General features: G+C 40.1%; 2 protein-coding genes across 2 annotated transcripts in view; both read left to right on the top strand.

The window, feature by feature from the left end:
• Positions 1 to 25,885: 25,885 nt before the first annotated feature.
• LOC139738984 (ras-related and estrogen-regulated growth inhibitor-like) lies at positions 25,886 to 51,664 on the top strand. Its single transcript, XM_071649600.1, has 4 exons — positions 25,886 to 26,987; positions 46,477 to 46,533; positions 47,374 to 47,447; positions 50,049 to 51,664. Exons 1-4 carry the CDS (start codon positions 26,909 to 26,911, stop codon positions 50,466 to 50,468), a joined length of 630 nt encoding a protein of 209 aa, XP_071505701.1. The 5' UTR covers positions 25,886 to 26,908; the 3' UTR covers positions 50,469 to 51,664.
• A 9,342-nt stretch (positions 51,665 to 61,006) lies between these two features.
• LOC139738983 (uridine 5'-monophosphate synthase-like) overlaps positions 61,007 to 72,089 on the top strand; it is a 20,115-nt gene continuing 9,032 nt past the window's right edge. Inside the window, exons 1-5 of the mRNA XM_071649599.1 lie at positions 61,007 to 61,195; positions 64,229 to 64,327; positions 64,833 to 64,994; positions 69,190 to 69,293; positions 70,482 to 70,626. Coding sequence (XP_071505700.1) covers positions 61,061 to 61,195; positions 64,229 to 64,327; positions 64,833 to 64,994; positions 69,190 to 69,293; positions 70,482 to 70,626 — 645 coding nt within the window. The 5' untranslated portion in view covers positions 61,007 to 61,060. The remainder of the gene's footprint in view (positions 61,196 to 64,228; positions 64,328 to 64,832; positions 64,995 to 69,189; positions 69,294 to 70,481; positions 70,627 to 72,089) is intronic.

Here is a 72,089-nt window from a genome sequence, read left to right as displayed (position 1 = left end):
TAAATGGAAAAGATGCTTCCATGGTATAACAAAAATATGATTTGATCTAAAGCTTTTGTTACTTTCTTTGCTACACGTTTACAGTCATTTTTGTTTTTCTTTTCACGAATTTTCCACTGCAGTTATCTGTCAGCTGAAGGATGATAAATCATGGCAAGTAATCAAACTTGCTGTCAAAATTGTCTGCGAAAATCCAAAATATCTCAGTTTGCGCGCAGAGAGAAAATATTTATACACTGTATTTGTTTGCCGTTCCCCTACCGGAGCATGTGATTCGAATGAATGGACATAATATATCCTCGCCTCGTGCTCCTAAAAAGAAATTAATGGTGCCCGTGTTGTCCCCACGGGTCGTTTGAATGAGCGGATTATGAGTTCACAACAGAGTCGTATTTGCAACGTCGGAGTAGCAACACAACTGTTTCTATGGCAAGCCGAAGGGTACATCTGTTTCCGCACTTTTTTTACTCTCCAGAATACAATTATCTAGAAAAAAATAATAATAAGCGTGCAGGAGTCTAGGGGATTCTACTGTTATTCCTGCGACCTAGTCGGGGGATTCTACTTCTTGTATGGCAGATGTACAGGTACCTTGAAATACTGGTTACAGTATTTGTTACATGCACAAGTAGTCTCACACTCAAAACGTTGCTAAGGGGATTTTTACTCAAAAAGAGATAAAAGGCCTAACTAACGTCACTTTGGCAAATTAAACAAAAGCAATTTCTTTTGTGAGGTGTAACCATGGACCTAATATACAAGGACATTCATCGTATCGTTGATTAATTCATGCACCTGTACATATCAAAAGCGCCACAAAGACATTTTCAACATGATTCGCTGCTTTGATCCCATCATCGTCACCGCCAACAAGCCGGGAGAAGAACAAGACGGAGATTCGAGAAATCTAAAACTACATGCGCAGAAGAAAATAACTCACAAAAATCAAGTAAAGTGAATGTGCAGTTGTGGTGTATATTAGGAAATCATGCCTCAAACAATTTCGCTTGGGAGAAGCAGGCAGTTTTTAAAAGAAAGCTAACATTTTGGCAGAATGATTGTCATTTGTGATCTCAATATTTCACCTTCCGCAGTGTATTCCAGAGCAAAAAGGGATGGTAATGGTAGAGAAGAGGTATATCTTGCCATTTAATAGACAAGGTCTTATGCTTATGCGAAAATGTGCGAATCAGCAATTACCCATCTTTTGACACAAAATTTATCATGTTTTCAGGTTTTGCTGCTCCTCATCATCTGTATTTTTTTTTATATGCAAAGACATTTCCGTCTGAAAAAGGCACATCAGCGAAACAAGACTGAAATGAGGGACACGATTCTTTTGTTACTAATGTTAGTGACGATACATGATTACTGACGTAATCGTTTTTGTCCAGACACCTGAATGTACTCATTAAGATGTACATAATCAGATAGCGGTGGTGATGATGGGATCAAAGAAAGACCTCCGTTCATCGTCCATGTGTAGTAGGTCCATGGTGTGACCCATTGAAATAGAACCTCATCTATATGGGGCTTAATTATTTCATGCCTCGTTTCCGGTCCCTCATATTCAATGCCTTTTTTTACCAATTAAAGAAAGCGGCTTCAGTCTAATCAAGTAATTACAGCTCTTGAATTTCTCATGACGCTGATTGCAATATCATTGTTTGATATTTTTCACTCCACACTGCTTCAACAAACATCAACAGTGAAAGGTGCATTTTTTTAATTTGTGTATAATTTTTCGAGTCTGCGTTCGTAGACTAGTAAGTGTGAAGTCCTAAGCCCTACAGCCCGAAATCACCGCACTTTATGTGCGATTTGCGAGCGCGTTGCCAGCATAAAAGGCAGCCAACTGGCCAGCGCGGCGTAGCACATCATTCGTTCTGCGACGTTTGTGCCATACAGACGCGCACGCTACTCCTTCCTTTAAAAAGCGTGTTTGTGTCCACTAATACTCTAAATTGCGGTTCAGCAAATCAGCGCTAATACTTCAGACGAACTTGGTGCTGCCTAGGGCTTCTTGCTGCTTGTCAGCATACATCATCATCTTCTTCGTGAGGTGGAAAATGGAGTTTGAGTTCCTTCTTTTCATTGTGGAATAGCTTGAGAGAGTAGTACTTTACTTCATGATCATTAGGCGTGAGCCCATTTGTTTTTCAGTCAAAGTCCAGGAGAAGTGCAACAACAGAAACGGAGGAGGAAAAGGAAATTCCGTAACGCTTGTTTTAGGTCCCCAGTTTTGTGCCTGCGGTGGAGGAATTTACCGCTCTGTGGTGAGCTCTCTGGCACGCGACCCCGTCGGGGCGGATCGCTCGCCGATTGTCCGCTGAGATAAATCACCAACCCACAGCGGCGGTCGGTCGTCTGCTCAGCTGATTCGGACGTGACGAGATAGAATGGATCGATTCGGTTGACCATAATCTTGACATAGTGCTCTAAATCATCGGGACGGACATCTTCGCACGTTCGGAAAGGAGGTAAGAGATTTGTGGCCGGTCGTTAGCAGTAGAGCCTCTTATTTGCGCAGATAGGCGCTGACGAGATCGGTAGATTTATACATGTCACGTATCAATTTGTATGCGAGAACAGCTGAGCGCAGTTCGGACTTTTTGGGGGTTAGTCGTGCACTGAGAATATGTTCAAATTTCTGTGTAGAGGAATTTTCTGAATGTGTGGCTATTTTAATAGTTTTAGTATAGGGTCGAGCTCCACACTAGAGGAAATCTTTGACGTTTCATATTCTTTCACACATTTTGATCCACAATGAGAACAAAATTAGGATCATAGCTTAAAATAGCATCGGTTTTGTGCCATGTTGCGGGGCCTTCTGCCTCCTCATTCATACTGGTATTACTGGTAAAAGTCCGTAGTTTGTTGTATTAATACGAACAGATAGGCATAGGTATATAATAATATTGTGCACCTGCACCTGTGTTGTTAGCTGTGAGACAAAGGGCAAAGTGATAATTATAATCAACACGGGGACACCTTGCAAACAACGCGATTAGATATTACATGGTTGCAGTATAAACCTCAACCGCTATTCAAACAAAGTAGTTACACAGCGTACAGAGTAGAGAGCCACGTTACAAGCCACGTTAATACTTTTAATACAGTGCAGCAGTAGCAATGAGAGTATGACGGTGATTAGCTGTATTGCGATAGTGATGAACCATTTCACATCATGAATTCACGTGACATATTTGGGGAAACTGCCCCTTCAAAGGGTAGACTATCAAGTAGACTATCAAGTTAGCCAAATTTCAAGCGCACCACCCTCATAAAGAAGCATCCCTGTTAACCCTTCCCATAGTGAATTCTGAAATGTCCATAGACTTAACACAGGCCACCAGGTTCCCGTTCGGAACGGGCTAAATATATTTCTCAAATCCCATCTTCCCAAATTACGTGCCGAAGTAAAAACAGGGCGTTCACCTCGTATGGTCATAAAAGGTGAATGTTCGGGTTTAATAACGAATCACATTTCAATTTCCGATTAACGAACCTTCGGAATTTAATGCGAACATCACATAGTATACTATAAACGTCACCCGTAGCTTTTGTATGAAAAAAAAAAAACGACCAGTAGCTACAGAAAACGATGGAGGAAAAGAAGGGGTTATATCCGAGGTAGAGGGAGAGAGAGATAGAAAGATAGATGATGGACAGGGGGATGAAAAGGAGAGGGAGAGATAAAAAGGAAGATTAGATAGCGAGATTTGTAGAGAGATTAAGCCAATAAAATCGACGGATAATGATTTGTATGCAAAATATAGGGCCTACAGTGTATGTTTACTATGTTCTTGGGTGTATACATCAAGGCGGGGGAGGGGGTTCACTGTCCCTGTTTCTCCGACCTTTGCACTTCCCACATACTTCCTGGGTATATGGATGTTTTCTTTGCTGTCCAGTGTTATGTTCTGGGTAGTTTCACCATGGAGGTGTTAGTAGCTCCATGGTTTCACCAAGGAGGTGCTAGGCCGTGTGAGGAGTTGAGTGGCATACCGTTCCCACCTCCCTGGGCAATACACAGGAGAGCACGCTATCTGTTCTAATGGGTAAGGCCAGGGAGGTGCACCTTCCTGGTAAGGCTGTACAGTGGTTCTTAAACGTAATTAGGTCCTCGCTTCGAATCCTATGTCTCGACGCATGCGTCCCGTCCTCGGGCAAGCGTTACTAATACTTTCCAGTACCTTCTACCAAACCGTCTCTACCGAGATGTCACCAAGGAGATACTTTACCTCCTTAGTGTGACCAGATGCTTCATTCATTCAAGCGTATGGCACAGTGTGCCTGGTTGATACCATTTGCTGAATATTGCTCGTCACCTGGGGCAAACCATGAGGGGTCGGCATCATTCGCTCGTTTCCTTGTGTGGGTGGGTAGGGGGACCAATTCACCGGGTTGCTCATGAGGGTAAAAGGAGCAAAGTTGTCACTCGGATGAGGATATTCTTGATAAATGGTACTATCATTTCGATAATCGTTACTGTTTTAGAAACATTTACCTTTTATCTTGCTCTAAACTTTAAATGTCTTGAACATGTACTCTCTCGCTCGACCAGCTGACAACCACTGATATTGGGTTGACTTCCACTGGCCTTCTGGCCAGTCCTCGCTGACTGCAAGCAGGGAGGTGTCTCACCTCCCTGCTGCAAGCCAGTGATATACGGTCTGCCTTTTGACAGCAGTCATCCGGCTGAAGTAAGCCTGGCCAGACCCAAGAGACCATTCGACTTTCCCCACATGGACTAACCCGTGCAGGCTGCTCAGGAGAGGAAATTATGATCCCCTTTTATGGCGCAATATCGTGCGCACAACCGTTCCGTGCCCCGTCACGTGCTTTCCCCCTGATTCGACAGCCGGCACGTTGTTGCGTGTCGAGTTTTTATGCGTCGTTGCGCCCCATAAATTCCCGTCGAAATATGTGATATGGCCGTCTGCGAGCTATCAGGTTCATGGGACGGTAGCAAATTAATACGTGTCCTTGGACACGGGCAAATTTATTTTCTCGAATGCTCGCATTTTATTAGCCTGGGTTGGGCCTGAGCACTTACGCATTTTTTTTTCTGGCTTATAAGTTGCTGAAGTGCTCTGTAACGACGCCAGACAGGCCCCTGCCCCACCCCGCCCGGACAAGGATGTTCCCGTAGATTTCTCTCTGGAGGAATTATTGTTGGGATCTTCAGATACAGCTTGAAAGAAGCCATTCGACTTGACATTTGACTGTGATCATCGTTGGGTGACCGTGCATTGGCCGTTAACGCAATACAAATTGTATTGCATTAACGGCCAATGCACAGGCACCCGACGTCATGTTCGTAATTAAGGAAGACGACTTGATCTTGAAAGGAAAAGCGTTCTTGAACAATGGAAACATAGAACGACGTAATCTTGAGTAGTTCTGACAGGGTTTGTGTACGAATAAATCGTCATCATTGTCCGAATGGTGACTGGCTGATTCATTGACTGAATCAGGGAGAAATATATAATGCGACAACACAGAGACAAGTATAGAACACGTCCTCAGCGAAAATAACATTAGACATTTAACATGAAAAATGACTTGACCGTGGAGCTACAACAGAAGTTGCTCCTTGATATGACTAAGTTTCTCAAAAAGACAACCCTCTGTGAAGGTCCAGATATACAAACAAACAAGCAAACAAACAACCCATGAATTAATTGGCAAAACAATACTTCTATTGCCCTTCATCGATGTAGATATTGTAACGCCCATAAATCACTTAATCAATCGGTGTTTACGTCGATGAAAAACAATAATTATTCAAATCAATTAGGCTAATTCTTGCGTCGAGTTGTTTTTATTTTAAATGATTGACACATTTCCCTACATTGACGCCAATAAGCACCGATTGATCAGTTTGTTATTGTTGTTTTTTATTGTGCCCATGACTTAAAAAAAGAAACAAACCATGGGCATACGGTACATACTCGGGTTGGACTCGAACCTCGCATGCATACTCAGACTTACTCAGGTTGGACTCGAACCAATGATCTCCTGAATACCGCACAGGCATCATGTCGACTAAAGTACAGAGCTTCCGCCCGATAGCCAGTGATGGCTCTTATCCTTCATAGCAGAGGTTACTGAATACTTTTTTTTTTCAAATTTATTATCATTATTATTGCTATTTTATTTTATTTTTATTTTTTTGCAATTGATTGTCAAAACAGCTATAATTCTTCATCGACGTAAACAATGTAATGCCCACGATTTTCTGTCATGGCTTACTTCTAAAATACTGAGTAATCAGTGTTTATTTACGTGGATGAAGGCCAATTGTTTCGTCACTCACTTGCACAACACGAAAGACAAGCACACATACAGCAACATAAAACATCTCATGCACCTGCTGCTGCTGCAGTTGAGTCTTTAATCTGTATCCAGTAACGGATAGGGTGGAGGACGCCCTCTGCGTTCAACGAACTTTTAAATCGAGTCAGGTGTGACGAAGTCGTTTCCACAAGATGGCTAAAAGTACCCGTTACTGTTAGACAGGATGTCACGCCGCGTGTTAGTATGAAATCATGTGCTATTATTTTATGTAGTATATTTTGTAGGCCTATCTTGTTGGTTTTTTTTTTTCTCGAGAGATAAAAGCCTGAAAATTATTGTTACGGATATGACGTCAGAAAAGAACATGAACCAACATCGCTTACCGTCAGTCTTTGACCCTTTCTATACCAATGAGTCAAAATTAATGTGCACAAATTTCACACATAATTATGCCTACCTACGGACAGATGATTAACGTGTTGCGACGTCGCAAAGAATGATTATCAAGATCAATAGAGAAGTCTGGGGCCTGTCTTATAAGGACTTGTGATAGAAATCAATCACAAGTTTTTTGAGAGCTTCAAAATGCAAGTTGCGATTGATTTGGGGACTTGTGATTGATTTGAAGGCTTTATAAGACGGGGCCCTGGGAATCGAGACTAGAGTAACGTTGCTATTGTGGGCAGAAGTTGCGGATGAATGTGATGTCATATGGGTGTGTCGACTAGTTGTGACGGTTGTTTCTGTCTTTGCTGTCTGAGCACTATTACTTATAATGGTCAGTCACCTGTTGTTGGTGTTTTGTTTTGTCGTATTTGCGAGTCTGTTTGTTTGTATTGTTTGTTTTGTTCTGTTTGTTATTTCGATGCATGATGTTGTATCATTCCTTCGAGAGGTCACAGAGAGTTCTTGACTCACTGACCTCGCTACATTTTCACTACTTATCATGACTTACTGGATATGTTTGTCTCGCTTCCTCCCCGCCATTTCCGCCACGCTATATCTGAGGATCCATTTCAAAGCTCCTATTTCTAGTGCTATCTTCGTCACATGTACGGGGGATTGTTTCCCGAGGTTAATGTTATCCATTATCATTTTTTTTAATGAACAGCTGTCGTGAAAGCCTACCCAATGTTTTAAAGGGATGGGAGAGTATTGGCTGAGGTGAGGATTCAACTTTTAGCGTTTTGTGATTGGCATAGGCTCTATTTTTTAAAGAAACCACTCTATCAATATAAAAGAGCATACAATTCTTATGGGAATTGAAAGTTTATTGATGAAAATAGGTTTTGAAATGACAGAGATATCCAAAAACAATGTGAAACCGGAGATCCTTATAAAGGTAGTGGCCTGTCACATTTTATTAGGATCGCTTTTTTTAAGGATATCTCAGCTATTTCAAGACCAACATTCTTGAAATAAACTTTGAATTCGTCTTTTTATGCTCTTTCATATTTCATAAAAGATGTACCTTTGTCTTTTAAAAAAATCCTTAAAAAATGTTGGAAACCTGAAGTCCGATCCCAACCGAAAATGTACCATCCCAAATTCTATCACCCATTCCCTTCCACTCCTCATGCTCCCCCAAAACACGCATACACACCAAACATTTTCTCCCCCCCCCCTTTTCTTTTGTGCATGTGTGTTCTAAATCTGGGCTGTTCTCTTTCAATCCTTTGTTTCTGAGAATCGACTCTCGGAAACAGATGATTTTCGAATCCACTGAGATATGCTTTGCAGACACATGCACTTTTATACAGTATAATGTCACAACTTCTAATAGTCCATGGGCCAAGCCAGATATTGGTACCATCTGAGGTGGCAAAACCTCTTTGGTGTCATTTTGTTTGTCGGGCATAGATATGCTTATCAAGCTATGATAGCATTTCCAAATGAGTAGCTTAGTCATAGTAAATGAATTTTTAACCAATTTGGTCTCGTTGTTATATCCCTATACTTCTGAATCGAAACTAACCGCCATACAAAGAAGAGCACTGTCTTCTGTATGTTCCATAGAGAGCACTGTAAAATGCAGCTCTATGGTATGTTCACAGGTGTTCTGTTGTAAACGCGGTGCGCTTAGTCTTTATTCAAGGCAGCGAAAGGAATATCCAAAGGTTATGATGTCCACAGAGCTTAGTCTTTATTCTAGACTGCGAAGGGAATATCCAAAGCGTATGATACAGTGTATATCCTTTTATCTAAAAACAACAACAACAACAAAAGCAATTCCTCGTGAATTTTACCGTATCTTTCAATTATTTATCATTTTCCGGCGAAAACGCTGCGGTGAAAACGCTGATACCACGCCAATGTCGCTTTCTTTCCCTCCAACAATATAAGATAATGCAAAAACAATGTACCGGTACACTACGATACATTATAATGAATGATATTGTAAATGAACAGAGTGATTTTGTTTAAAACTGTTGATAGGGTAGTATAAAAACAGTATAGATAATCCCTTTTAAGAGGAACTTTAGATATGATAACGGTACATTGGTCTAGATAAAGACTAAGCGCACCGCGTGACAGCTGTGGACATCATAATCCTTTGGATATTCCCTTCGCTGCCTTGAATAAAGACTAAGCGCACCGCGTTTACAACAGAACACCTGTGGACATACAGAAGGCCGTGCTCTTCTTTGTACAGCGGTTTAGTTTCGATTCAGAAGTAAAGGGATATAAAAACGAGACCAAATTGGTTAAAAATTCATTTATTATGACTAAGCTACTCATTTGGAAATGCTATCATAGCTTGATAAGCATATCTATGCCCGACAAACAAACTGACACCAAAAAGGTTGTGCCACCTCAGATGGTACCAACAACCCATTTTTCGGGTCTTGGCCCATGGACTATAAGCCCTTGGCAAGAAACATACGCCGCAGGCAATGGTTCCTATCATCTTGTTACGTAATAGTTTCCGCATGTTGAAGGCCGATATCATGTTTCGAGAAACCACAACGCCTTAGTCTTGCTTCCTAACATTAAGTTGGATACCGTACCGATCCATTTTAGTTCAAGTTTACGTCTTGTGATTTGAATACAATAAAATTAGTGACCGTGCATGATTTAAAGAAGAAATCCACCCAAAAAGCAATTATGCGTCAAAAGAAAGAGAAAGAAAAAATCCCTACAGAATGATATTAAAAATGACAAAATCGGATAAGGAAGATAATGACATTTTGAAATTTCACATTTTTTCAGAAAACATTTCTTGACTTATAGTCCTTATGAATATTCAAATCTGCAAACTGGCGATGACATGCTCTCACAGTTTTCATGTATAATCAATGTTGAGTATTTTTAAGTATACAACATGTGAACAGTAATCATAATAAAGATGTTTCCAGACTAAACCCGTCTACAGTTATGGTTTAATGAGAAAAATAGTCATATCTCCTTATATCTTAGGCTTCATTGCTGAAGGTTTATATGGTAGAAGGTTTTGTGATACAACTGACCTACACATTATGCATGACTGTCAAAAGTGATAACTTGAACATTTTTTAAATCACTGCTTCCGGAGGCAAACAGGACCTGCTGTTGTTAAGACAAGTTTTAAAACTATACAGCTGAATAATGATATATATATATATATATATATATATATATATATATATATATATATATATATTCATTTCTGTACATGTGACTAATAAGAAATTGTGAGAGCATTACATTGTCAATTTGCTGATTTCAATATTCATAAGGACTGGTCTATTAGACATGTTTTCCGAAAGAATGTGAAATTTCAAAATGTCTTATCTTCTTCATTTCTCATCTGCTTTTTGTCATTTGTGTATCATTCTCTAAGAAATTCTTTCCTCATTCTTTTGAAGTTTATGTGCTTTTTGTGGATTTTCTCTTCAAGCGATGAAAATACTGTACATGGCAGGAGAGCGAGAAAGGGGGTCGGAGGGAGATTGATCTTGAATATCGGTCTTATATTGATGCTGTTGCAATGTGGATTTGGGCGTCAAATCGAAATATGTCTAGTGCGGCGAGTGTTATAGGATTACTTTTATTTAATTTTGACCTAGTGAATTCATTTCGGATAAATATTTACGACGGTGTAGGTTATTTTAGGGGATGGCTCAGACTGAATGATTATACTTAGCGAGGTCAAATCGGGCCTATCGTTGCGTGATAGGAACGAACGCTTTTTTGATGAGAGTCATAACACCTTTAGAAAACCTCGGTGATGGATTGACTAAAGGCAGGTTACATCTTTGTTTGTAGTTTGAATGAATAAAATGAATGGATAAGGGACGAGAATTGGTACAATTAGCATGGAGGGGCACTAAGGAGTTGTATCAGTTTGAGTTTTATCAAGGGCAAGCGCTAAAATCCTTCAAATTGTATAGATTGTAAGAAACGAAAAGTAAAGGGTGTGATTACGATTGTCTCTTCGTTTTGTTCATTTGTTTGTTTGTTCAGTCAATTCGGGTCTTTAATACCACAGCCATTAAAGAGATGGGCAGGCTCTACAATGTATGCCGATGGTGAGGCGCCTGAAATATATGAAGGGGCAATACGTGATTGACAGGCACTGGAAAAACTGCCCTGGTATTTTTTTATGGTCGTTTTATTTTGCTCGATCCGTCGCTTTGCTCATACCTTCATCCTCATAACGTGTGTCGGTAGCTAACATGCTAAATAAAGTCCCTCGTAAAGTCACTACATTATGTAATCCCTACACATCGACCCAGCATATTTCCTCCTATCGATCAAACTACAGTTTGTAGGTATATATAACGTTGTTCTTTCGATGAAATCATCATTTTAATCTTCTTCTTTAGTTGGATCCAAAACATCCTTCTTCTCTATTCGTTCATATTTATATAATTCTCTTACCTGTACCCAATCACATGGAAAACATCAGAAATCTTCGCAAGAAGTTAATGAATGTTTTTTGGTTTGTTTTTTTTGAACCAGAATTTATTATAATACACACAAGCACACACAAACACACAAACATGCTTCGAAATGAAACTGCAAGTGGAATGGGGTGGGTAGGGGGATGGGGTTTGCATTTAACAATGTAGGCCCTAGGAGATAATAGCTTCGAAGTAGTATGCGAGGCATTCACCCCTACGGCTGATCTCCAGTTACATGCATGGGTACCCGTAGCTTCTTCTCAATGTTCGACATGCGTGTACCATGACGAAATCTGTCGTGCTGCGCGCCGTGAAATTGAAGAGTTTCATTGCAAAACGGACTAGGGCCAATGAACTCCATCATCATAATAGAGCAAAATAAAACCTCTCCAGTGATAATATATAATCCTGTCGCAATCAGTGATAAGCCATTCATCACAAGATGTCAAATTTTCAGTGTTTAGCAGTTATACTATAATGGTGCAGAGACGGTCAAAATGTCGATGGGCAAGTACATTGTTGGATTTATTGCCCCGTTTAGTGCGCATGCCCAGAACAACTTGAAAAGACGTCACTTCGATTCTTCCCAATTACAACCGGTTTGGGAGATAAAGAGAAGAGAAATGGCGGTCCTCATCAAACGCTTCCACATGTGCCATACTATCCGCAACACCCTTTCCGTTTCCCTGTGCAATATTTTTAGGGGACTATAATGACACCATAATAAATCAGACCGTGCAACATCATAATGATATTGCACGGGCAAATCATGTGGATATCCCATTTCTGCTCTCCTGAGATGCAGTGAGTGTGTCGTGAGGTCAATAGCACGAAGTAGACGGCTGGAGATGTTGGCACGCGAAGGGGGAGATTAGCCGAAAAGCGGAAGGCGGCGATGGGTGCAGAATAAAATGCATTACACCGTACCAATGTCCGGTCCGGCTTGGCAGTGTGGTAATCTATTGACCCCGCCCTAGAGATGTGGCGAGTGCAGGGATTATGACATCATGGGGTAACCATGGCGACGGAAATTCAAAGAGGTCACTTTAAGGGAGGGTGACAGAGAGAGATTGCAGTCTGGAGACAAATGGATTCTCCCGAATCTGTGGCTTTGGTTTTACTCGGACTTTTGTTGTCTTGACGTCATGTGGTCACCATTAACGCATCAGACAATAAAAGACATGACACTGATACCAATAACAATAGAGAGAGGGCGGACAATGATGATGATGATTACACCCGCCCCTCCCCCTCCCTCAAAGAAAAAAAAAGAGAAAAATATGACGATAATGACGACAGCACTACTAATGTCACTTCAACACATGCTGCTGCCAGGAAGGTGAAACTCACCTCGCTGCTACTGCTGCTACTACCACTCTTACTTCTTATACTTTTCTTCATCTTTTCGTTGTAATAATACAGTCAACCTCACCTAAGTCGAATTCACACAAGACAAAAATAATAATAATAAGTAGAAGACATATCTTACCCCGCGGTGTGGAAATAAGCATGTATTGATATCTATTACTTAAGTCGAAATTCACGTATGTTGAAGGATAATATTATTCTCCTGCCCCATTCGAATTAGGTGAGATTAACTGCAAAATGAGAATGTGCGATGTGTAATGTGCATGTCTGCGGCGGTCCAGGGCAGCGGGGCCTTACATTGCTCGCACTACAGATGGCGTTCCTTCGTTTCAGACCTTGGCGTCGCGATCTGTGTTACATACGTAGCCTACGCGATATCGAATGATTATCACGCCTGCAGCTGATTCGCGTCGAGTCTAGTCCGTGGCCATCAATCTTCATAAAATGCAGATGTTTACTTTAAGATGGGCTAATTTATCCAGGAAGTTCAATGTTAGAATGAGAATTTACGGCAATCAACTAGGATGTTTCTACGTCGTCTATACAGAAAAAGAAAAGCCTTAAAACGCACTCACAGCGCGGGTAGTGTGAATAACATGTATCTGCCGCAAGATCCATACAGTGTTTTGATTATCCATTTCACTGCTTTATGTTTATTTGTTTGCTTGTTAATTTATCTCGGTGTCTTGTGTTCAAGACGTACTATGTAGAATATTTTAGTCAAGTCTTCAGAATATGAATGTCGTCCCTCAGTTCTTGCAACCATGACAACCGATTGATGGGAAGGAGTATTGTGGCGTTACAAACAAAACCCATTCACTAACCCTCTCTGTGCCATTGTCTTTGGACAATGTGCAGGCCTATATAAATACAACGTTACAGGATTTTCTGTGCCAGAGGACAAGTTAGTGGCAGGATACTAGTATACTGGATGATTTGCAGCATTAGATTACATGGTTAACTGTGAGAGAGGTATTACACAAACCATGGACCTATTGTACATGCACAAACGTGACGTTTCCCTTCAAATTGTGTTAATCGCATCGCCGCCAAGACGGTTGAGCCCCCCGACGGCTGCAGCCGCGAAAGCTCTGTGGTAACACCGGATGCCACGGATGCGGGGATTAGGGGGAGGGCGTGCTTATACGTCCCTAGCAGACGACGTGCGTAGGCCTTTGGATACATACTTCCGATGGGACGGATTAGTCTTTAGTACGCAGACACAAAAACTAATAATATACGATTTGTATTTTTTTTTCAGTACGTGTATCACTTTTGTATTATTTTGAATTTGTTTTTATGTTATACAAATGCTGATATAATTACAGTGTGTTGCAACTGTTGTTGATACGAAACCTATTTGCCCTCCGTTGATTTGTAAGTCATTATCATGGGTGATAAAGTTGCAGTTAAAATAAATCACGACGTGTTCACTGATAGAGCAGTTGAGATAAGTCAAACCTGTGATTTATTTTTAACTGCTTTGTCACCCAATGTGACTTTCAAATCAACGGAGAACAGCTATGTTCCGTATCACCAGCAGACAATTCATTTCCCGTTGCTGTTTTCGTTATACTATTACTTATAGGCTGCGTTGTTTGCATTCTAATTGGTATATCAACATGATTATCACACTAATATTATGACGTCACTATCAATGTCAGCACTGTCAATGCGTATTCAAATTTACAATCATTCACTGTGTCATTCCCGTCATTGGCCATCTCAGTGAACTTTACTTGCTGAGGTCAACAACTCCGCACAGCAGTATCAATCACCATTGCTCTACACCATCAGGCCACACTGCTCATCACGCCTGCCTTAATCGTTGTTGGAGTGTATTGCTCGTGACATGGGCTCGTATATCATCATTATTCTCCACATCATTATGATGTCAGTCTGTTTCGGTGGGTCAGTCGTTGCCCGTGATAGGGGCTCACAGCCGGACCGCTGAAAACCCATTTAAGGAGGATCTCACTTAAAGGGATGATATAGTTTTGGTTGAGATGAGGTTTCCGATTTCCAGATACTGACAAACCTTTATGAAACCGTTTACGAAATGAAAAAGAGCATACAGTTCTAAGAAGTATTCAGTTTATGAGATGAAAATCGGTTTTGAAATGGCAGAGATATCCAACAAACAAGGAGACCGTAATAAAGGTGGGACCCACCTTTCTTTTAAGAGCCTCTTTATTTAACTTTGATTTGGGATATCTCAGCCATTTCAAAACCAAGTTTCATCAAATGAACTTGAAACTTCTCTAGAAAAAATATGCTCTGTCATATTTCAAAATAAGTAGTTTCTAATCATCTCGTAAAAAGTTACAATCTGAATTTCCATCTCAACCAAAACTATATCACCCTTTAGCTGTGAGACGGTGACTGGAGATCAAAGTAAGACGGAGAAAGATGGGCATACAGAATATTAGATTTACCCATTGGTCTGAGATACCCATGAAGTGTGTTGCGAACGCGTGGGAGAATATTGCATGCCCAAGATTGCTGTCAGCCTCTATTACGTTGTGTTATTCCTCAGAAGGCCGTGTCAGAAAGCTATGTCTTTAGTCCCATCCCCAGTCATCAGTGTCAAGAGATAACATGTGCGAAATGTTCGTCGGATGTTTGTTATGATTCAGCTGATACACTATAGTCTTGTGGGAGTAGAAATGACTTATCCCGCTGTGGCTTAGTGGATAAGACTCCGACTCCCAGTCTGAAGACCAGAGTTCGGTTCCCGTCCAGTGCACTGTTTAAGTCCTAGGACAAGATGTTTTTAGTTTACCCACCACGTACCTCTCGACCCGGGTGTATGATATACCTGACAATGCTAGGGTAATGATAATGACAGGGCCCTCTGGTAGAGCAGTTACAACACTGAAGAGGTCATAGGCGCCGGAAGTGGGGGGCAGGGGGGGCGGCCGCCCCCCCAATCCAAAAAGTGGGGGGGCAAAACGCATTTTTGCCCCCCCCAAAAAAAGCCCCCCCCCCAAAAAAAAAAAAATAATAATAATAATAAAAATAAATGAATAAACAAAGAAAATAAAATGAATATGTATATATATATGAATAAAAGGGGAAAAATATGGCTACAAACGGCAGCTTTCGGACTGTAAAATGTCAAAATTTTCAAGCTCGCTCGCTTCGCTCGCTCGCATCCAGCAGTTGAGCCCGGTGCGCCTCCCCCTTAATTTCTAAAGCGAAAAACATAGCTACGACGGCAGTTGTTGGACTCTAGAATGTCAAAATTTTCAAGCTCGCTCGCTTCGCTCGCTCGCATTGAATCTTTATGCCATTCTCCTAATGTTGCTGACAGTAATTGCCAGTAGTTCCGCCCGATGCCCCCACCCCTTAATTTCCAAAGCGAAAGATAAATATAGCTACAAACGGGAGTTTGGGGACTGTAAAATGTCAAAATTTTCAAGCTCGCTCGCTTCGCTCGCTCGCATTGAATCGTTATGCCACTCTCCTAATGTTGCTGCCAGTAATTGCCAGCAGTTGCGCCCGATGTCCCCCCCCCCCTAATTTCCAAAGCGAAAGGTATAGTTACAAACGGGAGTTTTTGGACTGTAACATATCAAAATTGTCAAGCTCGCTCGCATTGAATCGTTATGCCACTCTCCTAACGTTGCTGCCAGTAATTGCCAGCAGTTGCGCCCGATGCACCCCTTAATTTCCAAAGCGAAAGATATAGCTACAAACGGGAGTTTTTGAACTATAAAATGTCAAAATTCTCAAGCTCGCTCGCATTGAATCGTTATGCCACTCTCCTAATGTTGCTGCCAGTAATTGGCAGCAGTTGCGCCCGATGCGCCGCCCCATTAATTTCCAAAGTGAAAGATATAGCTACAAATCCCAGTTTGGGGACTGTAGAATGTCAAAATTTTCAAGCTTGCTCGCTTCGCTCGCTCGCATTGAATCGTTATGCCATTCTCCTAATGTTGCTGCCAATAATTGCCAGCAGTTGCGCCCGATGCGCCCCCACTTATTTCCAAAGCGAAATATATAGCTACAATTAAAACTCCAGTTTTGGAACTGTAGAATATAAAAATTTTCAAGCTCGCTCGCTTCGCTCGCTCGCATTTTATCGTTATGCCATTCACCTTCTCTTGCTGACAGTATATAATTTGTCGATCGTTTCACACCGTCATTCCATAATCCATGTAAGGAAAACTTACAATGTTCCTCAATGACTGCGTTGTTGAATGTATCACATTCCGTAATGTATTGTAGTCCCATTATTGCTCACGCACACACGCACAATTATACAGACCGTCTAAAATATGGTTCCCCCCATGTTTCGACCCACCGTACGCCACTTTACATATATATATATATATATATATATATATATATATATATATATAAAATCATATATATGATAATAGATGTGTGTGCGTGTGTGTGTGTGTGTGTGTATGTGTATATTGTGTGACATATGCATGGTCTAATCTTGAGCCCCCTCCAATGTTTGCCCCCCAATCCAAAACTGCTTCCGGCGCGCCTGGAAGAGGTATCCCTGGGCAAATAGGAATTTGAATTTGATTTGCGCTGAGGTTTAGTGTCGTTTAAATTGTGGATTGAAAGGCGTTTTCTTTTTATTAATTTAGCGCAGAGGAAACCACAATATAAATCCCAGAAGCCCATAATTAGTAGAAACTACTCAAACATTATTCAATCCCATGCCTTCTTTGTTTAATTTTATGTTCTTTTTTGCTTAATCTCATTATGAGCAAATTAGTTCTTTCCTGTGAAAATTCACCTTGCTTTCGTCACACCTGTCTGTTTGTCATGCCGTGACGTCTTTGAAACGCCCTCTAGCGTCCGTAGCTTGACCAATGTCCTCGCCCGGAAGCGCGTGTAAATAGAAGAAGGGTGTGATATGGCCCAGGGAGGTGAGAGGAAAGTTTTTGTCTCACCTCCCTGCATGGCCCAAGGCACGAATAACACTGTGTATCTGGTCACTCCTTCTTTTGGAGCCAATTAATTTACACTGCAGTGGCAATTTATCGTCGTGCTGACAGAGGTCAGACTTTGATTGGATTTTGCGTTGTGTTTCGGTCGTCTGCTGGTGCAAAATGGTCGACATCGGCAGCGGACATATTTTTGACAGGTGCGCGGAAAAAAAAAATCAGCGGATACGTGTATTATGATTGGCTTTTTATTTTCGCGTGATGATAAAACGATTTCCGATGGAATTACCCTTTTCCCTTTGTTCTGGCAAATAGATTAACTGGCATTATTGAACGAGGCTGTTATTTTCATGTGTCGTGTGATTTCGCTTTTCTTCCTTTAGCCTTCAACAAAACAAGGCATTTAAACTCGGTCGAAACTAAAGTAGCCGCTTAAAATAGAAATTTCCGGCGACCCGAATGTTGTTTTCTTCCTTCTAGTAGACATAGTTGTTGGTACTGAAGAAAAAAAAGTGAGAGGGTGGGAGAGAAGAAAGAAAGAAAGAAAGACAGAGAGGGAGAGGGTATAAACAGGAAATCCAGTCCAAATATAAGTTAGTCTGATAAAAAAAAGTAAAATCTTGCAAGTTCAACGGTAAAAGTTTGACTGAAATCGCATGAAACATAAGGAAGTTATGACATTTTGTAGTTTTGCTAATTTCTGCAAAACAGTTCTTGTACTATGGATATGAATATGCAAATAAGTGAGCTAACCATGTCATATCCTCACAATTTTACATTGATCCTGTAAAAAAAAAAATGACGAAAATTCAATGTTGCTGTTATTGACGTCTGAAACAGTCTGAAACATGATACAGTATTATTCCTGATTGAATAACTTCAGAATAGTTATCAGTTGGATGTACCAGAATTTGAGCCTCGGGCATAATTGCGTTTGAATGAAAAACTGGAAATAATAATAATAATAATAATTAAGGACATTGCGCAGCTACTATAATAATATACTCTATGTTACTGCGCATTACAAAATGACATGCATACAAAAAATTCAAACAGAAAATACGTTACTTCAAGAGATGACTTTTTAATCTGGCCTTAAACTCATTAATTGTAACTGCTTGTCTTACAAACAAAGGGAGATTATTCCATAATTTTGGTGCAGCGTACAAAAATGCCCTGTCACCAAGAGTAACTTTTGATTTCCCCGATGGATATTTCAATAATGTTTGATCCCGTGAACTTCGAAGATGATAAAATGTTTTAAATGATGTTTCAAAATTCAAAATTTCAACATTTTATGTACAAACTATTTTGCATGTTGTGAGGGTATGACATGCTCACTTTTCCATTTGCATATTCATATTGACCGTTCAAGAAATTGTTTCCTGAAAAAAAAGCAAATCTTAATGTCATTAAACTTCATTATTTTTCACCCGATTTTGATCAAAATTTTACCGTGGAACTCGTAACATTTTACTCTTTCTTATCAGACTAACTTATACTTGCACTGGATTCCCCCTTTAACGAAAGAGAAAGTACGCAGTGCCGACTCGTAGAGCAAGTCAATTGAAAATGACTGAAAGAAAGCACGTTTAGCTAATCCGACCGACGAATGGTATCAAGATAATCTCATTTCATTGTCCTTGCACGTGTGCTTAACAGTGGCCACTATAGTTCGATCAGAATCTCAGAATTCTGCAACATTTTGTTCTTGTTTTTTTTTTATAACGAAATTCAGTAAAGATCTCGAATTTAATGTGTCTTGCTAAATAAACTTGAACTTGGTCTCAGAAGTGTCTCCCTTTAACCTGATCTGCAGCCCCTTTTCGCAGAGACCCTCTCGCCTCGCGGCCCTATGAAGCAGATATCAACCAGAGATGATCTGGAAGTCGTGTGTATCAGTGATTTGGATTTCATCCTCTCCGTTCAGGCAGCCACTGGAGCTGGCTGGCTGGCTGGCTCCCTGGTGGATTCGGAAATCGAGAGAATGTCATGTTGAAGACAATACAGAATATTAGACGAGTAATGGCGCGTAGTCTTAGCAGTACAGACTCTCGAAATTGTTTCAAGGCACAATGACGCTAAGCCTCCAAAAACAATGACCACGATATTCCGACCATTGACGGAAGAGTGACTGAAACATAATGGCTGGACATACGGCAACATTATTGGTCATGGTAATGATGAGGTCATGAATAGAAACTAGATAGAATTCGGGAGGGGGGGGGGGGGGCGGTGTCAACGTACAAGCAAGCAGGAAATCAACCAGGCTTTTGTAAACTTCAAGTACGTGTACTACCTACTCACTGGTATTTTTATAAAAATTCTGTCAAGCGCCTTTTCGAAATAAATTTACGAACAAAAAACGTGAGTGCATCAAATAAAAGAATACATAAATGAAGAAATGATTGAGTAGGCCCTAAATGAATTACTTCATACGTGAAGAAATCAATGGATAATAATGCAGCCCGTGTATTCGAACCAAGAATTTCCAATGTTAAAGCTATAAAAAGTCTTGTCTACTATTATTCCAGAAATTCTATGCGTGGTAAGATGTTTCTATTCAAGTTAATCGCAGTTGAAAATAATGATGCACTTCCATTTACATAGGTCCAACATCAACATTGCGTTGACCTCTACGATTAAACAAGGATGTACAAAGTGGCTCGTCTAGTACATTGTACATTTATGGTTGAGTGGCAGTGGCTCAATATTGAGCGAAAAAACAAAACAACAAAACAAGTGAGCTGTAAAAAGCTTAAATGAACAAACAATGGTAATTCTGGTTTGGAGAATTATGCTTTCACTGTTTAGAGAAATGTCTTTAAACACGCACTATACCAATAACAATAATTAGTATTCCTATACTGTTCTCCGTTACGTACGAAAAAAGTAAAAATACCACAAGCAGAAAAAAGAAGAAGAGTTTAATACATCCCGTTACTCACAAAAACTTTTAAGTCCACAAGCTCCCACCGATAAGTTTTAACCACTGCTGTGTGCGTAGATCATGTAGGAATTTATTTGTTGTTTGTAGGCTGTTTGTGTGTTTGTTTGTTTGTTTTTAGAACAATCGGAAACAATTAAGCAGTGCGTGTAATGGGTACATGTAACACATCTGTCCGCACCAAAGCTATGTTTTCCACACAATAAGCAACCATACAGGGACAAAATGTATTGCAATTACATCCTTCGTCCGACTAGAGAATGTTTTCTCCGTCGCAATACGGAGCCGCATGAAAGTTTTACAATTCGAGTTGGTACGCGATCCCATGTGGAAGACGGTGCCGCGTACGAAGTTGTATAGGTCGCGTCATGTCTAATTCCGTCACCGCATGGTGGTTTGGGGGAGCAGGTGCGAGCCTCTGTGATTGACAGCCGATTCAGCTCGTTATAGGGGGCAAAAAATAACATGTAAGCATGTGTAAATAGTTCGCATCAGTCATCGTGATATCGACCCCTCCCCCCCCCCCCCCCCCCCTCCTTTCTCATCTGCTGCTTCTGTTCATGTGAAGCGGGTATGTTATTTAGGGACTCAGTTGATGTGTAAATGAAGCAGGGCGCAGATGAAAGTGTACAGAAGGGGGGTGATGGCTTTGCTCTCCAAACTCAGAAAAAACGCTATATCCGAATGCAAACATTGAATTACATTTGATGGCCCTTCGGAGTCTTATATATAGATTCCGTCCATCACGCGGTGTCCAACATCCAATGCAGTCCTATTCCATTACAAAGTCTTTCAGATTTTCCCAACGAAGCTAAAATTGGAATAATCGTGGTTATCAAATTGCTGTTGTTCAAGCTCCTATCGTCCCAATGGTAGTAATGAAATCGAACTAGCTATCCATTGTTGTTGTTTCCTGTAAAGGCATAATACATATAAATGTTTGTTTTAAAGATGCGTAACTGTATTCGTTCGTAGGCGCGATTTGTATCAGTGCAGGTTCTGCTGCTGTTAGTAGTGCACTTTCGGTGGTATGTGACCCATTCCAGGAAAAGACACTTTGTAAACCAACCTTTCATGTCGCTGGAAGAATCATGTTCTTGTAGCAGTGACGAACATAAACTCAGACTAATTCTGTGGGCTGCCTCTTTTGGTGAGAGAAATATGATACGGAGACTCATACTGTTCTCCTTTGATAGAATTAGGTCTGCTTCCAAGGCACCTCGTATCAATTCCAGACCAAAAATTGAACATCTACATTTCGGAAACATGCATACCCCTGCTGTTATTTCGAGAACTTCTTGGATCCGTCTTCGTACAGTTTCTCAGCAAACACACATTTTCCGCAAAGTTTATTTTCGTACATGGGACATATTTCATCGGTTTTGAGCTTGTCATATCGCGTCAGTCCCAATAATGCGCCCCACGTGAATTTCCTCCGAAGCAGGTGGGACGTCTATAAAATTCTCCCAGAACTTTTTCGCATGACAACTCCGAATGTCATAAGTGCTGAAAATGCTGGGAAAAAGGATTAAATTGTTCGTATTTGTAAGCTCTTCCTTCATCACAGCGTGCTTTCTGTATATACCTTTCTCTTTTCCCATGTTTTTTTGTTCTTTTTTTGTTCTTCCATTCTATTCATTATGAATTTGCTTGGCCTTATTTTTCCCTTTTGTGTATTTTTTTTCTTTGATATGTGTGTGGGTTTTTTTCTCCGTATCTCTTTATCGTTGGCAGTTCTCCAATCTAGATTTCTTCTGTGAATATTTCATTTTTACTTCATTCTCTCCTTCCTCATTCATTCTCTCTGTCTCAGTTCTCCTGTGTGTGTGTGTGTGTGTGTGTGTGTGTGTTGTTGTTTTTCATTCTTACTATCCTCTTACCGACATTGTTGTTATTTTTGTTTTCTAGTTTTCAGAATCTGTCATCACTCTCTCACGTCATGTTCGTATTCCATTACCTGTCTGTCTCGTCCTTTTGATCCTCATCTTCCCGTTTCTTCTCTTTTCTTCCTTCTCTGCTTTTCTTCATTTCCTGTCGTCTCATTTCTCGTATTTCCTCCTTCTTTTCCTCGTCTTTTCTTCCTCTTTCCTATTCTATTATTCCTCTGGTTTCTCCTTTTTCTTCCTTCTATAATTATTTTTTCTTCTTTCCTTTCATTTGTTTCTCAAATACTCATTGGAACCTGCCCATCCCATATGCATCGCACTCGAAAATGAGCCATATTCCATATTTTGCCGGTCCCTACAACCGATATATCGTACATCACCGTTGTTGTATAAGTTCATAACATCAGGGACACCCCAAGTCGTATTATGAGTGAAGACATTCCTAACTCGACATGGCACTCGCATGGGATCGTAGGTATAGGGAGGGGTGGGGATTCTTCCGTTTCAGCCCTCACACCGATTTTTCTGTTTTTGTATTATGACTTCAGGTATGGCAGATTTATGCAACTTCTGCATGCTACCACGTGTCTCGTACCATAACGCACTGTCATTAGTCATTGTGGACATTTGGCATTGATTGTACATGATCGATTGTGTCGGAGAACAAAGAAAAAGAAATCGAAGACGAAGAAAGTGGATATATCAATAGCAAAGGTCAACTGTCAAGGTAGTTTTCTATGACAGCAGTCCTGAAGTAATTTTATTGGGATTTATATAGAACTCGACACTGTGATTCCACTTGTGCTAATGGCATAGAAAATGTAAAAAAACAGGAGATATACGTAAATGATAAAGCCATGCACATACTGTGCAGGCGTATTATAAACTAGTTATTTCCGGAACATGCATCGAAGTTGCTTCTGCTATAGGGCCTAGATATTCTACACTACAGTACTTCATTCCAATCTGGGATATATAGGCCTACCACTCTGCTTTGACCGGAGATAGTACATGATTATATACCTCACGTCTTGCGATTCAGAATGCTGTTTCCTGCAGTGTCGCCTGACTGAGGTGTGACATTACACTATTTTAGTGTGTCCTGAAGTTCTACTTCGAAGCGGCGGATAAACGCCTCAGGAATAACACGAGTATAACATAAAAATACAATGAACCGCGAAAAAGAGCGTCTGTGCCTTTATCCTGCAGGCTCTGAAGTGATACGTATAACGTTAGATTTGAGCGTTAGTTCTTACACTCTACAAGTCATCTAAAAATTATGATATTGATTGTTCTCTGTAGATCGTACTGGAGCAATCCCTGCGGTAGCCTTTTATCAAGGCCCTCTCGGCAAAAGCCTATCCCTGCGGTTGATCCATGGTGGCTTGAGGTCCCAGAAGAAGCCCCCCCCCCTTCCCTTCCCTATGAGTAAGCCAGCAAACCATTCGACTAGTGACGACTGTCATGATATGACACAGTCCATCTGTGGTCTGTTTGACGTGTTGCGGATAATGTGCGTTGATGATGTAGCTGGTCACGTCACGGTGCATCTTTTTTTTTCCGGTTACCTGGGGATAGCCTCCTTTTCAGACCACTGGGATTATGAGCCACTCCTCTACGTGTGTACCTTCACGAGTGTCTTCCATTTTAATAGTCGGATGAGTTTTGCTGCAACATTCACCCTTCAATAAAATATTTGTGTAAAAAATACACTTTGCTTTCGTATCCTATTTTTATAACCTGCGCATGCCCCTAAAAAACAAACAAACACACAAGCAAATACACACACAAAAAAAGAAACAGTAGGCTACTAAATCCATCCTAAAATGAGCAAAAACACCACACAAACAAACAAACATACACATAGTATACATAGTATACGCCCTTGTCCACAAATATTCACACACACACACACACACACACACACACACACACACCTACACCTACACCTTATAAACCTAGACACGTCTGCCCCTGAACACACACACACCCACACACACATACACACACACACACACATTCATAATTTACGCGCATACAGACAAACCAGTAGTTGTAGAACTCTCCCCCTTTCTCTTTGTTTTTTCTGCCCTTTCAACACATTATTACAGTCGCCGTGATTCTAACTTTCTCTGACACGCTCAGACGTGAAAAATCAATCAAAGCGACTTCTTAGCGGCCATATTATCAGCGTGCCGGTTTTTTGATGAGAAAACGCGATGAATTTCCCTTGAAATGCCATCAGCGTTCATTCTAATGACGAAAATGAAAAGAGAAGTGACGTGAAAGATATAATAATGGAAAATGTAGTTAGCGTCAGTAGTCTGGACAAAACAGTCTAGCGATCATCATCTTTGCTGTAACATGGTAATGCTTTTTGTGTCTCTCTCATTAAGCTATTTACGGCTCCCGAACCCCGGCAAATCGATTCATAATGTGCCAGGCTGACGTGTGTTTTTTCCCCGGCTAAGATTCAATCTGGGGGAAAAATTAATAGAATCATAAAGAAAGGGGGGGGGAGCTTTCCTCCAGTACCAGTTTAGGAATAGGATGAGCTAATTCTGTCTTGTCGCTGCTGTGATCGCTATCAGAACGAAATCATGTCTTTCTTGTATTTTTTTTCTCCCTCCCAATTTAAAAAAAAAAAAATGGGGAAAAAATGAGCGCGCTAAATGTAAACACCATGTCTTATCAATAGTGTATCCATATCCAGTATCCTGATGTTATATAGACGAACGGAAATCTATTCTGGGACGAATGCCAAGGTTTATATTTTACGGTATGTCATAATATGGTTTCTCTGACCTATAAAAATGTGCTTGCCTACTATACTGTAAAGGCTTGTTTGCAGAGATGCAAGGTAAAGTCTGCACTCTCAATTACGTTTGTAACAAAACAATATTTTCAGTGTTGTATCGAAAATGAATATGAAAAATAAGTCTCCATCATGTTTTGTTTTGTTTTTTAAACTGGTGGCGGCTGTATTTTAGTCTTTAGGTCGAATTTTTATGTACCCTCTTTGCCTTTCATTACTGAAAATTGAGCAAAAACAATAAGATTGCATCGGGATTCGAACCCGAGATCTTCATAGCTAGCCCGGTGCTCTACCGATAGAAACATTTCGTGTATAGTTGAACTGAAGTGATTGCCTTTAGTTGCAGTTTAACGTGTCATTATCTTTTATTCCCAAGGTGTAAACTTTATATCCCCCCCCTCAGTCTCTCTCTCTCTCTCTCTTGCACTCTGATATGTACTTGGTAAAAACACATGAAATTATGTCACTGCTAATGTTTTCTCATTTTCGATCTGTAGCATGAACTTAAGCGTTTACTCTCCTTTCTACTTTTTCTTTTTCATTTCAGATAGCTCCTGGAATCTGGAAACGTAAACAGCCAAGCCTATATTAGCAATACTGGAAGTACCATTCAATGCGTCCAAATTCGAAGTAGGCTATATGGAATGAGCTCAACTCAATTCAGCGGAAAAGTGACAGATTTTCTTTGACATAATTTTTTTTTTTCGGTGAATTTCCCGCCCAGTTTTTCTTCCCAAACGTCACTTCGATGACATTCCGTACGAAGTGTGGGGTGCGACGTCCCGCTAGGCCCAACAAATGCACCCCAAATTATATTATCCGAGGGCCCCTCGAAAGATTTCCTGCGTTTTCCAGCGAAAATTGATTTCTTCTCGCGGCTCGACAGTCCGTCAGATTGAGCCATCAGGAGTTACATACCACCGTATTTCGACAAGATCGGAGCGTTTGGAAAACTGGGAGTAATTCTTGTTCGTCAAAATCGAATGATAAACGTCAAAAGGAAAAGAGCAGGAAGCTGGAAGATCGTCTGTTTGTTTCTTCTTGACGTTGTTGTTGTTTTACCCCACACTCCGGCATCGAACGCGCACACCCGCTGTCCGCGCGCTCGTCTAAACCAGAGGGATCTACAGAAGAGGAGCACAGTTTGTCCCGGGTAATTTTCAGCTTCGCACGTGTAAATGTTATGATTTCCGCCGCACTTGGCTCGCGCGTTTACCTGCACCTTTGCGGTCGGTTTGGACGAACTGTCGGACGAACTCACGTGGAAGAACCCCGGATTCGACCTTGGCGCTAGTCATCTATTCCGGCCCCTATGACTCACAAACTGGGACGCGAACATCAGACGAGCTCCTACCCTTACCCTCGCTCGCTCTCTTCATTCTCCTGCTTGTCGCTTCCATTGGAGCAAACGACTTCTTGCGCTCCACACGAAGATGGTACAATTATGGAATCACGTGTGACGATACATCTTTTACTCAACCTTCACCGTCCCGGCGTTCTTGGATAAAATCTCTAGCGTTTCACCCATGGTCATCTATTCTTTCATCGGATTGATATCTGTCTCGTTCCTATGACAGAGACCTGAGCTTGGTGATGTTTCCGTGACTGCATTGCAAGAGAAAGGATCCTATACGATGAAATTCGCGCTTCAATATTTAGTACACAGCTCAGCGAAATTATGATTGATACCGCAAAGTGAATACGTCGTCTGTTATCAGTCAGGATTTTTTTTTTTCTTTCTGTGATTTACCTCGTTTTTGTGTCTCGTCTTCTGAGGGACTTCGTTCTCAGCAAAGATGAGTCGAAACATTGCTCAAACGAAATGCACTGAGTGCAAGCTGGCGGTACTAGGTCGGTGTGGCGTGGGAAAGTCTGGTGAGTCACTGACGACTTCATACCTATATAACACTTTTACCTTCAATTTCATGAGATTTGCTTTGTTTCATAGCTGAATAATTTCATATGTAATTCGGGGTCAGTATGCAGTTTTATATCAATGATAATTCTTTCGAGAGACGCGTTGTATGCGGCACAAACAGAACAATCTGGCAATGATATCAGTTTGAGTGACCTATAATGCGTGTACATAGAGTACTCGAAAGGTTTGTGTCAAAATCACTTTGATATATGAAGTAAAAAGAAATATATTTTCACTTGCCTAGGCCTGTTTAAAATATCGTGAACACGCGCGGTACATAGGAGGGGGAGGGGGGAATCAAATTGCGCGTTTCTTGCGAGTCTACCTAATTACAGACACATGTACAGTGTAAGTCATGAAATCCTAATTTGAAGCGAAGACGTCTGAAGGCAAGGCTAATACATAAGGGAACAGGATTCTTGTTTATTTTGTAATTTATTGGTATTATTTTTTTTTTTATGTTATACTCAAATTCACTCCAGGTTAACTGATGACAGGGTATGGAATCATCCATTATAATGCAAATGAACGTACAGATATAAGACTTTAAGGACAAGTTTACCTTCATAATAGAAAGCAGCAATACATGTATGTAGAACGCATCAGGGGAAGTTTGAGGAAAATTGGACAATCCGTTCAGAAGTTATAAATGTTTAAAGTTTCTGCACAGTCACTGCTGGATGAGAAGACTACATGTACGTGTGTATGATGTGATATGCGTAGAACGATATACAGGTAAATATAAAGAGAATTTAACAAAATATCATTTTTTTAAAAGAAAGTACACTCTCCCTCGACTCGATAATGACGTATGTTAAGAATAATAATATTCCCCCTGCCTTCTGCAAGAGGCAAGTCAAGTGCTCTTTTATTATGCGAGAAAGGTGAAAATATATTGATTTTTTTATATTTTTTTTTGAAATTCATAACTTTTGAACATATTGGCCGATTTTCCTCAAACTTTCTCTGATGTGTTCTACTGATATTGTTGCATTCTCTCAATCCATATGTAATGTGACCCTGCACCACAAAACCAACAAAAAGTCGCCAGACATGGACTTTTAGTTAAGGGCATATTCTGAAAGAACAGACTCTAGGCTTTAAAATGATATACAGTGTATACAAACTCAATTCAAATGGACTCCCCTAACCTACCTAAATACGGGAAAGAAAGCACACTCTGGAAAAGTGTCAACTGAGAAAAGAGGCTCTGAAGTACACGGTCTATTCAAACGCTTAATCTTTACCAAGCAGTGCTAGCTGTACCATGAAAGGGACAAAACACCGGATGTAAACCGCCGGAGCAACAACAATGCAGGGATTATATCAGATTAAGCTGAAATTGAGCATGTTCTATTAACACATTCTGCCCATGATTACTGTTAAATTTCAAAGCAGTAGCATCATCCTTTCAAAAGTTATTAGACTTGAAAGTGAAGAGTGTGTAAAGGATTTCAAGAAATGGAAAGCGGCCTCCAAGACACACCTACATGTAATCAATCTACCATGTCTACTCTTCCCCATAAAAGGATTGTATAAAAAAAACTGCTAAAAACACACTTTCCCATTCATGTTAAGATCCAAGCTGAAGAATAATGTAGAAGAAGGATAGCTCTTTCAGAAAATATGAAAAACTCAAGATTGACTTGATTGAACCATTTCACCTTTTTGAGTTCTCACGTAAAATCAAGGGGTGCGACTTTTTGTTTGTTTTGTGATGCACGGTCACATATAATGGTGAACCTGTCCTTTAGTTCACATTTCAGTAAAAACGCCCCATCGCAATCATATCTAGGAAAACAAAAGAAAGGAAAATTGAACTGACTTCTAGGAGAAATGTGTAGAAAGTAAAGAAAGAAATACTTTGTTGCTTTTTTTTGAAGAACGAAAACAGAAAGAGAATGTCATACTCTCTACCAGTGATATCAAATGCACACTTTTTTTTTTTTGGTCTTTTGGTGATGGTGATAGTGGATGTCCCTCAAAACCTAAAGTTTTTACTATTCCATTTACAAGACAGTGTTCTTTTTTTCACAAATTCGATAACATTCCAATAAACAGTTACATCCGAGAAGGCATTGTGAAAAGACGCAGCCTCATCAAAAAGGGCACAAATCGTCCCGTATTATTTTTCTGCTTTATGTTTATTCGATATAATTATGATACTTAATGATTTTTTGTAACTAGTATTACCTTCTATATATTTCATATACATACACGCACACACACTCTGATAGAGAGTATGACATCCATCAATATACATATACATAATAACATATGCATGCATATATCCATCAATAGCGTAGATTGCATGGTTGACACTGGGTATAGTATTGCTTGAATGCAGAAACAGCTCGGAAGGAGAATAATGACAAAGATGGAATAAAATTAATCAAGGTCTTGGAAGAGGGGAACGGATAAACCACTGGGAAAATACATTTCTGGGCTTACTATATTGCTTGCCAGTATTTCCAGTATCATGCGATGTATGTTATTTTAAGCATCATCACAATGAAGCCAACGCTTATTACCCAAACTGGTCAACTCATCGTACATCACATTCCTTCACATCTTTGGTCTGTTCAAGGAAGTCTATCTCCTATAATTCAGAAGGCCTCAAAAAGCCGACAGAAAACATCAGTGGTAACGAGTCATCTGAATTTATATATAGGCCTACATCAAAGTTCGACGTTTTTGTGTTATGTTCATTTTGTTATACCGGTAAATTTTGTGCGCAACTTGAAGGTAACAAACAATTCTAAAAATAGAAAGGAATGTAATTATCTATCAATGGACAAGGAAAGAGAGTACGTTGCAGATTTTTTTTTTTTTTTTTTTTATGTAGTAGCTTCTTTCCTTTCCTATTGTTTCGTTTGAGTATCTTCGTGAAGATGTTTACATCTTCTCCTCGGATACACGGTGCCTTGTATTGATCAAACTCGAGGTGCGAAATCTCGAAGGTCCGTGACAAAAATTAATGCCAGAGGGCCGCCCGACGTCTGGCGCGATGTTTTCCCGACAAACATAATCACTCGCGCACAGTTCCTATAAAACTTTCTCGTAGAACTACTAGGGGCAAGAATTTCAAACATTTCTCGCCCCTTGTTAGTTTCAAACACTGTGCAAAAACAGACGCTCGGGGCAAGAACACATTGCAAATCGAGCTTGCTGCCTCCACTTTTGCTACTTCCGAACGCCCCCCCTTTTTTTTTTATAATCAGCCCCTGCCCCTCCAAAAAGTAAGAATGTTAGAAGTGGAGCGCCCTCTCGAGGTTAAAGGTTGTGGGTCGGACGCCAAGTCCGTTCATGGAGACTTTTCAGATGGAGAATGTTTTGCTTGACATACTTTGCGTAAACAGCACAAACAGGTCAACGAAGGGCAGTGTAAAATCTGACAAGTATTCCGCAAAGATATCCGTAAAAATTGAATGCTTCACATGTCACGTGACCGGCCGTTCCTTCAAGAGTATCATTGGCTTTATTTTGATGATGTGGGATAATTATTATGATTAGCTTCGTGATCTTGCTCAAAATGACTTCGTCGGTGAGGTTGATAGTAATCCGTCAACCAGAGTGTGACAGTCGTGCGCGGAAGATTTCTTTGACACCTTGATATAATAGATGAAAGCATTGATTTGCATTTATTAGCTCACCTGAGCCGAAGACTCAAGTGAGCTATTGCGATCGTTCTTCGTCCGGCGTCCGTCGTGCGTCGTGCGTAAACTTTTTACATTTTCATCTTCTTCTTGAAAACCGCAAGACCGATTTTCACCAAACTTGGCAGGTAGCAACCCTTAGGGGGTTAGGATCTCAGCTTGTCAAAATGGGCACCATGCCCCACCCAGGAGGCCCCCATGCCCCCCCCCCAGAATTAAGGAATCTTTAAAAATCTTCTTCTCTAGAATCAGAAGTGATGGAGCTAAGTTAATACTATGAGTTAGTACATTAATGACTGTAGTTTCAAGTTTGTTCATGGCAGAATCAGGGGTGCCCCCCTTGGGACCCAGGGGAGGGGTCCAAATGGGGCCTAAATTGTGCATTTTCATCTTCTTCTTGAGAACCCCATGACCGATTGTCACCAAACTTGGCAGGTAGTATGCCTAGGGGGTTAGGAACTCAATTTGTTAAAATGGGCACCATGCCCCACCCAGGGGGCCCCCATAGGGCCCCAAACCCTCCAAATTGAAGAATATTAAAAAATCCTCTTCTCTAGAACCAGAAGTGATAGAGCTAAGATAATACTATGAGTTATTACTTTGATGACTGTAGTCTCAAGTTTGTTCATGGCGGAATAAGGGGTGCCCCCTTGGGACCCAGCGAGTGTAGTGGGGATCAGGGGTCCTAGTGGGGCCTAAATTGTACATTTTTAAGGGGCCCAAACCTCCCCAAATTAAGGAATCTTCTCTAGAATCAGAATTGATAGCTAGCTAAGATAATACTATGAGTTAGTACATTAATTACCATAGTTTCAGGTTTGTTCATAGCAGATCCAGGGGTGCCCTTCTTGGGGTTAGGGGGGAGGGGTGGGGAGGTCCAAATGGGGGCCATTTTCATCTTCTTCTTGAAAACCTTATGATGGATTTTCACAAAACTTGGCAGGAAGCATCCCTAGGGGGTTAGGATCTCAATTTGTTAAAATGGGCACCGTACCCCACCCCGGGGGCCCCAGGGGGCCCTCAATTCCCCCAAATTTAGGAATCTTAAAAAATGTATGCCCTTATTGTATGTATATGCCTACATTTTCATCTTCTACTTGAGAATGCCTGGTCAAATTATGGTAGAGCTGTGAATAATTTAGATTAGTGACTGTGTGAAAGGTGAACTTGCGATACTCAGGTGAGCGCTAGACCCGCGGGTCTCTTGTACATATTATACTGTATATCATAAACAACTACTCAAACATACTTGCGATCAGGCGAAAAGTAATGATAATTATAATATAAACCATAAAGAACAAATACTTAACTCAAAACAGATCATAGCAACGTATACAATCTCCACAAGAACACAAACACTTTCAACTGCTGCTGATAAAAAAAAAAAAAAAAAAATGTTTCTTATGTTTGTGAGGCCAGGTCGACGCACTCTTTCGGACAGGTAAAGTAGAAGGTACTGTTGTGTATATACAATTATACCATGACTGTTTCCAGATTCTAATACACAAGCCTGCAAGCGACCAATAAATGCATCAATAAGGAGAAAGTGGACGGTGTAACAAAAACGAAGAACAAAAAAGAAACAACACAACACAACACAACAAGAACACAGAAACAAAACAAAAACATTCATCATGGTGGAAGGGACGTATCGGCGACGAGTAACATTCTAATGAGGTGAGAGCACAAAGTTAACAAAGGAAACTCATGCGCAGTCAGCTCGCTGACTTACAAGCAAGTGTGAGTATGGATAGCATTCCGACAAGTTTTCGGGCTGAACATAATGATCAGGGAGCGACGTCTGTGTGTGTGTGTGTGTGTGTGTGTGTGTGTGTGTGGGTGGGTGGGTGGGTGGAGGGGGGTGGGGGTGCCATGCAGTCTTTTCCCTGGTTGTTTGTTATAACATGCACGGTCCTTGAAGCCTTTTCAAAAGACTAGGGCGTGGGCGAAAGAAAAGGTCCTCCGGGTCTTTGAGATGGGCAAGAGAATTTAGTGAAGATGATGAGCTATACACTCATTGAGAATGTGTCTGGTTGTCCATTTTGCCATTTCCCGGGCCGTCTTTCCGCCACAACCTGGTCAGATGATTAGGTTAAAGGGGTACTCTACTTACTTAGTATGGTGTAGTAATCTCTAGGCCTATATTTCCCGTGCACCAATACCGAACAATAAAAGAGACACGTACCAAAACCGCCTATTTATTATTGTAATTATCTTCTTTTTGTGAATACAAACAAACAAGCAAACAAACAAACGTGCTTTTTGTGACGTGACCTATGTACGATTTTGGAGTCCTTATTATTTGACTGAGACCTTTAATTCCACTCACCACAGGAACACAAAAGTTTGAGTTAATAGAATAATATTCTCTCCGGGCTTTAAAAATGCAGCATAAATCCTCCTCATAACCCCCCCCCCCCCCCCTCGCACACACACTGCCGCCAACATCATCCAGCCGCAGCTACCTTCACCCCGTGGGATGGGTGCTCAACTCATGCACTTGTATCACTTCATATTCCTGAATTCAGCAAGAGTGTGAAGCACCGATAAGCATTCAGAGGAACAAACCTCAGGAGACGCCCTCTCCTGACTATATTACAGCACAATCTGAGCGGACATCGAAGAGAAACTCCATACCCGTGAAAAGTCAGACTATGTTAAAAAGAAAGAGTAAAAATCTATGAGCACAGCAGGTAGAATTTGACCAAAACAGGACAAAAATTAGCTTGGGTATGAAAATAATGATATTTGTGAAGTTTTGCTCTTTCTTGCCAAATAGTTCTTGTGGAGGTGATAATGAATATGCAAATAAATAAGCCGATGGTGGCTTGCCCTTACAAATCTGCCTTGCTCGTTTACATTAAAAAACAAATCAGTTTTCTGCTGTAAAAAAAAAAAAAGTATATCGTGTTATTTATGACCGCATAACTCCAAAATTATGATCAGACAAACATAAAAAGATTTGAGAAAGGGCACAATTGCGTCTTCACAAAAAGACTGAAAATTTCAAGACTTTGTGTACGAATTATATGGCAAGCTATATAGGCCTATACGAAGTATTATGAAATACAAATGATGACACTGTTTCCCAGGCCTTAAAGGGATGATTCCGTGGAGATGAGAATTGAGGTTTTAACTTTTGGGGAGATACCAAGAAACCACTTACGGAATAATTCAGAGCATGCCATTCTAAGAGGAATTCAAAGTTTATTTATATGACAATCGTTTTTGAAATGCTGAGACATCCAAAAACAAAGTAAAACAAAGCGATCCTGATAATAATGTGGGTCCCACCTTTTATTACAATAGATTTGTTTTAGATATCTCAGCCATTTCAAAACCAATTTTCATCAAATACGTGCTGAATCCCTCTTGGAATGACATGCTCTTTCATATTTCGGAACAGGTTTCTCATTTTCTCACCAAAAAAAAAAGAAAAAGAAAAAGAAATGCTAGAAACCTGAAGTTAAGTTAGTTCTCAACCAAAACTATAGCATCCAATTAAGGTGCCAGTAACCGAGGGTACTTATCGCAAGAGGGAATTTTATACTTACTATGCCGTAGAATCTTCATGAGTATACAAATTTTACAAGGTCCGCTTTCTTCAACGTGTTCAAAAAGCAGACGATAGCTCCGACTCTTGAGTGTTCTTCCGGGACAAGGTCACAGGAAATTACCCAAGGAAACCCCGATTGCCGAATGAGTCACGAACATTAGAACACGACTCATAAAAAAGGAGTGAACTATCAGATCTCTACACTACATCTCCAACGTGATCTCTGTGAGCCTGTCGCTTGGCCTCAATAATCATGATAATAATAATGATAATAATTGTGTTAGTCATGCTCTGCTCTTTAAAGGAAACCAAAACCCAAAGAGAAATGTGGATTCAGTGAAAGCAACAACATTAGTAGAACACATCAGTGAAAGTTTGAGGAAAATCGGACAATCGATGCAAAAGTTATGAATATAATTGTAAAGTTTTGGTGTTGGAACCGCTGGATTGGGATGAAAAAGGCTCAAAATGTTACTAAAATATTGCATTTCATAATCGCAAGGCTAGTGAATGAAGACGTCACAAACATCATTCATTTACAACTGTAAGAATGTCGATTTCAGCATTATCTTTACAGCGTATTTTGCGATTACAGCGTACCTAAAACTAAGCCAATGGCATTTCTATCGCTCTCTCTTTTTCTCTCCCACTTTCTCTCCTAAAAGTACGATATACCACAACTTACTAATACTCTAATAATGAAGGTAAATCCCTAGTGCAATATGAAATGCTGCCAGAGAAAGATGAATAAAAACCGGGCACAGACAATAATCCTCGCTAAAAGAATTTTCAGTGATAATAATACACGGTTTGCACTGTCAATTGATATTTTGAGTGATGTTTGGTAGAGAAACCCCATGGCATATAGTGTTATACGCACTGTCCAAATTCCCTGGAACAGAAATATCAAAAGCAATCACCAGTGATAACGATGTATGGTCAAGAAGCGATGAACGCTGTGAAGGGCCATTCAAAGGTGTCGAAAAGATGTTTTTCCCCTTGGTTCAAGTTACGTAATGGTCATAGGTTCCTGAACACTTTTATCATTAATAATATATAGGCCTATAGGGTATAACCGAGGGCCACTTGGAAGCTAATCCCCCAGACACTTGCCAGGTGTAAGTCATAATGAGACGCTCTGTACCAAACAAGATGTGAGTATAATTACACAGATCATACACAGAAAATTCTGTCACTGTTCAGCGTCACTTGGGGAGGGGAGGGGTAGGGGGAATGGGAGGGGAGTAAAGAGCTATGACTGAAAAACAAAAAACAAAAAACAAAAACAAAATAGGAACTACGAAAATGGCATAATTGTTGCGTGTTATCAGAGTATAAACTAATGTAATCACATAATAGTCTGCGACTAATCTTCGTAGTTGTTTGTCGTATAACGTAGAAATCATAGCTGACAGACAGACACCACACATACACGTTTTGGAGGAACATCCTCCCCCCCCCCCCACCACCCCAATCAGCTGTCTTATCTGTCATGATGCTCCTTACCAGCTGACATGAAACCCAACATGACGTTGACGCTTTGAGGCAAGTGTCGCTCTCTCCAAGGCAGTGTATATTTGGTGACCCGTGCTGGGGTTAGGTTGAACGTCTCCTCGGGGGAAAGATTTATTTCCAAGGAATTTTCCATCTGGTGGAAGAAAAGGAACGTTGACATGTTCGTTAATTCACAAAGTACAGAGTACTTTTTCACATATATCTCGTTATTGATTTTACATCAATGAGCACACAATTTGAAGAAATGCGAGAAATGTACATGCTTCCGGGTAGAAAAAAACAGCAAAGTGTAGCTATTGATTATCCAAGAAACTTACAAGCTCCACCATCTGGGCCCATTACATAAAACTACGGTAACTCTATAAGTCGATGATTTCTTAGCTTTCATCGGTAGTGGGATACCTTGTTGCTGTGGTAGTTACCAGTGATTGCAGCGTTACCATTTCTTGTCAAGTTACAATGATTTAATGCAGTGGTGGGGCCGTTATAGTTAATAATAGTATAACTTTGTCTATTAAAGGAATATTGCATGGAATTGAGTTTGTGATATGTATCGAGCGTTTGTGTTTGTGTGTGTGTGCGTGTGTGCGTGTGTGTTTGAGAAAGAGAGAGAGAGAGAGAGAAAGAAAGCGTGAGAGAATGAGAGAGAAGGAGAGAGAGGGGAAGAGCACAGCACCACGCGGAATGCGAAATTGCAAGGAATGAATGATGTGGACCAAAATAGGAACATGCCAAACAGGATAAAATGGGATAAAATGGGACAAAATTACTAGAATGATGGAAGGTTTGACATTTTGAGTGTCTATCATTCGGTCTTCGTATACTGACCATTGTATCAAGGCACAACGATGTACTGTCACTCTTATGGGGGGGGGGGAGATGGAGCGGGGTAGGGGAGATTCTCAGGGTGGGGGGGGGAGGGAAAGATAGAGAGAGAGGGAGAGAGATCGACAAACTCTTGGAATACTAATTGGTTGAGACGTACGAGAATCATCTGAAATTTCAGTACCCCTCGAATGTTTATCGACGGGTCGACCTAGGTGCCCCCCTTTCGATCAGCGGGGAGACCTTTTCGCCTGTCAAATTATCCCACCACCCCCGACAAATGAATGCTCCCGAACGTACGCATGATATATAAACGTCCATGTCAGTAATGACTTCAACAACGCCGATAATCTTGAGCTTTTCCAGTTTATTCCCCTTCCCTCGCAACGTTCGTTCCCCAAATCTACTTCCCAACAACTCCAGTGTAGCTATTGTGTATACAGCTGATTGTGCATGCACTTATAGAGTTAATAGAGAGACTAGAATGATCATCATGAAGTGTTCTTGAAGTTGATCAGTTGATAACTCGATGGTTTCCCATGCTTTCTGTACGTAACCTCTTCATGCTCTCATCATCAATGATATCACAAAACCGTTACTACTCTATTAATTTTGTGATGCTGCTGCTCGTTGTATTGTACATGTACTTTCAAATCAACGCCAACAGTTATTTCGTGTTTGAATGACGGTAAAAATGACAATCTGAATAAATTTGCAAGGGAACTTGAGTTTCAGTGGTAATATAAGATATGGAGACATGGTTGATCATCATCATGATGACAATAATAATGATGATGCTAGTTTAAGCGTTACTCAGTGACTAAAAAGTTACTGATTTTGATACAGTGAATTACATAGATCACGTGTTCAAAAACATACATAAACTCCTCTTCTTTTTTTTCTTTTGTTTGTTTGGGTTTTTTTCTCGCATTTTGCTGTTAAACCTTACACGGGATTTTCAGATTTCTTCGTCCGTTCAGACAAGCTTCATGACTGTGACGCGACGCTTGTAGTTAGAATTTCTTGCGCAAATCAAAATGCAAATGGACACCGGTCTTGTTCATCCCCGTGTAGTGACCATAAGTTGCGTGTTGAAGCCCTTGCTTATTTGGATTGACCCCAGAGTCTAATGTCGACCGTATATCCAGCCCGGACTGAGTTTCTGGCCTAAGACGTAAACATAAGTGTCAAGTTCTTCATGGGAGGACGCACAGTACTGTCATGGACAGAGGAGTTAACCCTCCCCACCCCGGCCTCTTTTAGAATACCCTTTGCTTATGCGTTCCACAGTCCTCCCTCTGTGTATAATGATAGGGTTAGATAAGCATAGAACCGCGCACGTTAATGAGACTTTCTAAAGAATGATCAGGCGCGGAGCATAGTCGCCAAATTAATCACCGACTTAGACATATGACGCGGTTGCAGTAATGTCTCGTCTGTTCTTTCGACGAGATAAGAAAAAAAAAGAGAAACTATTCATAAATACGAAAGTGGGAACTACGTATTTGGAGCAAAAAGATCGCCTGCGCATGTTTTGTACGTCAGCAAGAGTATCACAGGCAGAAGCGAATTCGACATACGGAGTTTGCTGCTCCCCTCTCCTATCTATCAGTCCCCGTCACACTTGTCATGTGAGGAGGTTATTTTGGGGGAGAGCTAATTACTGTCGCCTCGCACTTTTCCGCACCTTCTGCAGCGCCAATCGCAGGTGAGGGGGTGAGGTGTGTGTGAGTAAAGGGGGTGGGGTAGTTGTCGATGGGCATAGGCCTACATAAATGGAAGTGCTCAGGCCGACTGTGTTGAGCAGTGTTAGGGAATTTTCGAACAGATGTAAATACACCCGTTGTGATAACGAGATGTACAGTGATGAGGAATCACCAGAAACACCAACAAACAAAATACTGTCTTCAGGAGATTGTAAATTGTTGCAAACTTCACTTGTCCTTACGATCCAGAACATCGAAACATTATGCAGTTGAGTGCGTCTTGATATCCCCCTCCCCCGCCCATGAAAATGACGAATAAGCCTACAATTTAGTGTGATAGTCACAAGACAATACCCTTTATGAGACTTAATTTGACCAAATTGGAAACGAGGACTGAAAAAAAGAAGGTTTTGGTGATTATTCATGTAGGGTATCTTTCAGGCTAGGCACCTGTCACTACTGCAGCACTCTGAACTGTGGTTCGCGGATTTGGTTGGGTCTTTCGTAATCACTGCCGATCGATGGGTTACCCTACTTTGGTAACAGTGGTGACGTCACAATGTGAACCATTTCACAGTCATCTCGTGAGCATTTCGTCTCCTTTACGTCACTCATGGACGCCCAATGCTCGTCCTTATCCTGGTTTATTGAACCAGATGAAGATTGAAATCAGCACTTGCCTCTAAGGATTCCCCTGCAGTCACAGGATTTAATGGTTTGTATTAACGGTGTACATGCAAGAAATAAATATCTATACGTGGTATCCCATTAGGAAGCACGGCAATCTGCTTACAAAGGAGACTTCTATGATTATTGCATATTTAAGAGAAAGCAACATTTCACTGCCATGGGTGTTTTATTGGCAGATTGTTTCCAAAATTCAACACGTTATGCTTGAAATGTAATCTGTGTTTCAATTCATCAATCGTCATTATTGGATAGACTGAAATTATCCTCCAAAACAGTGAAAGTTTTATTGAAATTGACAGAAATAGCAAGCTAGAATTATCAAACAGTCACCCTCATACTCGCAAGTGAGATAATAATGACAATAATATTATCCCTAAATAAATCTCCCAAAGTCATGTATCAATGGAATTGTCATAGTTGGTCAATGGTGGAGGGAAAAGATGCTTTTTCGCCTTGATAAATTGACATGTAAAAACATATGGAAGAACTTTGAGGTCGTGCCCTCAAATAATATGCTCATCTGATTATGGCCATTACTAGTTCGCCCAAACTTGTGATTGAGATCTCACTTATTCACCTTTCGTTTGATCGTAATTGAACCGTCACTTCCGTATAAAACCGTACTCGACTCTTTATCTTCATGTGTGCTGTGAGGGCTGATTTCCACAGAGAACCCCATAGCATCGCACACACGGTCCAAACTCCCTGACATCGAAAGGTATACGGAAAATAAGGAAACCAGAGCAATCTAGCGGTCAGAGATTTCCCCTTTAAAAGACATCAAGTTCGGGAATCTGACTTGCCTAGTGAGGGCTGCATTATTGATAGAGAAGGGCGAGTCTTGAGGCCTGTCAGTAGAGATGGCATATCTTTTTCATCATTCTCGTTAGAAGATTATATTCCAGGCCGAGACTTTAACGACTCCTTATCGCTCATCTCGCTGACCCGTGGGTCACGTGATTGACCGGAGGTTCGCAGGAATATTTAAAAAGAGTCGCGGGTGATATAATAAACTGAACAAAACAACACTAAACAGAGCAAAACAAGGCAAAAGTCCCTCTGATCCAGGGAAACACAACCCGGGTAAAGATGGACGATTACTCGTATTAGTCGCAGACTTCTGTCTACGATTTCTTCTTCTTCTCCTCCTCCTCTTCCTGCTCCTCTTCGTCCACCTCCTCCTTCGTCCACCTCTTCTTCCTCCTTCCCCTCCTCCTCCTCCTCCTCCTTCTCATCATCATCATCACTTTAAAGGGATCGTAGGGATCGTATATTTTTGGTTTAGACCTAATTTCAGGTTTCTAACATTTTTGGGTGAGATAATGAGAAACCTCTTATGAAATATGAAAGAGCATGTAATTCCATTAGGAATTCACCTTTATTTTTTGATGAAAATTGGTTTTGAAATGGCTGAGATATCCAAAACAGAGCGATTCTAATAAAGTGTGGGACCCACATTTTATTACGATCGCTTTGTTTTACTTTGTTTTTGGATTTTTCAGTCATTCCAAACCCGATTTTGGTCAAACAAACTTTGAATTCCTCTTAAAATGGTATGCTCTGTACTATTTCATTAAGTGTTTTCTTGGTATCTCGCAAAAAAATTAAAATCCCAATTCTCATCTCCACCAATACTATATCATCACTTTAACCCTTTCTGTGTCAGGGACTTTGCACAGTGTGTAAAATACATCGGGGTTTTCTGTGCTAATTGATACTCAAAGCATTCAAAGGGTTAAATGTAATCTTTTCACTGGTTCCTTCTTGTATGTCTTCTCTTTCTATTAATATTGTTATAATTATTTAACATTACTATGTCCTTAAAGGAGACCTCCGGGTGATTTTCAGATTTTTACATTTGAACAACTATGAATTAGTTACACTAAGGACAGAGTCTCAGAATTTGTGATAATTGGGATGAAGAATAAGTATATTTTCAAAATTTAGAACAAATTGCAATGAACAAGGATGATGACATGGCAGAGTCACCATAGGAATGCATGAGTTGGGGCTCAAGGAAGCAGAACAAAAGAAGAAGGCATGCATAGATTATACACAGGGGAATTCGCAAGCAAGCGGTATTGTAATGGAATTACACTGCTACATTTCTGAAATATGTGAACCTCCTATGTCATCATCCTTGTTCAGTGTAATCAGTTTAAGGTTGTTCAGTGTATTGTTTCTCTGCTTAAGAACCATAATAAATTCCACAAATCTATACATGGAGTTGTCGATTTATGTACTACATGATGTAAAATTATGAAAATCGTCTGGAATGTCCCTTTAAGTTTGCCATATTTTTGGTCACCCTCACTCTCACTCATATAAAAAAAGAAATATTGAGTTTGACTGGGGAAGGAAAATAACCATTGCAGTTATATGAATAGTTTGGGATGACGAGAATGATTTACTGGACAGCGTCATGATGTGTGTGATGGGGAGTGAATTAGATGTCATTTTCTCGTAGCTCTGTAAATGTAATTTGGAAACAGCATGATGACCATCGGAGTTAATCAAGAGAAAAATTAATCGCTAAGAGTTTGACGAGGAGGCACATAGTTATATCCACGTCACGATGCAGATGATAATAACAATATTTGTTGATGATGACACGATCAAAATGAAGAGGTAATTGAAATTCTGATATGTTTATTTTTTATGATAAACCATCCTCTTCGTTTTGCCTGAATGTCTTAACCACTTCAAACAGACATACATTGACAGATGGTCTGTTGATTAAACCGCACGAATTACATCAACTGGTATGTTGCTTGTACCATTATGATCTAGGCAGAATGACGTTATTCCTTACAAATACCATAGCTTCATGCAAAGACTCCCTCTTAAAGTAGAACGCTAACTCGGCTACTACATAACATAATATCAAAACACATTTTTTGTTCTTATTGGGTTATTATATTCATCTTATGCTTAGTCATAACTGCTAGGTACGAATCATAATTTAGGGCTTGATAGATTAAAAGAAAGACAATGGCAGAAGTTTAATGCGTCACCAAACAGAGATTTGTAAGCCAGGGAGGTGCACCTCCCTGGGTGGAACCCATGCAGCAAACACGTATCGTTCTGTGCCTAGATTCTTAATCCAGATCAGGATTACATTTTATTCCTGCGGCCAACGTTGAAGGTCGAACTCACTATTATAGAATCAAAGCGGATCATACTCAGTTAATCTCAGAATTAACTGTACATTATTGTATGATCGTGTAGTAGATTCATTTCAGGCACTTCCGGGGGTAATTAGGATTTATCATTACTATACACCAGACGAGTCCATGCATAAGCTACAATTTCCCATGTCAAACTGAATTTGGCCAAAAATTGGACTTGGGTCGTTCTTATATTCAGGTCTTCAATTGTTCCCAAGGTAGATCCATGCTTCGACGAATGGCACTGCAAGATTCGCCTATCGGTCGTCAGTATAACAATGAATAATGCATGAGCTTCTTTGAACGGAGGTCTATGGTTGGTTGCAACTTTTGGTACCAAACGCTGATGGCGCTTTCGGCAGTTCAAAGCGTAAGTTAAGAAATTCGGACTGGTCTCCGAACCCCGCCCTCTCTCGGTTGGGCTTGCCTCTCACATGGGAGCGTAATGCACCTTTGCTATCATAGCTTCTATGATAATTTCTGATCCAAAGTTTACCTTTAAAGAAAGGCTAAATCAAACCATGTGTTATAACTCCGTGGTTCAACTCTGCCAAAGTGGCAACGGGTGTAATCGCCATAAATTTCGACTGGAATCGACTGTATGTCCCTCTTGTTTAGTCTACGTGAGAGCGTTTCACCGTTCAACTCCCCTCATTTTTGTCAGCCGATAAGTCGAACGTCCGAACCGCCCATTAATCAGCCGGTGAAGAATTAGACGGAGTGCCAAATCCTGATCATTCGTGTCGGACATTTCTGAGATAAACAGTGATAAAAAGGAGTAAATTCTCGCAATCTCTTGAATAGTTACATATCGCCTGAGTAGAGGCGAACGGCACTGGAGGAAGTCCATTTGCGGGAGAAATTTTTCGGCATTAGTCGATGCATCTTTCGACAGTCGTACGTGACGGCAGCATGAAATGGATACGGACGAAGTTAATGAGAGGGTTTTTTTTCTTTCTTTCTTTTTGTTTATCCGCCCCCTGTGCTCCTCTTCTTCATTTGCTTTTGTTTTCTTGTTTTTCATCTATTTGTTCGTCTTCTTCCAACCCGTATTTCAGCGTGGATCGCATATGGCAACGTGATGTACAGATAAGGTTTTCAAGGTCTATATGTGTAATATGTATCATGGCAAGATTTACTCTATAAAAATCTGCAGGCTGTGTTCGTGGTGTTAGATTAATCGTTAGGGGTTTACAGCCTGTGTACACCTCTAATGACAAGCCATGGTTACGTGAGTGTAAGAATCGGTGGAGAATCTTTATAGTCCTTGCTATAGATGGAAGACCCCACCTTGTATCTACCTTTTGCGCTAGACATTACTAGAAGATTATGATTATTTACTAGGAAAGTTCGATGGTTATTTATCTTCTATGTTTAGTGTGCCCCCCCCCCCCCGGTCGCCATTAACGTTATCAAGTCGAGTTTCTTGGGCAGTTTGGTTGTTGGTAGCCTTTTGTCAAGGCCCTCTCGCTGTATGGTGATGAGAGCCCAGCTAAGTGGCCTCGCGCTGGCGCGATCGGCTGGGCTCGCTTCGCTCGCCCATTACAGCGAGAGGGCCTTGGCAAAAGGCTAGGTTATTGGGTGTTCTCCTATATTATCAGAGGGGACTTATCCGCACTGATTGGCTGAATGCCTCTGCGCATCTCATTCTGCGTCAGAGGATCTGTGCATGCGATGTTGTTAGCTGTGACAAGAAACATTCTTGCACTTGAGTCGCAGTCATAATGTTCTCGAGATGTAACCTTTCTTCCGGGTTGCGGATTAATCAACTTGAAAATCAGAACTGTTCTCCCTCTACGAGAGTTAGTTTGATATGTGACGAAGGAGGCAAGCATATCAAAGAAAAGCCAAATAAAATGTGTCACTTCAGAAAGTGTAAAGTGGAATTTGACTGTGAACGGGTTTTGGGGGGAAAACATCCAACGGGCTTGAATGAAGGCTAATCCTAGATATGCACAGAATCAGACGTAGATGCAAATTTCCTTGGCAGCGCGAAGCATCCAAACTGGACGAATTTCCTCTCTATCAAATCAAATTTCTCGCCAGCTCAGCTGAAGTCTGAATTTACCCAGTCGCACTTTAAATTGACAGCGATTGGTTAAAATCGATGGATTGCCAAAGTATGACGTCATGTCGATAGGTCGGGGAGAGACGTTGTTTTGCTCGAGTAACCAAATTACTACTTAGCATTTTAGTTCGCTAGTTTGAGGGAATGATTTTTACTACGTCAGTGTAGTGTGACGACTGATAGGTGTCCATTCATGTGTATTCAAGTCTATAAAGGGATGATTGATCTAACTGATCTTTTCTTTCCAAGTTCAGTATTCAAGCTTCACAGAGCAAACGGTCATGTCTTTAAGGTATTTACCGTAACCGGCCGAATGTTTGGAGAGCTTGAATGCCAGAACTGATATATTTAACTAATATTTTCCTGTTTGAACAGTCTGAACGCTGTAATACAGTACCAAAGTCTCTGATAAGCATCATTTTATATCCAAACGAATCTCTAAAGAGTACCTGAAATTCAAATGCGTAAGAAAACTGTTTGCCGTGGACAGTAGTGGTGGGAGTAATCTATAAAAGCTATAGTATGATGCTGATTTTTTTTTTTTTTTTGGTTAATATAGATTTTTTGAAAATGACAAAGTAATTCACTTTTTGATAGATTGTTTCCTCGTACATATGATCATCACAGCTTGTCGGCAGAATGCAACAATGTCTGAAAATTTGTAAGTCACCACAATATCGATGCGCATACATGAAGGCCTATTGACTCACTGACCGGTGCTTTTCGTATTGGGAGCGAATAAATCGGGCTACCTATGAGTCCCCACGCTACAAGAAACGTTGAAAGCGCCTTTATTTTGAAATTAAATGAATCGTTTAGTCTCATCGATTCATGCAATTTCAAGATGTGGCTAAATTATGATGTGTAATTAAAATCAAAACATGAGCTGCAGACACTGTCTTATGCGTAATAGGTCTATAACTGTTTTTTTTTTTATTGGGGTGGGGGCGGGATTAATCGTAGTTACAGGCTCACACATTGAAATTGATGGATTGTTGGATTTTTACCGATTTTTTTTTGTGGAAGATCTTTAAACGTCTTTTTTTATTTCAAAGTGCAATATCTTGGCAGAGATTCATTTCAACTAAAACAGCAAGAAGGTAAAATAGATAAGTGCAGGGAGTGCTACACACTTCTGATAAATGAATATGGGTGTGAAGTGCATTCCTTCAGGTGCTTCCCAGACTCACGTGCTTTTGTGTGTTAAATTCATGTTCAGGGTAGATGTGGACGACGTTAAGCTCCAACGCTTGTTGTTTCAGGTGAGGCCAGGGATTTCCGATACAAAACACATATTTTTACGGGGTCACGCGTTCTTTTTTAACGATTTTTGAACACGGAAAAACAAAACAAACTAAAATAACAAGGAATAGACACACACACACACACACACACACACACACACACACACACACACACACAAAATGACGAAGGACACGACGGGTACAAGGATGTAGGGCCTACGTACTCCCCTCTCTACACCTGCACAGATGCTCCGTGTCTTCTCTCAGATCCTGCCCGGGGCTGCAAAAAAAGAAAATGTACTCGTAAACATAGACAGACACAAACGAACACATACACACAGACACATGCACAATATTATCATTATTTTATGCATGTGATTCAAGGTTAGATAAGGGGCTGGGGTGGGCTTGGCTAAGAGAGGGCTCGAATTAAATGTTTGGATGATGATGTAATGTAGACGAGGTATGCGAACGCGATTTTTTTTTCTCGGTGTTATCAGAATTATGCCATCAAAACTGCATAAACTGCATAAACTGCACATAAATAACTTATTTGTAAGGTGACCTTATCCTGTATACGTTAAAAGATGGAGCTACTGCACAGCTCCATTGTTGATGCATAGTATCAAACGAAATTCAACGTGCATCTAATAAGGCATGCTGATAGTTGGCCTATGAATTGGCATGGCATCGTTTACTTTTGGCAGCGCGGCGAACATATACAAGAAAGCACTCAAACTGTATGGACATCAAATCGACGCAAGGTGGCAAATAACTCGCCCCCACCAGATCACGCATGCGCGTAAGGAAGACATGAATCTCCGCATCCGAGGAACCTATGGTCGAAAGAGTTAGCAGAAAGATGACAAAGGATCAAGTTTATAGTCATGATAATTATCATGATGCAGTAATCCATGTGGTTTCTTTCCCTTCGTCCTTATACACTCGATAAATAAATAACACTTGTTTTTGACTTCTTATAATATTATGTTCTGTCGTCTTCTTTTTTTTCTTTACAGCTACCATAGTGCGATACCTGACAAAGCGCTTCATTTGGGAGTACGATCCCACGTTAGGTGAGTGTGGTATATAAAGTGTCTGCTTCGACACGTTTAACCCCCTGTACCTGAGATGAATTATTAAATTTATTACCCCTAGATTCAATACATGATACATCTACACGAAGCTCATAGATGAAAAGTCTTTGGGCATTGGTTGTGATTGGGAGGGGGAGGGGAAGGGGAGACCAGGCGGCGGAGGGGGAGAGTAGGGGGCGGGGGGGGGGGTGGTAGTTTTGAAAGAAAGAGAGAGAGAAAGCCCATTTCAAACCTCAATTTAATCAAAGGACAGTAAGCGACCTGTTGTTTATTATTTGGTTTGTTTATTTCTTTTATTCCCCATCTCTTTATCTCTCGTCATAACCTCGTGGTCAGAGATTAAAAAACGTTCGCTTTTCACTTGCTCTTCAGTAGCCATCTAGCACGAGGGGCCGTAAAACTTGAAATCACATCGCAACGTGTGCTTCTGTTGCTACCTGCCTAAAACTTGTCCAATATGTTAAGGTGTGGCATCAGTCATGTCAGCTCTGTCATCATTCATAATTCCATAAGTACTGCGATTATGATGATTGTTTGTCAGTGAATTTGTGCAGGGCTGAAAAATAAAGATATACCTCAAGAAAGTGAATTTTGTTACCGGAATACAATGTTGTCTTATTGATCTAAAAGAAAAGTAATTTTATGTGTTTTGTATTTGATTGACGAAAAAAAAAAAACCAACCAAACAAAAAAAAAGTTTAGGTGTGCTCGAATTAGTGTTCTTTCTGTCAGGACAGACACCATTTTTTATTTATTTATTTTTTATTTTTTTTGTCTTTACGTGACCAATTTCCGTTTCCCTCTTTCTGTCCCTCTCAGAATTCGTATACCGCCACCAGACGTCCGTTGACGATGAAGTGGTTTCCATGGAGATTTTAGACACAGCCGGTCAGGTAATCACCCGTGATCACTGACGTCCATGGTTTTTCCTATATTTTTGTGCTTTTGTATTTTTTTTTCATTCGCTCGTTCGGGTTGCCTTTTTACTCTGTGTGGCCATATTTAGAAATGGAGATGCGAATCGGCCCCAGCCGAGGCAGACTTTCACTTCTTTAAACCCCTTACTGCTACTATTGACCTTTAGTTGCGATAGTAAACATGGTAAAGTTGTCCCCGGCAATGGTGGGGTTAGCTCAAGAAGTGGTGCCTTTACGCTTGAACGAACGGATGATGCTCATTGACTTCACTGACGTTAGCCAGTGTCCCGTACACGGACGTAGCAGGGCGCACTTGCATTTTTATGATGGTTCGCCACGCAATGTTGCTTGACTCGTACCTTGTTTTCTCCATTTCTAAACAATAATGAAGTGATTTTAAAATGAAAAAGAAAATACACCTCTAAACTTTTCCACTATTTTCCTGGGGTATCGTCAAATCTGTTGTACGTCAATGTTGCCACGCACTGCACAAAATTTCACAAACGCATGATCACACTTTCTATAAATCTTTGAAGGGAGGGGGGTAGAAAGTGCCGTATATACATTAGTTCGTTTGCGTCCGATCATGTGTCTTGGTCACCTAAGTATGCCGTCAAACATCCACTACTTGTAAAATGATTAGACATGATTATTATGTGTGGATGTAAAGGAGCACGAGTTATCTTGAGTATTTTATATTCCACATTAATTGTAAAGGATTTTACATGCTTATCGCTTATGGGGCTATGAACAGTGAACCAGAAAGTTATGGAGAGTATGAATGGGTTCTTCATAACATTATCTGCGTCAATTCCTGAAACTCGGATGGAGAAAGAGGCGTAGGAAGGTCAATAACGCGGTCAGTGAAAGTTCAGTGACATGTGAATTACTTCCTCTAAGGCGAACCATATTCAACGGGTCTAGTCTAAAATATTTCATTCCATAGTGGAAGGAAAAATGTGGTTGAGCGTTATGAGATTCTCTATGTGTCTGTCTCCCACCAGGCCATACCGTGCGCTTGACCCAGTTTACTTTACTTCTTTAAAAATCATCTTTAATATTCTGGATACATCCCTACTACTATGGGGTACCGCCGATGTGGGTACACCTCCCCGTGTTCCAAAGATATCCAAAGATTTCCACAGATTTCCACAGATTTCCAAAATTTCTACAGCTTTCTTAACTCTTCTTTTGCATTGGACTGTCCTTGTTCATTTATGTGGGGGCACTCGGCATAATGGATAAGACTCTTGGCTTTAATTACGAGTTCGAATTCTGTCAAGTGCCTACGACCAAGGACAAGATGTTTTTACCCACCATATCTTTCTTGACCGTGGTGTATAAATTGGTACATTGCACCTGCAACGCTAAGACTTTCCCCTACTCCTCTTGTTATGCCTCCGCCCGAAGGATGCCGAAGGCATTATTTTTATTGCTCCTTCATTCGCCTCACCTACCTCCAAACCTACTCCTCTGCTGCTCCGACCGATTACCCCACCCAACTCGGCCTATTACCCCACCCAACTCGGCCTACTACCCCACCCAACTCGGCCTATAGTCTCTCTTATCTGCCGGCTCCTTCCCGGATGATCATCCACCTTACCTCCTCGTTCCTTTCCAAGCCCTCGTTTTTACTACGTCTTTTAGGCCTGCCACGTCTCTTAGCTTCTGCAGGATGCTCCCTGAACAAACAGACATACAAACGAACGAACAAACTGAAATCCTTCCCTTACAGGAAAATAGTAGTATACCTGATTCGGCCCGGGGGACTATTTTTCGCCCGTGATTCATGTAACCTTCTTTTTTGTGCAATTGTTGTTGTTAAGTGGATAGGGTTGTATGTTCGAATCCCACCTGTCGTGTTCGTCATGATCTTGACCGCCAAGATACATTAATAGATACAGGCTTGACGAATATGAAGATAAGATAATGACAGGGTCCCCTGAAAAAAAACAAAAACAAAAAACATTGCACATAATATTGTAGAGGCAAACTTGAGGCCTCACTGCTACAGCAAAACAGTCACAATCATGGTGCTTGATTCCGACTGGGCTGTCGTTAGAATGAAAGCAACAAAGCAAATTTTTTAAATTAGAATGAGAGAAAACAGTTTACTCTACAGGTAATTCCTAATACCATATCTTTTTTGTACCGAGTTTCTACTGTATTATCACCTCTTTCACTGTCTCTCTTAACTCTTCCTGTGTCAAAGAGTCAATTGTGTGCACATTTCGCAAACATACCTTTGAACAGGAAATAAACGTGGCACACTGATGGTTAATCTGTCTATCAATCTATCAGTCTATCACTCATGCACACGCAACGTGTCCGTCTGTTGTGACTGTAATTTTGGTTTTGCATTGCCCTAATGTTATTGTGTTTTCTAGTCTTTTTATATGAATAGCACCAGTGCGCTCAGAAACACCAGTATAAATGCAATTATTATTATCATTATCATTATCTTGTTATTATTATTATTATTATCATTATTATTATTATTATCATTATTATTATTATTATCATCATTATCATCATTATTATCATCATCTTTGTTATTATCATTTTATCTCTTGACAGGAAATTGACACTATACAGCGAGAGGGTCACGTAAGGTGGGGAGACGGCTTCCTGGTCATCTACAGTATCACTGACCGGAAGAGCTTCGAGGAGGTGGCTCAGATCAAGTCCTTCCTGGACGAGATCAAGAAGGCGCGCAACGTGTCCGTGGTCATCGTGGCCAACAAGTGCGACCTCGACCACCTACGCGAAGTGAGCACCGAGGAAGGTGAGAAGATGGCCCAGGAGCTGGCCTGCGCCTTCTACGAGTCGTCGGCGTGTCGCGGCGACGAAAGCATCCCCGAGGCCTTCCACGAGCTCTACCGCGAGGTGCGGCGGCGGCGGGCCATGGAGGGCAACAAGTCCCGGCGGCGGAGCTCGATCCAGCAGATGAAACAGGTGCTGAATAAGACACTGACAAAGATTAACAACAGACAATGATGTGGCAGACGCCGAGGAACGACAACGATGTCGATGATGATGATGATGATGACGCTGTCAGTACTTCATTGTATGTCATAGTTATTTTCTTGGAAATGTCAATTGTGACCTTATTTGTCCCTCACAGACTTTGTCAGCCACAAAGCTTTCAAGAGAAAGCAAACGTGAACTTTCAAGTACATGTAAGTATAATATCATGAACATCTTAGAGATCGTTCAATCTAGCCATCATCTAAAAGAGAAAACGTTCGCATGGTGCTCGCACAGAGTTGCGCAAAAGCAGAGCCCACGCAGTTCCAGAAGATGGGACACAGGAACGAATACAGTCTTGTTGCTATGGACACGGTGGAGCTCCTTAGTGACTGTTGCACTGGGATTTGCAGCAAGTGGTCCCTCAAAAAAAGTGTGAATGGGACACATCATCTCGGAATGGGGATATCCGATACGCTTCAAACGAACGAGTGACGACCTCACATCACGAGTGTGTATTTGTGTGTATTTTCCTCTTGCTTGGATAAATCCGTAACGAGCGGTCTTCTGAATGGTCGCAAGTGGGTTTTATGGACCAAGTATTCGCGACGATGAAGAACGCGTTTAACACTTCCAATTCTTTAGACGATGCACTTTCAAATTTCCAGACCACTATGACGTCAACATGGAGAAGGAGCTCAGCAGCCATTCTATCACGCTTTTTTAATGCAGTCTACATTGATGTTGGGGATGAGGAGTATACTCTTGAACGCGCATCACTTCCCAACAAAGGCTCAGCCGTCACCCTGCCACCTGACGTCCATTGAAACTGCTTGTCAATAATCCGGTTTGCTAATGTACTCAAATCTATAGATTTTGTCTGTCTATCTTTGAGTCTCTCTGTGCATTTCTAAGGGACTAGCAACAAGCTCGTTCATCCACCTGCACTTAATTATACTGTCGGAATCAAATTTACTTACCGTGGTAGTTGCTATGTCGTGAGAGGAAAGGCAAGATTACGTTAGTAAACCTGTCTATTAGTTCAGCCGTCGCCGTCAGATGTCTTCGTGTAACAATAGTCTATTGAACCTGTCGATAATTGTGATTTAAATGAGCTAATTTACATGTTCAGAACGGAAACGAATAACGCAGTTCCATGTTATAGTGAATATCGAATACATAGTATGTGTGTGACCTTTGGTATACAAACGTCGCTGAGAGGTAGCGGTAGACTTTGCACGACGAGAACACTTCAGTGTAACCTCATAAATTATTCATCACTGCCATAGAGAGAGTATTCTGTCTAAGAGAGTGGGAGTAAACGCACTCCTTGACATGATAACCTCATTACCATCATGATGATATAAGGGCCACCAAGTCACCATTCTGCCTAAAGGAATCTGGGAACTATTGAACCAGAACTACGCTAAATATAGCCGGAAGTAGAAGTAGCTTCAGGCTGTTCACTTACAGTGACACTACTAACGTTTACATTAAACCAACATAGTTATGTGGTCATTACGTACAGTATTCCCGAGAGAAGTGAAGCGCCCTCTGTCTCCCGGTAACATCGCTGAAGGTTCTTCACGTTTCTAAAATTAACATCGTGAAAGAAGTCGACGTCGATTTTTTCTCCATCTACGCAGTGGTAGATAGCAGTCTGTAAGCACGTGAGAGTCTACGTGCTGTTCCAATAGCAATTGACAGGACATAAGATAGGTTGCTCGTGTGGTCTTCTAAGGCAGAAATGTTCTCTTCATTACTATTTTCTGGTCTTCATATCATAAAAGAGATCCACTGTGATAGTGCGTTTAATAGTGTTGCCACTCTGTCTCATCGCAAGACAGTGTGTTATCTGTTTTATAAAATCAGACCCCTAATGTGCACCTATGCACCATTTGTTTGATCACCGTCCCTCTGTTGTACCATTGTTGAATGGATTTTTAGTGTATTTTTATGCTGACACTATAAGATAGTTGAAATGGGTACAGAAGAAACGTCCCGCAGCCTCGAGCTGTTTATTATTTTCTTTCTAGCAGCATAAATGCTCCAAGAGTAAGAAGAATGGTTGTTGATAATTATCATTGTTGTCATCCAATGACAAATTTCTTCTTGCCTGTTTTTGTAGAACTCGTAGAATGGAAGTTATTTCATATTCTGTCAGTATTGAGTTCTTTCTCTTTTCAACGTGTTCAATTAAAACGTTTCTTCAAGCATGGTTGTGTGGTTGTTCCTTTGTCCTTATGATAGTATCATTCCACGTATATGTATGTGAAGTACGACAAACAAACAAACAAACAAACATTATCTGATGAGGGCAGAGTCTTGTGTACTTGAGATGAAATTTGGCTTAAATTTTATGACAAAGAACAATATTACGAGGAGAGAGAATGTGGCAGGTTTCCAATACTGGTAATGGTATATCCTACTATATACCACATACAATTTTGAATAATCATTTGGATAGAGTAAGGAGAAAAAATTGGGGCGAAATAAAGGAAAGAACTGTGTATGTATGACGTAGAGAGTGAGTGTGTGTACGTGTGTGTATGCGTCGTTTGTTTCTATGAGAGATCAAGGAATACATAAGAGAAGAGAAGAGAGAGAGAGAGAGAGAGAGGGGGGGGGGGGGTATGCGGAGTAAGAGGTAAATGACACTTGTTTGATGGAATGTTTGGGAATGAACCAGACAGGTATTTACTCACTTGGTCTCATACCTTGGGAACGAAGGAAGACGCTGGGAACCCGCCGGGTGACGGGAACCCAGCTGGCCTGTCATGATCTTTCAGTAGCCGTGACACCCCGCATACAGCTTGTGCACTCTGGCCACACGCCCACACTGTCAAGTTGGTGTGTTATTAGGATTTCAGATAAACTGTTTACGTGCGCAGAGAGCAGTGATCTTTCAAGCCTCCTGTATATGCAGCCGACATTTATTCACCCACTTCACATGTCGTTGTTCTTGTTGTAATGTCACTTTATATAAATCGCTCTCGCCTGAATTTTGTTTCCCACCGGAGCTTTGTTTTCTTGGTATGAACGAAGCGTGACGCCGTTGTTCAGGAGGAATTCTCTTCGTGATGATCGTGAATACTACACGGAAAACGAAAAATGCCAAAAGAAATTTCCAAAGTCCAATCTGACAGACGGATCATCAATGTCTGCAGTTGCGTTTTAGTGTTTTTGCTGATTTTTTTTTCGTCAAATTCGATGGAAACTGACTTACTATCTATACGTGTATTGAAACTGCCAAGCTGTATGCCTTCAAATAAAATACAGAGTTTATCGATGCTATTGAAGGAGTCGGCAGTCCGTGTATGTTGAGAATTCCGTTGACGAGAATCCTTCCTAAAGGAAATGCAATTGTGACTTTACAAACAAAGTTAAAAGAAAAAAGGTAAATGATGTTATTTTATCTGTGTTGCATGTAAGTTGTTTCCCTTTTATCAATGATGCTGTGACTGTTTTTATGAAGGAAAAGCGAAAAGGTGTCAAACATCTTTATAGCAGAAAAACACAGATTCGTTCCTTGTAAAATGTAAAGAGATGAGCACTGCTCAAAGCAGTAATGACATGTACATAAGATTACTGTATATTGACGGATTCCCTCGATATTGTATTTTGTAAGTGTACGTTGTTTGATAATAAAAGAAATATCACTGAAATGTATTATTATGGTCAGTCATGTCTGTTATTGCAGTACTTAGTATAAGATTATTTTCTGGAAACTCTCATACTACACACACACACACACACACACACACACACACACACACACACACACACACACCCTATTTGTATATATATATATATATATATATATATATATATATATATATATATAATTACATATATGAAGAGTTTGTTCGCAAAAACTGATAAGTCCATATTTGCCAAATGGAGATATTTGCGATGGAAGGTCAAGAAAAAAAGAGAATAATAAGAATTTTTTTCTTCTTTTGATCATAACTTCAAAAATATACCTTTATATGTAGTGACCAATATATCATTCAAAAGGTATTATTTTGTACTTTATGACAGAGACCGTACTTCAAAATCTTCAAAAATGGACTTATCGGTTTTTGCGAACAAACTCTTCATATATAAAATATGTATGTGTGAATGTATAAAATATATTTATATATATACACGTATACATATACATTTATATATATAATTATATATATATATATATATATATATATATATATATATATATATATATATATATTAGTTTATACATAATCTACCAAATATCTGTTTATATTAATGGTCTTTCAGGTGCACGTCACATTTGTAAACATTCTAATGAATGATTGATCTTCATCATGCCGAATGGTATACTGCTGTTTAGCAGCTATATAAATAGAAGGTGGCGCGATTTGTATAGGGAAGTGTGAGTAGAAATTGATAATGTCCACCAATAAAAACAATTTAAAGGGATGGTATAGTATTGGTGGAGATGAGGTTTGGGCATTTAACTTTTTGCAAGATACCAAGAAACCACTTAAAATGAAATAATACAGCGCATACCATTCTGAGAAGAATTCAAAGTTTATTTTGATGAAAATACGTTTTGGAATGGCTGAGACATCTGAAAACAAAGGAAATGAAAGCGATCGTAATAAAAGATGGGTTCCACTTTTTTATTAGGATTACTCTGTTTTGGATATCTTAGCCATTTAAAAGCTAATTTTCATCGAATAAACGTTGAACTCTCCGCCCTGGAATCATGATCTTATGCTCTTTCATATTTCATAAGAGATTTCTTAACATCTCACCAAAAAATGTTAGAAACCTGAAGGTAGGTCTCAACCAAAACTATACGATTTCTTTAGTGTAATTCCGATAGTGGTCATTTATAGCAGCAGCAGTAGCTGCTCTTTAAACTGTTAAATGGTGCGCCCTCACACCATCATCACGTTGACCTCACTAGTTATAGAGCATGACCTGACCACAGAATGGTGGAAGTGTCATCAATATCGAACACAAGTGAAGTAAAGGGGGTTATGGAATATCAAAGTTTTACGTTTTCACCTAATATGCCCCAGTCACATAGACACCCCGGATCACCCCGGACCACCGCGGATCTGATCCGGGGAGATATCCGTGTTGACGTCGTGAGGCCAACATGGCAACTTTTGGAGGTCAAAAACATCCGGCGTCATCCGGGGATTGTCGTGTTAGCAGAGCAATCCGGGGTGGTCCGTGTGGCTGCCGTGTAGCTGCCGTGTTGATCCGTGTAGATGCCGTGTTTGTCCGTATAGACGCCGCGCTCTTCCGGCCTTATCCGTGTAGCTGCCGTGTTGATACCGTGTGTAAAAACAGTCACACCAAAATCCCGGATCTCCCCGGACGTCCCCGGATCTCCCCGGATCACCGTGTAAATCCTTGAGCATCCGTGTTTATATGTGACTGGGGCATTAATCGTTTGCACAAAATGAAGGATCAATACGATATTATCATACCCTCACAACATTCCCATTTTAAATTGGCTTGAAAAGGGCATAATGAGAATCGAGTGATCAATGACTAGAGAACTGCAATCTCTTTTCCCCTGAAAGTCAGCATTATTGGGTAATCTTTGCACAATACATGCAAAGGATACAACCTAATTATAATCAATTTCATGTGTTATACCGAAAATTTAAGAAAGATTTTTGTTTATGGTAAAGATAATAATTATGTGCACGTATATAGGCCTATAATATAGGCTTATATCATAACAAAAAACTTGTGAAATGATAACACATGTAATTCATCTTTGGAATATGGGGAACTTCACAATTCTATATTATACGACATCACGCTTTGAATGTGCGATTATAATGAAATGTCGTTATCAGGCTGTTTGACGGATTTTACTTTTTTTCAACAGCGGCAACTTGAGAAACTTTGGAAATTGCATTTTAAAAGGAGAACTCCAAACCATTTACAAATTATTCTAAAAAGAAAGAGTAAAATGTTTTGAGTACAGCAGTGAAAATTGTATCAAAATCGGAAAAAGGCGATGTTATGAAATTGTGAACTTTCGTTAATTTTTGTTAAACGGTTCTTTGTTAAACAGTTGATATGAATGCAAATCATCACCGCACAATTTTCCATTGATCGTGAAGCAAAAAAAAAAAAAAAAAAAAAAAAGAAAATTTGATTTTCCTGCCAAGAAAGTGTCAAACTTTATGATGTTGGCTGAAATACTTGAAAATATTTGACCAGACAGATAGTACTAGGTTTTGAGACTTGCACATAATTTTTTTTAACCCTCCCCCCCCCCCCCCCAAAAAAAAGAGAGTTGATGAAATGTTCTGAAAAAAAAGACATTATGGTGAGTTGTGAGACCATGGCATAATTGGCTCACTCATTAAATATTCACACTGACCGTTCAAGAACTGTAATTTCAAGTGATATTTCATTAACTTCAAAATTCAAATATTCATAACTTTCATGATTTCTATCCGATGTTGTTGAAAATCTAATGTTTACTGCTTGTGCTTATCAAATTATACTCTTTGTTATAGTAGACGAACTCTCACTCCCGAATTCCCGTTTAAGTTTATTTGTGGACACATGGGTGCATTCTTTCACGCCACATCCATATTGTGTGACTGTCTGTTATGACTGCGTGAAGGAGGCAAGCTTGATTACATCATTATGATGATAATGGCTGCCCCAGAAGATAACGTATGTTTCCTTCGATGGGTTTGAAGTGCTATTTGTAGAATGTTGTAAAGGTTAAGCGCCGAGATGTGATAGTCAAAATGACTCTATTAATTTCCCCTAAGTCCCGTTTCAAACCCAGAGGGTAACACTATTTATATTGGATAACTCAGTATGCATACTTCTCTTCTCTACTGTGCGTTTGAGAGAAAGACTACAGAGAGGGAGAGAGGGGGTGGAGTTACTTAGGAAAAGAAGAAGACTGTACTCAACAAAGAATAAAAGTGAAAGATTGATTGCCAAATAATGACAGATAAAATAACCTATTATTGAATAGGCACACAACATACAAAAATATTTATACATAATATGTATTATGCATTGTGTGTGGAGAGAGAGAGAGAGAGAGAGGAGAAAGAGAGAGAGAGAGAGCAAGCATTGATGAATGCAACAATAAACCTTGTATTAACAAAACTGCAGACTAGTAACTAGAATTTTTAGGGGGGGGGGTGTCAAAATAGGGAAGTATAATAGTGGCCCTTTCTGAGGATAAGAACTAAGAGATATAGCAGGGTAGCTCTAGGCCTGAAAGGGGCATACGCAGGATCTTTTTTTTTTTTTTTGGGGGGGGGGGGTACATGCAAGAGAAGGGATTGGCAACTTTGATTTAGAATTGAAGAGTTTGTTCGCAAAAACCGTCCATTTTTGAAGATTCTGAAGTACGGTCTCAGTCATTAAATACAAAATAATACCTTTTAAATGACATATTGATCCCTACATATAAAGGTACATTTTTGAAGTTATGGTCAAAAGAAACAAATATTTTCTTATTATTCTCTTTATTTTTCCTGACCTTTAATCGCAAATATTTCCATTTGGCAAATATGGACTTATCGGTTTTGCGAACAAACTCTTCAATTGAACTTTAACGATCTGGCAAACACTTTGAGTAGATTATGTGAAAACGTTTCAATAAAAAAAATTGTAATGCAAAAAAGAAAGAAAGAGAACGCGTGTAATTCGTTATAATTGTTACGTGAATTTCTCATTGACTTATGAAATCATTGTTGACCATCTGATATCTGTATGTTAAGATAAAGGAGGGTTTTTAAATATCTAAAGCAACTTCATCCCTCCCCTCTGCGTAGCAATACGGCCCAGGGGAGGGATATCTTAAAAAGTGGAAATCATTGTTGTTGTTGTTGTTTTTTTTTTCAAGCGGATTCTTCTTTCTGCTCGCCAGCGGAGGTTCGTTAGAAGGGGTTTGAATTCCCGACCCCCGACCATGCCACCCCAACCATACCACCAACAACGACCCCTCCTAACTTCGGCCTATAAGATAATATCATTCTATTGGCTACCCTAGGAACAGTCGTGTTCCAAAAAAAAAACTTATCTAGTACGTCCTACATCATTTTGGATTATTATAATTGATATACATCTAGAATATTGATCGTGTACATTTTGTTCAGAAAGGACCAACAACTTACACGAACAGCATTATCTTGAAATTCATATCCTGCACTTTACCGCTTTGATGATAGTGCCATGGTAGATTAGGAGGGTGATTTTTATGAAATTTAACATTCCTTGATGCTGATTATAGATACAATCACACACACACACACACACAAAAACAAAAGATCGTGAGATGTAGATTGAGGTGGTCAGTTTTCAAAAATGGCGTGAAGGCAAACAAACAAAAACAAACAACAAACAACAAAACGAAAAAACAAAAAACAAAAAACACTGAAACATAGAGGGCGTACTTCTTACGTTGAAATCCTCCCATGTTGACATCGATGACATTGTGTTTTCAGACACGTCTGTTAGTCTCGGTGAAAGAGACAGAACCTTAATTTAATACCGTCCGTCATTTTTTTTTTTTCATTGGTTTTACCCTATTTCGAGGGTGCTGAATCCGAATCTGGGCGATGCTATAAATACTCTTGCATCCGTGACTTTTATTTTTGGCATTCAAACTGGATGCCAAGATGGAAAATTGAAAGCAGTTCTTTATCTGATTATCATTATTATTATTATTATTATTATTATTATTATTATTATTATTATTATTATTATTATTATTATTGTTATCATTATTATTATTATTATCATTATTATCATCATTATTATTATTGTTATTATTATTATTATCATCATCATCATCATTGCGGGGTGCAGAGGGACAAACAAGGGGGAAGGTGTGTGTGTGTGTGTGGGGGGGGGGGTATGCCTTTGCATAATAGAAGTTAAATTCTGGTGCACACCATTTGTTGGAAATCTGGAAATTCTAATACGCATGGAATAGTTTAAAAAAAAAAAAGAATTCTTTTTTTTCGCTGAAATTTATTATACCGTGGAGGTGGTCCTAGGACCGGAGGGTGAATTCGATTATTCGGAATATTTTCATTCACACCACATATACTTTTTGAACAGGGTCGCAAATATAAAATCCATCAAAAATATATTTAAAAAAAGGAAGAAAGAAATGTAACGATATCAACTTAGAAAAGGGGTTGGAGGAGGATGATCCCCCGGAACGCCGCCCATAACGTGTTCCACATTTGCAAGAATAATTATTGTGTTCATAGCACAATCGACATAATACTATTCTGCATCAGCATGGGTACTAGGGATGATCAAAATAAAGATGTGAAGAGTTTGTTTGCAAAAACCGATAAGTCCATATTTGACAAATGGAGATATTTGCGATTTAAGGTCAAGATAAATAAATAGAATAATAAGACAATTTTTGCTTCTTTTGACCATATTCAGTAATACTTCTATAATGTACCTATGTAGTGACCAATATATCATTTGAAAGGTATTATTAACGTTTTGTACTTTATGACAGAGACGGTACTTCAAAATCTTCAAAAATGGACTCTTCGGTTTTTGCGAACAAACTCTTCATGTGTTTTCCAGTCCCAAGCGATTAGTTTTTGAAATAAAAAATACTTTAAGAAAAAAAAAATACACCACCATGCACCACCACCACCTACAACAACAACGTCAAGAACAACAACATGTCACACGCAGCAGCTATTCAACTTCATTATAGATTAACTTCTATCTTGAGGGTAATCTTGGTGGCTAATAAAATTGGAAGCAAGTTTTTCATATATTTCGCATAAATATAGCGTCAGGCTTTCATCTCTAATAGAGAAGCTGTGAAAATTCGAAAAAAAAAATCATGGAGAGATACATTATTGGGATATCTTTATATTAGTTGCGGGTATTTTGGACACTAGTTTTCTCAAAACCCTCAACCATGCATCCATCATAAATTAGGCTCAAACTCTAGTTTTGCTGTCTGGATAATTATAAACCTCTTTTTAAAGGAATTATTGTAAAGGAATGTACAGTGAATGTTCTCGTTGGTGCTCCGGTTGAGTATTTTATGCATTGCGTGTCACGCTTCAGTTTGCTGGTGGTGGTGGTAGATGGTGCAAGCCTGTGGTGGTGCGCATTTATGTGTAGGCCTATTCTTGTCCGCGTGATTTTCATGTGCAGTCTTCGATTTGTGCAATATTCTCTTGTAGCCCATTAATTGGCATCCAGTAACTACCCAAAATTATGATAATCATATTGGCCTACATTTTTTCACACGATTGTGTGCCAGTCTCTATCTGCCGAATGATAGGCACACTCGAGGACTGGTGTGAGGAGAGAGTCTTTTCAATCGCTCTGAAAAGATTGTGAACAAATCATGGTGAGCGCCACCTTTTGTTTGGAGACGGACATGAGGATGCAGCTGCAGCTAGCTGCAGCATTATAGATAGGATACCTCGTCTAGTGTCTAGCTCGTTGGGCTCCTGCAGCGGCCGCATGACTGTTTCGGCGTGCTGCTCCAGTTCTTGTATCCGACAAAACAAAAGAAGTAGCACGTGTAGTTGATGCACAGCTGGGCCGCCAATTTCGTCTGGGAACGAGCTCAAGGAGTAAACACAACCTCAAGAACAATGGATATAGAGTCACTAATTTTGCGACTTTATGACGTAAATGCAGTCAAGTTTGGCTCATTTACGCTGAAAAGTGGAATCCAATCACCTGTGTATTTCGATTTGCGGGTGATGGTGTCTTATCCAGAGATAATGGTGAGTAAATTGCACGTCGTCGTGTTTCATATTCGCGGTGCTCGGCGACCGTATGTGAGGTCGGCGTAGTGTGATTTGTTAATATGGAATGCACGCGTTTCGATGTACGTAGACATACATAGAGACAACCGTATGTTCTACGGGGAAAGCCTTGGAGTTTTAAAGCTCTTGAACTTTTCTGAACGTAGAGCCAACAAATCAACCGAAAGATCTGAAGTAAGAGATGAGGTAAGTTTAGTAATTTTAGACCATTTTTAATACTTTAATAATAATAATACCATTATTAGTAAATTACCAAGTGTGTGTGGACAGCTACAAGTAGACGTTTCTACAATCGTAATCGTATTCGTAGTGACGTAGAGACAGGAGCTACCAGGACTCGACCGTCTCAGGATCGAGTCGGGACAGGTGCACTAGGTGGCGGTGTAGTGCCAGTGGGGTGCAGGTGGGCCATCGCATCGCTGCTCGGACCACTCGGACCAGGGCCAGGGCCCCATTTCATAAAAGATGTTAGCATAGCAACTCTTGCTGGAATGGCAACTTCCACTCGCAATAGCCAATCAGGAATCTGGATTCTTGCTGTTACGATGACAATTGTCATTCCAGCAAGAGTTGCTTTTATACAAATGACGCACAGGTCTGAGTGCGTCAGTCGGAATTGTGTGCATAAGGTAACTATGGAATGCTTAACCCACGAGGCGAAGCCGAGTGGGTTTAGGCTAAATTCCATAGTTACCGCATGCACACTATATTCCGACTGACGCACGAAAAGACATGTGCGTCATTTGATTTATAGAATGGGTAATTTTCTTGTCAAAAACCCAGTTTTCTATCGTGTTACCCGATGACAAAATTACTGGATGCATTTCGTTTTGGCTTTCCGTAAAGGGCATGCATACCCGTACTTACCGTTTTTACTGGATGCATGGCCAGCCATGCATAAGTTTTTACTGGATGCATGGCCAAGCTGAGTGCGCGAACGCTTGCTTTAGTGCGCGAACCTTTGTTACAAGTACGCGTACTCTTGCTAAGTGCGCGATAACATGTTTACCACTGTGACTCAGCGTGCGGCCAGTAAAAATGAACACATAGCTCTCGACCAATCAGATCGCAGGATTCTCGCTACCCATTCTATAACATATAACGTTAGGCCCTAACCTATTACATTAGAGAATCTATTAACGTTAGAGTGAAAGCCCCAGTTTTTGGACATTAAGCTCTTTTGCAATATTTATTCATCTCAAATAATACTCTACAAAATTATATCTATAATAATGTATGTTAAATATGTCAACCTAATTTTTCCCAATATTGATTTTGTTAAACAGATCCTAAAATTTCACAAAATCCCCAAATATTATCACCTTGTCAATTCCCCAAAATTCGGACAGCGTCTCCAAACTTCGGACACGCGCGCAATGTCAATACGCATACAAGGCCGCTGGAAAGTCCGCGCGCGCCATGCCTTGTTGGCACAAGGTTGCATCGGAGATGTTGCGGCACCCGTTCCTGTCCGAATTTTGGGGACTCTGAACTTGCATTCAGCCCCAGTACATTTATCACTGCATCGGCACGTACGGAGATTTTGTTTTTCTTTTGTGTTTTTGAGGATACCATCACACTCTGAGCTTGTGATAAGCGAAAAATCTCGCAACAGAACGGCGTAACTCTTCAATTTTTAGCACTTTTTCGGCGACCCTGATTCTTTGCACGGGACCTAATTCGCGTGCGCTTTGGAAAATTTGCGGCGATTCCGCGTTTTTGACGGCAAAATTTGGGATTTTAGATGGATTTTTGGAGGTGACTCAGGCACTTTCCTGTGGTGAACGAGTGTGCTAGTATGTGAAACGATGTGATGTGATTGTGTTGTGACAGTCGACTTTGCTGCCTTGTGATAAGTGGCAAGTGTCCGGATATTGGAGGCCGGCCGAAAATTGGGGCTTTCACTCTAGATCTATATCAACTTCATATGAAACGGGGCCCAGACGTCATCCGAAGCTGAGCAACTGTCTTCTGTAGCGTTTAGCGTTAACTTAACTCTACACAGCCCTGGGGATGTTTCACGAAGTCGAACTAAATTTAACCCGTTGAGGACGGTTGAATTTTGCTACAGCACGCATTTCCCATATGTGACCGTGCATCACAAAACATACAAAAAGTCGCACACACTGATTTTGTGTGAGGACTGAAAATAGGTGAAATGGATCAACCTAACCGATCTTGACTTTTTCATACTTTCTGAAAGAGCAAGTCTTCTTCAGGATCATGAAATGGACAGGAAAGTGTGTTTCTGTAGCAGTTTATCTCAAATATTTTTTGGTAGAATAGTGTGACTAGGTGTGTCTTTTATAGAGTTCACTTTTCATACCGTAATTAATTCTTAAAAAGCTTGTACTCACTCTTCACTTTCAACTGTAATAACTTTTGAAAGGATGATGCTACTGCTTTGAAAGTTGGCATTGATTATGGACAGAATGTGTTAATGAGGCATGCTCAATTTCATTTTAATCTGAAAATCCCTTCATTGTTGTTACTCCAGTGGTTTACATCCTGTTTTTTGTCCCATTCATTGCACAGCCAGCACAGCTTAGTAAAGATTAAGCGCTTGAATAGACACTGTACTTCAGAGCCTCTTTCTTTCCAATATTTAGACAGGTTAGGAGAGTCCATTTGATTTGAGTTATACATCATTTTAAAGCTTAGAGTCTGTTGTTTCAGAATATGCTCTTAACTAACATTTCATGTCTGGCCACTTTTTGTTTGTATTGTGATGCAGGGTCACATATACATGTAGACACCTGCGCGAGTGTAGTCGGGACTCGTCCTCAACGGGTTAAAGATGACTAAAAATTATGGTATGCCAGTGGTTTCCCTCTTCAATTTCATTAGCCTAATCACCTCACCACCTACTGTTCTATAATGTTTAATGTTACAGATTGTTATTTATTTCATCATCAACCAATCTCTGATACTGTAACTGTATTGTGAGAATAATTGCACATATAACAGTACATTAACCCCTCCCCCATACAGGATGCTGTCGCAGATGTCTTGTGGGAGACTGCAACAACCAATGGTGTGAGCTGTGATAATCTCTGTGGGGTTCCCTACACTGCTCTACCAATTGCTACAGTAAGTAAATGCCTTTCTCTGTGTAACTGGGAAGACAGACGTTTAGAAGTACATGTATGTTAGTTTATGGGCAGACTCATAAAAATTTAAAATGCATTTTATCTACGTGTAGATCCGATGTGTTGAATTTCTCCTTTTTTTTTTTTTTTTGCAGTTTGGTCTCTAAGTACAAAGACAGAAAACAAATGAAAATGGGATAATCACATTGTGTGTAAATTTTTGTGGGGTTTGTGGTACAACAGATTCACTATATCAAACTGAATACTGTAATGTGCCCATGACACAGTCATGCCCCACAAGCATCGCTTAACAATGAAATTTTATGAATGTTCAGTCTCACTGTCTATGTAATCCCATCAATACTCAGTTTTCTACAGGTTACCCTAGTGTACATTGTACTATACATGTGTCCACCCCTGTGGTGTTAGAGCCTAACTTTACAAACTTCTGAAATAAGGGCAACTTTTGGCGAGAAGCCTCATTCTGTTTCTTTCCTTTACCACAGCTGATTGCAGTGAAACACAAAAAGCCCATGCTGATTCGTCGCAAGGAGGCCAAGTCGTATGGCACCAAAAAGATGATAGAGGGCGCTTTCCAGGAGGGTGATCGCTGCCTGGTGGTGGAGGATGTGGTGACCAGTGGCTCAAGTGTGCAGGAGACTGCCCAGGTATGCAGAGGTCTCAGTAAGATGGTAGCAAGATTAACCGCAAACATATACCAGGGAGGTGTGTTCTCGCCTCCCTGCAACAACACAGCAGGCGAGTGTATAATATACAAACAGATTGCATCAGCCCTATTTTTTCTATTCTTTTTTTCACCTTCTAGTTTGTTTTTTGGAAGTTACTGGGCAACAGAGAGTATGTGAGTGAAAAATTAGAATCGAAAAACTCTGCAGATTTATTTGTTTTCCTTTTTTTTTGTTTTTTGCCAGTGTTCTTGCTCCCAGACTCACCACTTTAGTCTAGTTTTTATGCCTCCGCCACGAAGTGGTGCCGGAGGCATTATGTTTTCGGGTTGTCCGTCCGTCCGTCCTTCCGTCCTTCCGTCCGTCCGTCCTTCCGTCCGTCCGTAATGAATTTTGTGGACAGGGTAACTATCAAAACCTTTTGAGGTATCCTAATGAAACTTGGCATGTATGTGTATTAGGGGGTAAAGTTGTGCCTATCAACTTTTGGGTGCACATGCTCAAGGTCAAAGGTCAAAAGGTCAAGGTCAAATGCTTAAAATTGCACTATTTCCCCCCATATCTATGCATTGCCTGAAGATATTTCTTGAAACTTAGTGTATACATGTATTACCCAATTAAAAGAAACCTGTACTGACATTTTCTACTTGTCTGATAATTCTAATCTACATTTTTTGATGCCTACAACTGGAAAGAGAGGATTCTAAAACCCAGGATAAGTCTGTAATAATTTTTTGAAAAAAATGAAAACGAGCAAGCCAAGGAACGATCCACACAATTTGGCATACGTCACAGGTGCCAACCTCCGAATTTAGCAAAACGAACTAGAAAGGTTCTACACATGTCAATTTACTGATGAAATCTCACACGAAGTACTGCAAAAACTGGTATTTAGTAAAATTGCAATATGGAGCTAAAATAAACACGTTAAACAATATTTATTAATTTTTAAAAGGAATCTCTTCAAAAGCTTTTTATTTAGACCAAATTTGTGGGGAATATTCCAGATATGCAAAATGAAATTGGCATCATTGTCCGAACGTGCTGCCCATAGAAAACTATGTGTAAAAAATGTAACATTGCACATGCATTGATAATGAGCGATAATGGTTCGACATCACAGTTCAAACTATCTAACGAAGATGAGGACTGAGCGATTCTTAAAATCTAAATCCAAAAAATAGTCAACGGCAATCACGGTTTACGCCTAGTTAGAAGAAAACGGCACTCAGTACATATAGACTCTATAGACTAGAGCTAGGACTAGGACTAGTGAGCAGTCAAGGACCGAGAAGATTCTACTCGCCGCTCCGTCGACAGCTGTACGTGCACAGCGCTAACTATAGTGTAAACATCTCGTATGCAATACATACCCCGAATGGCCCTGCTGCCAGAACTTGAAGAAAGTCCAGACGAAAGTCCAGACTCCAAGGTCTAGCGTTGCCGCTAGAGGCCCTTGTGCTGCAGGCCCTGTTGTTTCTGTGCTGAATTTTGCAGGTAAGGTATCTGCTTTATGGATTTTCAATGTTTTTGTGGTCGAGATAAATCTCATGGTGGTCGTATTAACACCAAGGACTAACTTAGATCTAGTTTTAGTAAGAGCTAGGACCCATACCTCGGAAGAGTGGCCCGACCACATAGATACAAACAGTGCCACCGCTTCGCGATCCAAGCGCTGTTGTAGGCATAGAAGTGCCAGAGTACTTCCGTATCCATGTAGATATCTCAAAATTCACCCAACCAAATTGCACCAAAATCACAAGAAGTATGTTATGACTCATGTCCACTTGCTCACGCTAGTTGGAACCAAATCGCAGGTTGAGAAACGTAAGTGAAGTTAGTTGTCGACTTTCCTGTCGTCGCTAAAAACAATCTGCTCTGTACGACTAAACAAGAGTGATCGCGGCGTAGTAGCCCTACTTGCCTGCGCATGCACAGACTGAAGTTAGCCATCTAATATCATGAGACAAATCTTTCAAGTAATCGGGAGCAAGAAATCAATTTATAAATTATTTGAGCTAAGTTGAATGAAAAATAAAGTTCGGAAATCACACAAATCGCTAAAATCATGACATTTTTAAATCTAGTTCCCGCGTAAATTCCCCGTTCGCACAGCACTAGTCGGCTAACTTCAGTTCTAGATTGTGCATATCGCGTTTACCAAGATCTCTCGCGAAGTGTGAGGTTTTTTTTAGTGACAACTTGAAATTCGGCGTCAATATTGATACTTCTCGATTACCGATTTCAATCAAATATAATACGGTATTTTAAAATATGCTTAGAAGTATATCCTGTAATTTTGGTGCGATTTGGTTCAGCGAAATTTGAGACAGCTGCATGGATAGGACAGTACACAAGTGCCGCCTGCTAGCTAAATTGGGCCTAAGCGTCGTCTGCTACTCGGCACGATTTAACGCACGTGTTTGCGAGGGCTTGTAATCAGTGAAACATTTGGCACCTGTGACATCACGACATCCGGGTTCGTCAGCTCATTAGCATAATTCTCGCCAAAAAATTTCCATTTTCAACATGAAATTACGGACTAAATCGTTATGAAATTTTGATTCTGTTTGCACTGCTGGGTCTTTTAGAATTAAAAGAACAACATATAAAAGAATAAAAAACCGGTACAATGCCCTTTTAAGATTCTTTGGTGAAAGTTTGGGGTTATGAGGTCAAAAGGTCAAAGGTCAAAAGGTCAAGTAAAATGTTAGAATTTAACTTTTTTTTCTGTATCTTGGAAATTGTTCAAAGTATCTTTATGGAACAAAGTATACATGCATGTACTGACTGGCAGTAGTTAGCTAGGGAATTGGGGGTTCATGGGGTCAAAGGTCAGGGGTCAAAGGTCAAGGGCAATACTTCGAAATTTTACTTTTTCCCTTTAATATATTTATGCAATGCCAGCAGGATTATTTTTTTTTTTAAACTTAATGTACAACTGTATGCATGTATATTACCCACTAGAGATTCTCTGGGATTTTTTTTGCCAAGAAGGTCAAAGGTCAAAGATCAAGTGAAAGTGCTGAACTTACTACTTTCTCCATATCTCGGAAGCGGTTCAAGTAATCTTTAAACTTAGTACATATTTATGTATGTTCTGCCTGACAGTGATTCTCTTATGAATCAAAGACCAGATGAAAATGATAACAATTTACTGTTCAATACAGAAATTGCACTTTTTCTCCATACCTTGAAAATTACTCAAGTGCATAAACTTATGAAAGGGTCAAAGTCGAAGTTAAAGTACATGCTCTCCTATTCATCCAATTAAACATAGGTCAAGGAAGGTAAACATTCGATACATTTGTGACAAACATGTAATTTTAATATTTTGCCAATTTTGTGAAAATGTAATCACACATTGTCCACATGTACTATAGACCTATTAGGAGAATCATGCATTATGGCGGAGGCATACCAGTCACCATAACGACATTTCTAGTTGGTCACATGATATCCATCCTCGTTCAGAGATTTTGTGCACTACACTCAAAGACAGGGGCAAGTTGCACATGTGCATCACTTTACAGAAAAGCAAAACAACACAAAACAAAACAAAACAAAACAACATAAACCCTGAACATTGTGGTGTTTCTTGTGGATATGCTTTTCCTGCCAAAATCGGCAGAGACTTGCTGATTCTTTTGGCACTGTACATGATTCATGGAAAACTCCGGTTTTCTCATTTCTTCTTATTTGTTTTGTTTATTTTTTTTGGCACTGTGAGTATCATTATTGTGTTTCTGTAAATATTGATTTATTGATTTGCTCATACGATGTAGCTCAAGTTCTCAACTGGTAAACTATTAATATTACCCATCTGTACAACATCAACACCACAGGTTGGAAAGAATTAACCTCATACTACAGTAGTACCTATAAGATAGTGATATAAAGTGTGAATGGTGAGATTTAAAATTGTCTACTGTAATTTGAATTGAATTGAATTGATTTGATTATATGAATTACTGTGAGTGTGGAACATTGTGTCAACCACATTTATGTGCAATTCTGTCATATATCCTATATGAGTAATGTGCAAATTTCAGCAGGAAAATTTTTGTCCTGGCCGTTCTTCTCGGCTTGATGAGACACATAAGGCTCTAGTGATGACTCTGGAGGTATGTCAAAGGTCGTGACACCCTGGTTGTCTGTGTTTCTTCCTGTTGGGTAGACCCTGGCAGAGGTTGGGCTCAAAGTGACCGATGCCATCGTGCTACTGGACAGAGCGCAAGGAGGGAAGAAACGGCTACAGGACAGTGGCATCAATCTCTATAGGTAAGAAGTGATGTAAGACATTTCAAACTTTAAGGTTAGAACAGTTAGTGTATTTCTAACAATGCAAATCGAAGGACTGTGTAAAGACAACATATTTTCAATCTCATCACAAATACTATGCCAAGCAAGAAATATAGTTTGCCATCAAGCACTCAGAAGAATTACAATTTTATTTCAAAGGTATCGTGAATCAGATTTTTGTTCATGTGTTGTCAATAATCAGTCTGTCAATGCTTGTTTTCCCTATTATTTTTCTTTATTTTCCTGCATGTTATACAATATAGAATCGAAGGGATAGCTCAACAAATGGATGAGCATTGCCTTGTTTCTCATTATTTTGCCATTAGTTTGCACCAAAGTGTTCTCCCATAGCAGAGCACAGCATGATGTTTGGACTGTGTATGACCAAACAAAATAATCTGTGGTCTCAAGGTCATATTTATCAAGTTGTTTATTTGTGACCTGCCACAACAAAAGGATCCGAAAGTCGCTGACTGCTGAGCCGAGAAAATAAGTCAGATCATCAAAATTGGTCAAAACCATTGAATTTCTGTTGTTGGCATAATGTTGTACATAGTCTGATGTTTTGTCTATCATCTGCCGAAATTTCGAAGCTAAATGATCAAAGGAAAGGCAGGAAATTAGTGTTTTTCTGGGCCATGATTTTCCGAATATTAAATTTTGAATTTTCTGAAGATGTGGATTTAGCACCTCAGATAGACTCCGCTCCTAGCAACGAGGGAGGGATCTTATTGGTCAGTGCGTGGCATCCTGGTTACTGATTGGTCGTGCGTAGACCACTGGCGCTAACCTTGAATGAACATCGTGGAGGTTGCTATGAGCTGACCTTGTATTGTCAAGAGGTGAAAACTGTCTTACCTCCCTTTGATCACGATTGCATCGGAAAGAAAACTTTGAAGGCGGTTATCTCAAAACACTATTTTCCTAGAACTTTCAACATAGTCTCATAAAATCATCAATATCTCGGCAACCAAATACTTTTATGAATCGTGTTATGAAATTAAAGCTGAGAAGTAAGGGTGTAATGTCAAGTTATTTTCAGAAAATCAACCTCCCTCAGCTTTCAGATCCTTTTGTTGTAGCGGGTCACATTTGACTGAGGCATATGATTAGTGTATAGCTGCTCTGTACAGCTGCTTTCATTTCCCTCTTTCTATCATCGTGCAGTGCCTTTGATCTGCCATATGTAGTTAAAATCCTCCGTACCCATGAGAAGATTAGTGAGGCTGTGGTGGACAGTGTCCACAAGTTCATCCAGGAAAACATGATTGAAAGTCTGCCAGCTTCACCACCCAGCAAAAAGCCACGTACGGTGAGTTTTATATCCCTCATGTTTCCTTGTTACTTTTCATTCCCCGCCAAGTATAACATGCAAACAGCGATAATCATTAACAAACCTCTTTCCCAAAGCTGAAATTTTTATCTAACCTGTTGGCTGCCTGTCGGACCAAACAAGCAAACAAACAAACAGACAAACTAAAACAACACACACACACAAAAGAGAAACCTAAGCAATAATTACAAATAAATGCCTCTTTAGTTTTCTTTATGCAAGAGACTTCTCTTTACACAGATTGCTATAAGATTGTGTATTCTTTCAATCTAAAGTATTACTTTTTTGTAAAAAAAAAAAATGATTTGACATGGATAGAATGTGGAATTTTTCTTGTGCATCAGTATGCTTTTACATCAGTGGAGGTTAGCTGGCTTTCTGTATGTGAGTAATCTGTTCAATATCACCAATACTTAAAGGGATGGTACAGTATTGGTGGAGATGAGAATTGGGCTTTTAACTTTTTGCGAGATACAATGTACCAAGAAAACACTTATGATATAGTACAGAGCATATCATTTTAAGAGGAATTCAAAGTTTATTTGATGAAAATCGGGTTTGGAATGACTGAAACATCCAAAAACAAAGCAAAACAAAGCGATCGTAATAAAGTGTGGGTCCCACACTTTATTAGAATTGCTTTTTTTTGGATATCTTAGCCATTTCAAAACCAATTTTCATCAAATAAACGTTGAATTCCTCATAGAATTACATGCTCTTTCATATTTCATAAGAGGTTTCTCATTATCTCACCAAAAAATGTTAGAAACCTGAAATTAGGTCTCGACCAAAACTATGCGATCCCTTTAAAGGTAGGAGGTACCTTTTACAGAATTCCCAAAATGCAGCAAAACATTAAATATGAACCTCGGGGGACTTGTTTAGGCCACTGCTTAGAAATTTGGAAGTCAACAGTTATCTTCAATTTGAATAATGCACAAAACTCAACTACTCAGTAGTTCTGTGTGTCAGCCACACTTAAGCCTTTTTGTCGCAGTCTTCTGTACTTTTTATCTATAAACACAAATCTAAAAGTATAAGAGCTGATGTAATAACTTAGTGTGTGGCAAGAATGTATATAGAAATGTTTGTAAATTTTGATGCCAAACTTTATTCACAAAATATACATGATGGACACACATGCAGTGCATGGGTCTGCAAAGGTAGCCTAGTAATGTACTGGAATTTACGGTGAGCCCCGAAAAAAATTCAATTCAAAATCTAACGGTCAATAAAAATGTACTAAATGTTACCTTCCACATTCAATACTTTATGGGAGTTTCTAAAATGATACTCTCTTCAACATACCACTGTGTTTTTACAACTCTTCATAAAAGGCATGCAAATGGGATTCCCTACCTTTAACTCTTACTGTGCTTTGTTTGCCGCTAGGTACACGTGTTGGAGTGCTTTCTTTGGTGATTGTCTCAGATGTCTCGAAG

Source organism: Diadema antillarum, unplaced genomic scaffold, assembly GCF_040938485.1.
Source record: "Diadema antillarum isolate AM-2024a unplaced genomic scaffold, OU_Dant_1.0 seq00000778_RagTag, whole genome shotgun sequence".
Lineage (NCBI taxonomy): Eukaryota > Metazoa > Echinodermata > Echinoidea > Diadematoida > Diadematidae > Diadema > Diadema antillarum.
This window is presented reverse-complemented; position numbering and strand designations above follow the sequence as displayed.

Coding starts and splice junctions, on each gene's coding strand:
- LOC139738984 (XM_071649600.1), top strand. CDS start 26,909: ATGAGTCGAAACATTGCTCAAACGAAATGCACTGAGTGCAAGCTGGCG. Junction 46,534..47,373: donor GGAGTACGATCCCACGTTAG/GTGAGTGTGGTA, acceptor TGTCCCTCTCAG/AATTCGTATACCGCCACCAG. Junction 47,448..50,048: donor TTTTAGACACAGCCGGTCAG/GTAATCACCCGT, acceptor ATCTCTTGACAG/GAAATTGACACTATACAGCG.